Genomic DNA, 72,089 nt, shown 5'->3' with positions numbered 1-72,089 from the left:
TTTTGCAACCCCATGTACCATAGCACGCCAGGCCTCCCTGTCCATCACGAACTCCCAGAGTTTATTCAAACTCATGTCCATTGAGTTGGTGATGCCATCCAACCATCTCATCCTCTGTCATCCCCTTCTTCTCCTGCCTTTAATCTTCCCAGCATTAGGGTCTTTTCCAATGAGTAAGCTCTTCACATCAGGTGGTCAAAGTATTGGAGTTTCAGCTTCAATGTCAGTCATTCCAATGGTATCTCAGATGTAGGGCCTAGTTAATATGACCTTGAATTAAATCATAGGCAAACCATATATGGATTATTTTGACTATGAGTATCCATTACTTTCATGTTTGTGGAAAAAGTAAGAATTCAATAATAAATCTTGGATGTTGTCCCAACAGATAATGTAAACTGATTCTATTACATGGTTCAGCATTTTGTAATGATTTTTGAAATATACAAATAGAAGAAGCATTAGGCCCAATGTATCTGACATTTGACCCATGTTTACTGGTTTACCAATTCTGATTATTTATAGCTGGTATCCATTCTTTGGTCCAGTTAAATTTTTGTTGCTAACCCTTGTCTGTAGATACTGGAAAATATACAAATGATTATTTTTAATTTAAATAAATATTATCTTCCAATGTCTCTGAAATTAACCTCTGACTAGATGAGGATCTCCAGATAAATAAATGTGATGATTTTAACCTAGTCTACAACAGTCTGGGCATATTCAGTCATTGTTTTCTTTGGTTATCTATGGGATTATAAATAACACAAGTTTAAGCAACCGAGTGCAACTAGCTAACTAATATAATACCATGTAAATACGTAGCTATATGTTTATCATTTCCTAAGAACTTTTTAAAATTACATGGTTTATCTATTTAATGAATCTATATATATATATTTCTATAAATATATATATATATTATTATATCTATATATAGATATATTTTCTAAATTAAAAATATATATTTTATTATAGTTGATTTAAATGTAGAAGATATATACTAGATATATCTAGTTATATCTAGTATATTTATCTAGATATAGATATATCTATATATATGTTTTCTAAATTAAAAATATGTATTTTATTATAGTTGATTTAAATGTGTTAATTTCTGTTGTACTCGTTTTTATTACACTCATTTCTATTGCAATCATGAAGTGATTGCTATACATTGTATATTCTTTTTTATATTCTCTATTATCATTTGCCACAAGATTTTGAACATAGTTCCTTGTCTATACAGTAGGACCTTGTTGTTTATCCATTAAATGGATATAATAGTTTGTGAATATCATACTCCCAATCCAACCCTCTCCCTCACTGCCTCCCCCTTGGCAAACAGCAAGCCTCTTCTCTATGAGCTTATTTCTGTTTCAAAGATGAGTGAATTTCCGTCATATTTTAGATTCTTCAGATAGATGATACTGTATGGTATCTGTCATTCTTTTTCCGACCTACTTCACGTTGTATGATAATCTCTAGCTTCATCCATGTTGCTACAAATGGCACTGTTTCATTACTTTTTCATGGCTATAGTATTCCATTGTGTATGTGTACTATATCCTCTTTTTCCATCAATCTGTTAATGGTTTCATTTAGGTTATATCCATATCTTACTTACTGTGAATAATGCTGCTATGAAGATAGGAGGGCATGTATTTTTTGTTTGTTTGTTTGTTTGTTTTCATTATCATTATTATGTACACCTGGTCAATTATTCCTTTTAATCTTTTTTTTTTTTTAGATTTTATTTATTTATTTATTTTTAATTTTCATTGGAGGCTAATTATTTTACAATATTATATTAGTTGATTTTGCCATACAATGACATGAATACGCCCAGAGTGTACATGAGTTCTCCCTCCCGAACCCCCCTCCCACCTCCCTCCTCCCCTTATCCTCCCTCTGGGTCATCCCCGCATAACAGCCCTGAGCATTCTGTAACATGCATCGACCCTGAACTGGCGATTCGTTTCACATATGAAAATATACATGTTTCAATGCCATTCTCCCAAACTACCCCACGTTCACCCTCTCCCAAAGAGTCCCAAAGACTGTTCTATACATTTGTGTCTCTTTTGCTGTCTCGTATACATGGTTATCATTTGCATCTTTCTAAATTCCATATATATTCGTTAGTATGTTGTATTGGAGTTTTTCTCTCTGGCTTACTTCACTCTGTATAATAGACTCTAGTTTCATCCATCTCATTAGAACTGGTTCAAATGCATTCTTTTTAATGGCTGAGTAATACTCCATTGTGTATATGTACCAAAGCTTTCTTATCCATTCATCTACAGATGGACATCTAGGTTGCTTCCATGTCCTGGCTATTATAAACAGTGCTCCGTTGAACATTGGAGTACATGTGTCTCTTTCAATTCTGGTTTCCTTGGTGTGTATGCCCAGGAGTGGGATTGCTGGATCATATGGCAGTTCTCTTTCCAGGTTTTTGAGGAATCTCCACACTGTTCTCCGAGTGGCTATACTAGTTTGCATTCCCACCAACAGTGTAAGAGAGTTCCCTTTTCTCCACACCCTCTCCAGCATTTATTGCATGTAGACTTTTGGATAGCAGTCATTCTGATTGGTGTGAAATGGTATCTCATTGTGGTTTTGATTTGCATTTCTCTGATCATGAGGGATGTTGAGCATTTTTTCATGTGTTTGTTAGCCATCTGTATGTCTTCTTTGGAGAAATGTCTGTTTAGTTCTCTACTCCATTTTTTGATTGGGTCATTTATTTTTCTGGAATTGAGCTGCAGGAGCTGCTTGTATATTTTGGAGATTAATCTTTTATCAGTTGCTTCATTTGCTATTATTTTCTCCCATTCTGAAGGCTGTCTTTTCACCTTGCTTAGTGTTTCCTTTGCTGTGCAGAAGCTTTTGATTTTAATTAAGTCCCATTTGCTTATTTTTGTTTTTATTTCCAATATTCTGGGAGGTGGGTCTTGGAGGATCCTGCTGTGATTCACGTCAGAGAGTGTTTTGCCTACGTTCTCCTCTAGGAGCTTTATAATTTCTGGTCTTACATTTAGCTCTCTAATCCATTTTGAGTTTATTTTGTGTATGGTGTTACGAAGTGTTCTAGTTTCATTCTTTTACAAGTGGCTGACCAGTTTTCCCAGCACCACTTGTTAAAGAGACTGTCTTTTCTCCATTTTATATTCTTGCCTCCTTTGTCAAAGATAAGGTGTCCATAGGTGCATGGATTTATCTCTGGGCTTTCTATTTTGTTCCACTGATCTATATTTCTGTCTTTATGCCAGTACCATACTGTCTTGATGACTGTGGCTTTGTAGTAGAACCTGAAGTCCGGCAGGTTAATTCTCCCAGTTCCATTTTTTTCCTCAAGATTGCTTTGGCTATTCGAGGTTTTTTGTATTAACATACAAATTGTGAGATTATTTGTTCTAGTTCTGTGAAAAATATCGTTGGTAACTTGATAGGGATTGCATTGAATGTATAAATTACTTTGGGTAGTATACTCATTCTCACAATATTTATGCTTCCAATCCACGAACACGGCATATTTCTCCATCTGTAAGTGTCCTCTTTGATTACTTTCACTAGTGTTTTATGGTTTTCTATGTACACGTCTTTTGTTTCCTTCAGTTGAGTTCAGTTCAGTCGCTCTTCGCGACCCCATGAATCACAGCACTCCAGGCCTCCCTGTCCATCACCAACTCCCAGAGTTCACTCAAACTCATGTCCACAGAGTCGGTGATGCCATCCAGCCATCTCATTCTCTGTCGTCCCCTTCTCCTCCCGTCCCCAAACTTTCCTAGCATCAGAGTCTTTTCCAGTGAGTCAACTTGTCACATGAGGTGACCAAAGTATTGCAGTTTCAGTCCTTCCAATGAACACCCAGTATTGATCTCCTTTAGAATGGACTGGTTGGATCTCCTTGCAGTCCAAGGGACTCTCAAGAGTCTTCTCCAACACCACAGTTCAAAAGCATCAATTCTTCGGCGATCAGCTTTCTTCACAGTCCAACTCTCATATCTATACACGACCACGGGAAAACCATAGCCTTGACTAGATGGACCTTTGTTGGCAAATAATGTCTCTACTTTTTAATATACTATCAAGTTTGGTCATAACTTTCCTTCCAAGGAGTTAGCATCTTTTAATTTCTTGGCTGCAATCAGGATCTGCAGTGATTTTGGAGCCCCCAAAAATAAAGTCTGACACTGTTTCCACTGTTTTTCCATCTATTTCCCATGCAGTGATGGGACCAGATGCCATGATCTTTGTCTTCTGAACGTTGAGCTTCAAGCCAACCTTTTCACTCTCCTCTTTCACTTTCATCAACAGGCTTTTGAGTTCCTCTTCACTTTCTGCCATAAGGGTAGTGTCATCTGCATATCTGAGGTTATCGATATTTCTCCTGGCAATCTTGATTCCAGCTTGTGCTTCTTCCAGCCCAGCGTTCCTCATGATGTACTCTGCATATAAGTTAAATAAGCAAGGTGACAATATACAGCCTTGACGTACTCCTTTTCCTATTTAGAACCAGTCTGTTGTTCCATGTCCAGTTCTGACTGTTGCTTCCTGACCTGCATAGAGGTTTCTCAAGAGACAGGTCAGGTGGTCTGGGATTCCCATCTCTTTCAGAATGTTCCACAGTTAATTGTGATCCACACAGTCAAAGGCTTTGGCATAGTCAGTGAAGCAGAATTGGATGGTTTTCTGGAACTCTCTTGCTCTCTCCATGATCCAGCAGATGTTGGAAATTTGATCTCTGGTGGCTCTGCCTTTTCTAAAACCTGCTTGAACATCTGGGAGTTCACGGTTCACATATTGTTGAAGCCTGTTTCCTTAGGTAGATATACTCCTAAGTATTTAATTCTTTTCGTTGCATCAGTGAATCGAATAGTTTCTTTAATTTCTCTTTCTGTTTTCTCATTATTAGTGTATAGGAATGCAAGTGATTTCTGTGTGTTGATTTTATATCCTGCAACTTTACTGTATTCATTGATTAGCTCTAGTAGTGTTCTGGTGGAGTCTTTAAGGTTTTCTGTGTAGAGGATCATGTCATCATCGAACAGTGAAAGTTTTACTTCTTCTTTTCCAATTTGTATTCCTGTTATGTCTTTTTCTGGTCTGATAGCTGTAGTCAAAACTTCCAGAACTATGATGAATAGTAGTGGTGAGAATGGGCACCCTTGTCTTGTTCCTGACTTTAGGGTAAATGCTTTCAGTTTTTCACCATTGAGGATAATATTTGCTGTGGGTTTGTCATATATAGCTTTTATTATGTTGAGATATGTCCCTTCTATTCCCACTTTCTGGAGGGTTTTTTTTTTTTTATCATAAATGGATGTTGAATTTTTTCGAAGGCTTTCTCTGCATCTATTGAGGTAATCATATGATTTTTATTTTTCAGTTTGTTAATGTGGTGTATTACGCTGATTGATTTGCGGATATTGAAGAATCCTTGCATTCCTGGGATAAAGCCCACTTGGTCATGATGTTTGATCTTCTTAATATGTTGTTGGATTCTGATTGCTAGAATTTTGTTAAGGATTTTTGCATCTATGTCATCAGTGATATTGGCCTGTAGTTTTCTTTTTTTGTGGGATCTTTACCAGGTTTTGGGATTAGGGTGATGGTGGCCTCATAGAATGAGTTTGGAAGTTTTCCTTCCTCAGCAATTTTCTGGAAGAGTTTGAGTAGAATAGGTGTTAGCTCTTCTCTAAATTTTTGGTAGAATTCAGCTGTGAAGCCGTCTAGACCTGGGCTTTTGTTTGCTGGAAGTTTTCTGATTACAGCCTCTAATTCCATGCTTGTGATGGGTCTGTTCAGATTTTCTATGTCTTCCTGGTTCAGTTTTGGCAAGGTGTACTTTTCTAGGAATTTGTCCATTTCTTCCAAGTTGTTAATTTTATTGGCATATAATTGCTGATAATATTCTCTAATGATCCTTTGTATTTCTGTGTTGTTGGTTGTGATCTCTCCATTTTCATTTCTAATTTTATTGATTTGCTTCTTCTCCCTTTGTTTCTTGATGAGTCTGGCTAGTGGTTTGTCAATTTTATTTACCTTCTCAAAGAACCAGCTTTTGGCTTTGTTGATTTTTTCTATGGTCTCTTTTGTTTCTTTTGCATTTATCTCTGCCCTTATTTTTACGATTTCTTTCCTTCTACTAACCCTGGGGTTCTTAATTTCTTCCTTTTCTAGTTTCTTTAGATGTAGTGTTAGGTTATTTAGTTGACTTTTTTCTTGTTTCTTGAGGTGTGCCTGTATTGCTATGAACTTCCCCTTTAGCACTGCTTTTACAGTGTCCAAGAAGTTTTCGGTTGTTGTGTTTTCATTTTCATTCATTTCTATGCATATTTTGATTTCTCTTTTGATTTCTTCTATGATTTGTTCATTATTTAGCAGCGTTTGTTCAGCCTCCATATGTTGGCATTTTTAATGGTTTTTCTCCTGTAATTGAGATCTAATCTTACTGCATTGTGGTCAGAAAAGATGCTTGGAATGATTTCAATTTTTTTGAATTTGCCAAGGCTAGATTTATGGCCCAGGATGTGATCTAACCTGGAAAAAGTTCCGTGTGTGCTTTAGAAAAATGTGAAATTCATTGTTTTGGGGTGAAATGGCCTATAAATATCTATTAGGTCTAACTGGTCTATTGTATCATTTAAAGTTTGTGTTTCCTTCTTAATTTTCTGTTTAGTTGATATATCCATAGATGTAGGTGCGGTATTAAAATCTCCCACTATTATTGCATTGTTGTTAATTTCCCCTTTCATACTTGTTTGTAATTTTCTTACATATTGTGGTGCTCCTATGTTGGGTGCATAAATATTTATATTTGTTATATCTTCTTCTTTGATTGATCCTTTGATCATTATGTAGTGTCCTTCTTTGTCTCTTTTCACAGCCTTTGTTTTAAAGTCTATTTTATCTGATATGCGTATTGCTTTCTTTTGGTCTCTATTTGCAGGGAATATCTTTTTCCAGCCCTTCACTTTCAGTCTGTATGTGTCCCTCGTTTTGAGGTGGGTCTCTTGTAGACAACATATATGTGCATCTTGTTTTTGTATCCATTCAGCCAGCCTTTGTCTTTTGGTTGGGGCATTCAACCCATTTACATTTAAGGTAATTATTGATAAGTATGATCCCGTTGCCATTTTCTTTATTGCTTTGGGTTCAAGTTTATACACCGTTTCTTTGTTTCCTGTCTAGGGAAGATCCTTTAGCATTTGTTGGAGAGCTGGTTTGGTGATGCTGAATTCTCTCAGCTTTTGCTTGTCTGTAAAGCTTTTGATTTCTCCTTCATATTTGAATGAGATCCTTGCTGGGTACAGTAATCTGGACTGTAGGTTATTTTCTTTCATCACTTTAAGTATGTCTTGCCATTCCCTCCTGGCCTGAAGAGTTTCTGTTGAAAGATCAGCTGTTATCCCTATGGGAATCCCCTTGTGCATGTATCTTTTTGAATTAGAGTTTTGTTTGGATAGATCCCAGAAATAAGATTGCTGGATCAGATGGCAACACTATTTTTAGTTTTTTGACTATTTTCTAAATTACCTGAGATACTATTGATACATGAATACTGAGGGAATTTTAAATATTTTGTGAGATACCATTTTGTCTTTTTATTCTCCATAGAAATTTTTTTCATTTCACAGAATTGGTGTTTGTTGAGCAAAACGTAATTTTAAATAAATGGTTATTATAATACTTATTGCATATTTCTAGTACCTGGATATTAATCACTCAGTTTTTAGACTATGGGTCCATATATTCACTACACTTATTGAAGGGTCTAAAATTATTGCATCTTCCACACTCTGACAAGCTCTTAGTAGGCTTAACGTAGATGCTTATTCACTAGATGATCCAATTAATTGCTTTAGTGACTGAAGCATCACAATTAGCAGGGTTAGATCTGTGGTATGTCTTTACAGATTTATTCAGAATTGCCAAGATGGACAATATTCCTGAATTACTTGATTTTGAGAAGTGCTTGATGTTTAACCAGAATTTAACATTTTGAATAACTATCTGTGACTCTAAAGGTGGTACATTTTAAAATATATCTTTTTTCCAACGTTTTTAACAAGAAAAACTTAGTATGTCCTCTTGATTATCTAAAACAATTTATAAAATTAGACACTCAAAAAAGTTTTTTGAAAGCACAAAAATTGCATTTATTTTGACCAAAGTGGTTATTAACATGACTGAGCAGTCAACTAGTCCAAAGATCTTAGAACATCTTTTGAGTCCTTAAATGATACATAAGACTGGTTGATTGTGTCATAATTCTGGGTATAGAAGAAAAGAAATGCAAAAAGGGAAAATGGTTGTCTAAGGAGGCCTTACAGATAGCTGTGAATAGAAGAGAAGCAAAAGACAAAGGAGAAAAGGAAAGATATAACGATCTGAATGCAGAAATCCAAAGAATAGCAAGGAGAGATAAGAAAGTCTTCCTCAGCAATCAATGCAAAGAAATAGAGGGAAACAATAGAATGGGAATGTTTAGAGAACTCTTCAAGAAAATTAGAGACACCAAGGGAATATTTCATGCAAAGTTGGGCACAATAAATGACATAAATGGTAAGAACCTAACAGAAACAGAAGATATTAAGAAGAGGTGGCAAGAATACACAGAAGAACTATACAGAAAAGATCTTCACAACCCAGATAACCACGATGGTGTGATCACCAATGTAGAGCCAGACATCCTGGAATGCAAAGTCAAGTGGGCCTTAGGAAGCATCACTATGAATATAGCTAGTGGAGGTAATGGAATTCCAGTTGAGCTGGTTCAAATCCTAAAAGGTGATGCTGTGAAAGTGCTGCACTCAATATGCCATCAGATTTGGAAAACTCAGCAATGGCCACAGTGCCTTTCATTCCAGTCCCCCCCAAAAGGCAATGCCAAAGAATGCTCAAACTATCACAACTGCACTCATCTCACATTCCAGAAAAGTAATACTCAAAATTCTCCAAGCCAGGCTTCAATAGTATGCGAATTGTTAATTTGCAGATATTCAAGCTGGATTTAGAAAAGGTAGAGGAACCAGAAACCAAATTTTCAACATCTGTTGGATCACTGAAAAAGCAAGACAGTTCCAGAAAAAATATTTACTTGTGCCTTTTTGACTATGCCAAAGCCTTTGATGTGTGGACAACAACAAACTATCGAAAATTCTTCAAGAATAGAAATACCATACCACCTGACCTGCCTATTGAGAAATCTGTATGCAGGGCAAGAAGCAACAGTTAGAACTGGACATGGAACAACAGACTGGTTCCAAATTGGGAAAGGAGTATGTCAAGGCTGTATACTGCAACCCTGCTTATTTAACTTCTATGCAGAGTACATCATGAGAAACGCTGGGCTGGATGAAACCTAAGCTAGAATCAGGATTGCCAGGAGAAATATCAATAACCTTAGATATGCAGATGACACCACCCACATGGCAGAAAGTGAAGAAGAACTAAAGGGTCTCTTGATGAAAGTGAAAGAGGGAAGTAAAAATGTTGGCTTAAAACTCAACATTCAGAAAACTTAGATCATGACATCCAGTCCCGTCACTTCTTGACATATAGATGGGGAAACAGTGGCTGACCTATCATTTTTTAAGGGCTCCAAAATCACTGCAGATGGTAAAAGGAGCCATGAAATTAAAAGACACTTGCTCTTTGGAAGAAAAGTTATGACCAACCTAGACAGCATGTCAAAAGGTAAAAACATTACTTTGCAAACAAACGTCTGTCTAGTCAAAGATATGGTTTTTCCAGAAGTCATGTATTGACATGAGAGTTGGACTATAAAGAAAGCCGAGTGCTGAAGAATTGATGTTTTTGAACTGCTGTGTTGGAAAAAACCCTGAGAGTCCCTTGGACTGCAAGGAGATCCAACCTGTCCATCCTAAAGGAGATCCGACATGAGTGTTCATTGGAAAGAGTGATGCTGAAGTTGAAACTCCAATACTTTGGCCACCTCATGTGAAGAACTAACTCATCTGAAAAAACTCTGATGCTGGGAAAGATTGAAGGCAGAAGGAGAAGGGGCAACAGAGGATCAGATGGTTGGATGGCATCACTGACTCAATGGACAGAGACTGAGTAAACTCCAGCAGTTGGCAATGGACAGGGAGGCCTGGTGTGTTGCAGTCCATGGGGTCACAAAGAGTCAGACACGACTGCTTGACTGAACTGCTGTGAATTGAGCAAAATAAATCTTAAAAATCACAAGGAGGATACAGCTAAATTACAGTACGTAAACAACAAGAAAAAAAGCAATTAGCAACAATTAAACTAAAGGAAAATTAGTTGCTGTTGTTGTTCAGTTACTCAGTCATGTCTGACTCTTTGTGAATCTGTGGACTGCAGCACGCCAGGCTTTCTGGTCCTTCACCATCTCCAGTTCAGTTCAGTTCAGTTCAGTCGCTCAGTCGTGTCCGACTCTCCGCGACCCCATGAATCACAGCACGCCAGGCCTCCCTGTCCATCACCAACTCCCGGAGTACACTCAAACTCATGTCCACAGAGTCGGTGATGCCATCCAGCCATCTCATTCTCCGTCGTCCCCTTCTCCTCCCGCCCCCAACCTTTCCCAGCATCAGAGTCTTTTCCAGTGAGTCAACTCGTAGCATTAGGTGGCCAAAGTATTGGAGTTTCAGCTTTAGCATCAGTCCCTCCAATGAACATCCAGGATTGATCTCCTTTAGAATGGACTGGTTGGATCTCCTTGCAGTATAAGGGACTCTCAAGAGTCTTCTCCAACACCACAGTTCAAAAGCATCGATTCTTCGGCGATCAGCTTTCTTCACAGTCCAACTCTCACATCCATACATGACCACGGGAAAAACCATTGCCTTGACTAGACGGACCTTGGTCGGCAAAGTAATGTCTCTGCTTTTTAATATACTATCAAGGTTGGTCATAACTTTCCTTCCAAGGAGCAAGCGTCTTTTAATTTCATGGCTGCAATCAGCATCTGCAGTGATTTTGGAGCCCAAAAAAACAAAGTCTGACACTGTTTCCACTGTTTTTCCATCTATTTCCCATGAAGTGATGGGACCAGATGCCATGATCTTTGTTTTCTGAATGTTGAGCTTCAAGCCAACCTTTTCACTCTCCTCTTTCACTTTCATCAAGAGGCTTTTGAGTTCCTCTTCACTTTCTGCCATAAGGGTAGTGTCATCTGCATATCTGAGGTTATTGATATTTCTCCCAGCAATCTTGATTCCAGCTTGTGCTTCTTCCAGCCCAGCGTTCCTCATGATGTACTCTGCATATAAGTTAAATAAGCAAGATGACAATATACAACCTTGACGCACTCCTTTTCCTATTTGGAACCAGTCTGTTGTTCCATGACCGGTTCTAACTGTTGCTTCCTGACCTGCATACAGGTTCCTCAAGAGGCAGGTCAGGTGGTCTGGGATTCCCATCTCTTTCAGAATGTTCCACAGTTTATTGTGATCCACACAGTCAAAGGCTTTGGCATAGTCAATGAAGCAGACCATCTCCAGAGTTTGTTAAAACTCATGTTCATGCAGTTGCTGATGCCATGCAAACATCCTGTCATCCTCTTCTCCTCCTGCCTTCAATCTTTCCAAGCTTCAGACTCTTTTCTAATGAGTTGACTCTTCACATCAGGTGGTCAAAATATTGGATCTTCAGCTTTAGCATTAAGCATTCCAAAAAATATTCTGAGTTTATTTCCTTCATGACTGACTGGTTTGATCTCCTTGAAGTAGAAGGGACTCCCAAGAGTCTTCTCCAACACCACAGTTCAAAAACATCAGTTCTTCGATGCTTAGCCTTCTTTATGGTTCGGCTCTCACAATCATACATGACTACTGGAAAACCATAGCTCTAATTATACAGAATTTTGTCACAAACTAATGTCTCTGCTTTTTAATAAGCTGTCTAGTTTGGTCATAGCTTTTCTTCCTAGGAGCAAGTGTCTTTTTATTTCATGGCTGCAGTCATCATCTGCAGTGATTTTGGAGTCAAAGAAAATAAATTCTGTCTCTGTTTCCATTGTTTCCCAATCTATTTTCCATGAAATGATGGGACTGGACGCCATGATCTTTGTTGAATGTTGAGTTTTAAGCCAAATTTTTCTCTCTTCTCTTTCACCTTCATCAAGAGGCTCTTTAGTTCCTCTTCACTTTCTGCCATGAGGGTAGTGACATCTGCATATCTGAGTTTACTGAAATTTCTCACAACAATTTTGATTACAGCTTGTGTTTCAACCAACTTGGCATTTCACGTGAAGTAATCTGCATATATGTTAAATAAGCACCGTGGCAATATACAGTTTTGGCCATCTCCTTTCCCAATTTGGAGGCAGTCAGTTGTGCTATTTCTGGTTCTAACCATTGCTTCTTGACTTGTATACAGGTTTTTCAGGAGGCAGGTCCGGTGGTCTGGTATTTCCATCATTTTAAGAATTGTCCAGTTTGTTGTGGTCCCCAAAATCAAAGGCTTTAGTGTAGTCAATGAATCAGAAGTAGATATTTTTTCTGGAACTCTCTAGCTTTTCCTGTAATCCAACATATATTGAAAATTTAGTCTCTGGTTTCTATACCTTTTCTAAATCCAGCTTGAACATCTGGAAGTTCTCTGTTTATGTACTGTTGAAGTCTGCTCAGTTTCTGTTCAGTTCAGTTCAGTCACTCAGTCGTGTCTGACTCTTTGCCACCCCATGAATCACAGCACGCCAGGCCTCCCAGTCCATCACCAATTCCTGGAGTTCACTCAAACTCATGTCCATTGATTCGGTGATGCCATCCAGCCATCTCATTCTCTGTCATCCCCATCTCTTCCCACCCCCAATCACTCCCAGCATCAGAGTATTTTCCAGTGAGTCAACTCGTCACATGAGGTGGCCAAAGTATTGGAGTTTCAGCTTTAGCATCAGTCCTTCCAATGAACACCCAGGACTGATCTCCTTTAGAATGGACTGGTTGGATCTCTTTGCAGTCCAAGGGACTCTCAAGAGTCTTCTCCAACACCACAGTTCAAAAGTATTGGTCATAACTTTTCTTCCAAGGAGTAAGTGTCTTTTAATTTCATGGCTGCAATCAGCATCTGCAGTGATTTTGGAGTCCAAAAAAATAAAGTCTGACACTGTTTCCACTGTTTCCCCATCTATTTCCCATGAAGTAATGGGACCAGATGCCATGATCTTTGTTTTCTGAATGTTGAGCTTCAAGCCAACCTTTTCACTCTCCTCTTTCACTTTCATCAAGAGGCTTTTGAGTTCCTCTTCACATTCTGCCATAAAGGTGGTGTCATCTGCATACCTGAGGTAACTGATATTTCTCCCGGCAATCTTGATTCCAGCTTGTGCTTTTTCCAGCCCAGGGTTCCTCATGATGTACTCTGCATATAAGTTGAATAAGCAGGGTGACAATATACAACCTTGACGCACTCCATTTCCTATTTGGAACTAATCCGTTGTTCCATGTCCAGTTCTGTTGCTTCCTGACCTGCCTACAGGTTTCTCATGAGGCAGGTCAGGTGGTCTGGTATTCCCATCTCTTTCAGAATGTTCCACAGTTTATTGTGATCCACACAGTCAAAGGCTTTGGCATAGTCAATGAAGCAGAAATAGATGTTTTTCTGGAACTCTCTTGCTTTCTCCATGATCCAGCGGATGTTGGCAATTTGATCTCTGGTGCCTCTGCCTTTTCTAAAGCCTGCTTGAACATCTGGAAGTTCACGGTTCACATATTGCTGAAGCCTGGCTTGGAGAATTTTGAGCATGACTTTACTAGCGTGTGAGATGAGTGCAATTGTGCGGTAGTTTGAGCATTCTTTGGCATTGCCTTTCTTTGGGATTGGAATGAAGACTGACCTTTTCCAGTCCTGTGGCCACTGCTGAGTTTTCCAAATTTGCTGGCACAGTGAGTGCAGCACTTTCACAGCATCATCTTTCAGGATTTGAAAAAGCTCAATTGGAATCCCATCACCTTCACTAGCTTTGTTCGTAGTGACGCTCTCTACGGCCCACTTGACTTCACATTCCAAGATGTCTGGCTCCAGGTGAGTGATCATGCCATCGTGATGTTTTTGTGAAGATCTTTTTTGTATAGTTCTTCTGTGTATTCTTGCCACCTCTTCTTAATATCTTCTGCTTCTGTTAGGTCCATACCATTCCTGTCCTTTATTGAGCCCATCTTTGCATGAAATGTTCCCTTGATAGCTCTAATTTTCTTGAAGAGATCTCTTGTTTTTCCTATTCTGTTGTTTTCCTCTATTTCTTTGCATTGATCATTGAGGAAGGCTTTCTTATCTCTCCTTGCTATTCTTTGGAACTATGCAGATGCTTATATCTTTCCTTTTCTCCTTTGTTTTTCACCTCTTTTCTTTTCACAGCTATTTGTAAGGTCTCCTCAGACAGCCATTTTACTTTTTTGCATTTCTTTTCCATGGGGGTGGTCTTGGTCCCTGTCTACTGTACAATTTCATGAACCTCCGTCCATAGTTCATCAGGCACTCTATCTATGAGATCTAGTCCCTTAAATCTATTTGTAACTTCCACTGTATAATCATAAAGGAATTGATTTAGGTCATATCTGAATGGTCTAGTGGTTTTCCCTACTTTCTTCAATTTAAGGCTGAAATTGGCAATATGGAGTTCATGATCTGAGCCACAGTCATCTCCTGGTCTTGTTTTTGCTAACTGTATAGAGCTTCTCCATCTTTGTCTTCAAAGAACATAATCAATCTGATTTCGGTGTTGACAATCTGGTTAAGTCCATGGGTGTTTGCTATGACCAGTGAATTTTCTTTGCCAAACTCTATTAGCCTTTGCCCTCTTCATTCCGTGCTCCATGGCTAAATTTGCCTGTTATTCCAGGTGTTTCTTGACTTCCTACTTTTGTATTTCAGTCCCCTATAATGAAAAGGACATCTTTTTGGGGTGTTAGTTCTAAAAGGTCTTGTAGGTCTTCATAAAACCGTTCAACTTCGGCTTCTTCAGCGTTACAGGTTGGAGCATAAGCTTTGATTACTGTAATATTGAATGGTTTGCCTTCGAAATGAACAGAGATCATTCTGTCGTTTTAAGATTGCATCCAATTACTGCATTTCAGACTCTTTTGTTGACCATGATAGCTACTCCGTTTCTTCTAAGTGATTCCTGCCCACAGTAGTAAATATAAAGGTAATCTGAGTTAAATTCACCCATTCCAGTCCATTTTAGTTCACTGATTCCTAGAATGTCTACATTCACTCTTGTCATCTCCTGTTTGGCCACTTCCAATTTGCTTTGATTCACGGACCTAACATTCAAGGTTCCTATGCAATATTGCTCTTTACAGCATCGGACCTTGCTTATATCTCCAGTAACATCCACAACTGGGTATTTGTTTTGCTTTGGCTCCATCCCTTCATTCCTTCTAGCGTTATTTCTCCACTGATATCCAGTAGCATACTGGGCGCCTACCGACCTGGGGAATTCCTCATTCAGTATCCTATCATTTTGCCGTTTGATACTGTTCATGAATTTCTGACAGAAAGTGGTCCACTGGAGAAGGGAATGGCAAACCACTTCAAATGAAGCCTGGCTTTGATAATTTTGAGCATTACTTTACTAGCATGTGAAATTAGTGCAGTTGTGCGGTAGCTTGAACGTTCCTTGGCACTTTCTCTGGGGTTGGAATTAAAGCTGACCTTTTCCAGTCCTGTGGCCATTGCTGAGCTTTCTAAATTTGCTAGCATATTGGGTGCAGCACTCTAACAGCATCATCTTTTAGGATTTGAGCCAGCTTTACTGGAATTCCACACCTCCACCAACTTTGTTCACAGTGATGCTTTTTAAGGCCCACTTGACTTTGCACTTCTTCATTTCTTACCCTAGGTAAGTATTACACCATCACTATTATATGGGTCATTGTGATTCTTTGGTGTAAGCTTTCTGTGTATTCCTACCACGTCTTCTTAATATCTCCTGCTTCTACTAGGTGCATACATTTTTGGTCCTTTATTGTGCCCATCTTTGCATGAAATGGTCCCTTGGTGTCTCTAACTTTCTTGAAAACATCTCTAGTCTTTCCCATTCCATTATTTTTCTCTATTTCTGTGCATTGTTCACTTAGGAAGGCTTTCTTATCTCTCCATGCTATTCTTTGGAACTCTGCATTCATCTGGGTATAACATTCCTTTTCTCGTTTGCTTTTTACTTCTCTTCTTTTCTCAGATATTTGTAAGGCCTCCTCAACTAACCATTTTGCCTTGTTGCATTTGTTTTTATTAGGGATGGTTTTGATTACTGCCTCTTGTATAATGTCACGAACCTCTGTCCATAGTTCTACAGGTACTCTATTAGATCTAATCCCTTAAATCTTATTATGTCCACTGTATTGATTCAGACCATATCTGAATGGCCTATTGGATTTCCCTTCTTTCTTCAATTTAAGTCTCAATTTTCCAATAAAGAGTTCATGATCTGAGCCATACTCAGTTCCCAGTCTTGTGTTTGCTGATAGTATAGAGCTTCTCCATCCTCAGCTTCAAAGTATATAATCAATCTTATTTTGGTGTTGACCATCTCATGATGTCCAGGTATAGTGTCATCTCTTGTGATGTTGGATGAAGGTGTTTACTATGACTAGTGTGCTATCTTGGCAAACCTCTGTTAGTCTTTGCCCTGCTCCCTTTTGTACTCCAAGGCTAATCTTCCCTGTTATTCCAGGTATCTCTTGACTTCCCACTTCTGCATTCCAGTCCTCTATGATGAAAAGGACATTTTTTCACTATTCGTTGTAGAAGATCTTGTAGGTCTTCATAAAACCATTCAACTTTAACTTTTTCAGCATTAGCGGTTGGGACATAGACTAAGATTACTGTGATATTGAATGGTTTACCTTCGAAATAAACAGAGATCATTCTGTCGTTTTTGAGATTGCACCCAAGTACTGCATTTTGGACTCTTTTATTGACTATGAGGGCTACTCCAATTCATCTAAGGGACTTTTGCCCCCAGTAGTTAATATAAAGGTCCTCTAAATTAAATCCACCCATTCTGGGTGGGAGAGGGAAGAAGATGGCAGAGGAATAGGACAGGAAGATCACCTTCTTCCTCACAAATTCATCAAAAGAACATTTGAACGTTAAGCAAATTCCACAAAACAACTTATGAATGCCAGCAGAGGACATCAGGCACTCAGAACAGCACCCGATTGTATTCAAAAGGAGGTAGGAAAGAACATAAAAGACAAAAAGAGAGACAAAAGAGGTAGGGACGGAGGAGCTCTGTCCCAGGAAGAGAGGCTTAAAAAAGAAGACGTTTCCAAACACCAGGAAACACTCTCACTGGCGAGCCTTGGAAACTCAGAGGGCAACATAACCGGTAGGAAAAAGAAAGAAACAATTAAAACCCACAGATTATGTGCCCAATGGTAACTCCCAGCGGAGAAGCAGCTCAGATGCCGTCATCCGCCATTAGCAAGCAGGTGCTCGGAAGGGAGGAGCAAGCGACACTGTTTAGAGTGAGGACCGGGCCTGAATGCCCCAAGGGCAATCTGAGACAGCTAACTGGAGATGGCAAAGCAGACTGTGGGATAGCTACCCTGTGAAAAGGAGAAAAGCCCTAACATAAGACTCCGCCAGACCTGCTCACAGAACAAAGTACTGAGCAGAGATAGCTGGCTGCGGATGGCCCATCCTCTGCTGAGATAGTCAGGGGAGGGCAGCCAAAGCCGGAGGGGGGCAATTGTTGCCCCAGAGAGGAATCCAATACCAAACTGTAAGTAGGTTTCGTTGCTAACAAAGACTTTGTGGGTTTCTGGCCAGTCGACATCTGCCTGAGAAGGTGTGCTGGTTGTACACACAAAAATCTGAGTGGCAGGGACTGGGGAGGCTATAAGTAGCAGCAACCGCACTCACCAAACACCTGCTCACCTGAGCTGCTTGGACCGGGGAAGGGCAAAAAACGCAGGCCCAACCAAGTCTGCGCCTTTGTGGACTACCCGAGTACCTGAACCTGAGCAGATTAGACCTGGGATGGGCATGCAAACCAGTGCCGGCTTCAGACAGTTCCCAGCAAAGCAACCTAGAGCATGTGCAGTGTAGACTGGGACAGCACACATGCTGTGAGCGGGGTCAAACCCAGTGTGGCTGAGACACTGAGAGCACTCCCCACAGACACCAGAGTTATTTGTCTGCAGCGTTCCTCCCTCCCCACAGCACGACTGAACAAGTGAGTCTTAAAAAGTTTCCACCACCGCCCCCTAGTGTCAGGGCGAAAATTAGACTCTGAAAAGACCAGCTACCATAAGAAGCTAAAACAGAGGGAACCATCTTGGAAGTGATAGATAGAGAAGTCTAGAGGATACTGCAAGAATAAGACTGAAAACCATAGGCAGGAGGCTTAAGTCCAAATCCTGAGAACACCAGAGAACTCCTGACTCCAGGGAAGTTTAATGGATAGGAACTCATCAAACGCCTCCACACCTACACTGAAAGCAAGCACCACCCAAGGGCCAACAAGTTCCATAACAAGACATACCACACAAATTCTCCAGCAAAACAGTAACATAGCCCTGAGCTTCAATATACAGGCTGCCAAAGTCACTCCATAACCACAGATCTCATAACTCATTACTGGAAACTTCATTGCACTCCAGAGAGAAGAAATCCAGCTCCACCCTCCAGAACACTGACACAAACTTCCCTAACCAGGGAACCTTGACAAGCCACCCATCCAACCTCACCCACAGCGAGGAAACTCCACAATAAAGAGAACTCCACAAACTGCCAGAAGACAGAAAGGCCACCCAAAACACAGCAATATAAGCAAGATGAAAAGGCAGAGAAATACCCAGCAAATAAAGGAACAGGATAAATGCCCACCAACCCAAACAAAAGATAGGGAACCTACCTGATAAAGAATTAAAGTAATGATCGTGAAAATGTTCCAAAATCTTGAAAACAAATTGGAATTACAGATAAATAACCTGGAGACAAAGATCGAGAAGATGAAAGAAAGGTTTAATAAGGATCTAGAAGGAATAAAAAGAGTTAATATACAATGAACAATGCAATTGATGAGATCAAAAACACTCTGGAGGGAACCAACATTAGAAAACGGAGACAGAAGCTATAATAAGTGAGTTAGAAGATAGAATGGTAGAAATAAATGAAACAGAGAAGAACAAAGAAAAACGAATTAAAAGAAATGAGGACACTCTCAGAAACATCTGGGACAACGTTAAACGCTGAAACATCCGAATCATAGGAGTCCCAGAAGAAGAAGACAAAAAGAAAGACCATGAGAAAATACTTGACGAGAAAATAGTTGAAAATTTCCCTAAAATGGGGAAGGAAATAATCACCCAAGTCCAAAAATCCCAGAGAGAACCAAACAGGATAAACCCAAGGTGAAATACCTCAAGACACATAATAATTAAATTAACAAAGATCAAACACAAAGAACAAATATTAAAAGCAGCAAGGGAAAAGCAACAAATAACACACAAGGGGATCCCCATAAGGATAACAGCTGATCTTTCAATAGAAAGTCTTCAGGCCAGGAAGGAATGGCAGGACACACTTAAAGTGTTGAAAGAACATAAACTGCAAACCAGATTACTGTACCCAGCAAGGATCTCATTCAAATATGAAGGAGAAATCAAAAGCTTGACAGACAAGCAAAAGCTGAGAGAAATCAGCATCACCAAACCAGCTCTCCAACAAATCCTAAAAGACCTTCTCTAGACAGGAAACAGAGAAAGAGTGTATAAACTCGATCCAAAAACAATAAAATAAATGACAATGGGATCATATTTATCAATAATTACCTTAAATCAAATGGGTTCAATGCCCCAACCAAAAGATGAAGACTGACTGAATGGATACAGAAACAAGACCCCTATATATGTTGTCTAAAAGAGACCCACCTCAAAACGAGGGACACATATAGACTGAAAATGAAGGGCTAGGAAAAGTTATTCCACGTGAATAGAGACCTAAAGAAAGCAGGAGTAACAATACTCATCAGATAAAATACGCTTTAAGACAAAGGCTGTGAAAACAGACAAAGAAGGACACTACATAATGATCAAAGGATCAATCCAAGAAGATCATATAACAATTATAAATATATATGCACCTATCATTGGAGCGCAGCAATATGTAAGACAATTACTAACAAGTATGAAAGGGAAAATTAACAATAATGCATTAATAGTGGGAGACTTTAATACCCCACTCACACCTATGGATAGATCAACTAGACAGAACATTAACATGGAAACACAAACTTTAAATGATACAATAGACCAGTTAGACCTAATTGATATCTATAGGACATTTCAACACAAAACAATGAATTTCACCTTCTACTTAAGAGCACACGCAAACTTCTCCAGGAGAGATCGCATCCTGGGCCATAAATCTAGCCGTGGTAAATTCAAAAACTTTGAAAACTTTCCAAGCATCTTTTCTGATCACAATGCAGTAAGACTGCATATCAATTACAGGAGAGAAACTATTAAAAATTCCAAAATATGGAGGCTGAACAACACGCTGCTGAATAACCAGCAAATCATAGAAGAAATAAAAAAAGAAATCAAAATATGCATAGAAACGAATGAAAATGAAAACACAACAACCCAAAACCTCTGGGACACTGTAAAAGCAATGCTAAGGAGAAGGTTCATAGCAATGCAGGCATACCTCAAGAAACAAGAAAAAAGTCAACTAAATAACCTAACTCTACATCTAAAGCAACTAGAAAAGGAAGAAATGAAGAACCCCAGGGTCAGTAGAAGGAAAGAAATTGTAAAAATTAGGGCAGAGATAAATGCAAAAGAAACAAAAGAGACCATAGCAAAAATCAACAAACCCAAAAGCTGGTTCTTTGAGAAGGTAAATAAATTTGACAAACTATTAGCCAGACTCATCAAGAAACATAGGGAGAAGAACCAAATCAATAAAATTAGAAATGAAAATGGAGAGATCACAACAGACAACACAGAAATACAAAGGATCAAGAGACTACTATCAGTAATTATATGCCAATAAGATGGACAATTTGGAAGAAATGGACGAATTCTTAGAAAAGTACAACTTACTAAAACTGAACCAGGAAGAAATAGAAAATCTTGACAGACCCATCAGAAGCATGGAAATAGAAGCTGTAATCAGAAATCTTCCAGCAAATAAAAGCCCAGGTCCAGACGTCTTCACAGCTGAATTCTACAAAAAATTTAGAGAAGAGCTAACACCTATCCTACTCAAACACTTCCAGAAAATTGCAGAGGAAGGTAAAGTTCCAAACTCATTCTATGAGTCCAACATGACCATAATACCAAAACCTGACAAAGATTCCACCGAAAAAGAGAACTACAGGCCAATATCACTGATGAACATAGATGCAAAAATCCTTAACAAAATTCTAGCAATCAAAAAAAAAAAAATGTAGCAATCAGAATCCAACAGCACATTAAAAAGATCATTCATCATTACAAGTGGGCTTTATCCCAGGTATGCAAGGATTCTTTAATATCCACAAATTAATCAAAGGAATGCACCACATTAACAAAATGAAAAAAAAAAAAACATATGATTATCTCAATAGACAAAGAGAATGCCTTTGACAAAATTCAACATCTATTTATGATAAAAACCCTCCAGAAGGCAGGAATAGAAGGAACATTCCTCAACATAATAAAAGCTATATAAGACAAACGCACAGCAAACATTATCCTCAATGGTGAAAAATTGAAAGCGTTTTCCCTGAAGTCAGGAACAAGACAAGGGTGCCCACGCTCACTACTACTATTCAATATAGTTTTGGAAGTTTAGGCCACAGCAATCAAAGCAGAAAAATACATAAAAGGAATCCAAACTGGAAAAGAAGTAAAACTCTCACTGTTTGCAGATGACATGATCCTCTACACAGAAAACCCTAAAGACTCGACCAGAAAATTACTAGAGCTACTCAGTGAATGTAGTAAAGTTTTAGGATACAAAATCAGCACACAGAAATCCCTTGCATTCCTATACACTAATAATGAGAAAATAGAAAGAGAAATTAAGGAAACGATTCCATTCACTGTTGCAACGAAAAGAATTAAATACTTAGGAATATATCTACCTAAGGAAACAAAAGACTTGTACATAGAAAACTATAAAACACTACTGAAAGCAATCAAAGAGGACACTAATAGATGGAGAAATATACCATGCTCATGGATTGGAAGAATAAATATTGTGAAAATGAGTATACTACCCAAAGTAATTTATACATTCAATGCAATCCCTATCAAGCTACCAACGATATTTTTCACAGAACTAGAACAAATAATCTCACAATTTGTATGGAAATACAAAAAACCTCGAATAGCCAAAGCAATCTTGAGAAAGAAGAGTGTAACTGGGGGAATCAATCTGCCGGACTTCAGGTTCTACTACAAAGCCACAGTCATCAAGACAGTATGGTACTGGCATAAAGACAGAAATATAGATCAGTGGAACAAAATAGAAAGCCCAGAGATAAATCCATGCACCTATAGACACCTTACCTTTGACAAAGGAGGCAAGAATATAAAATGGAGAAAACACAGTCTCTTTAACAAGTGGTGCTGGGAAAACTGGTCAGCCACTTGTAAAAGAATGAAACTAGAACACTTTCTAACACCATACACAAAAATAAGCTCAAAATGGATTAAAAATCTAAATGTAAGACCAGAAACTCTAAAACTTCTAGAGGAGAATATAGGCAAAACACTCTCGGACGTAAATCACAGCAGGATCCTCCATGACCCAATTCCCAGCATATTGAAAATAAAAGCAAAAATAAACAAATGGATCCTAATTAAAATTAAAAGCTTCTGCACAGCAAAGGAAACTCTAAGCAAGGTGAAAAGACATTCTTCAGAATGGGAAAAAAAATAATAGCAAATGAAGCAACTGACAAAGGGTTAACCTCAAAAATATACAAGTAACTCCTGCAGCTCAATTCCAGAAAAATAAAAGACACAATAAAAAACTGGGCCAAAAAACTAAACAGACATTTCTCCAAAGAAGACATGCAGATGACTAACAAGCACATGAAAAGATGGTAAACATCCCTCATAATCAGAGAAATGCATATCAAAACCACAATGAGGTACCATTTCACACTAGTCAGAATGGCTGCTATCCAAAAGTCTACAAGCAATAAATGATGGAGAGGGTGTGGAGAAAAGGGAACCCTCTTACACTGTTGGTGGGAGTGCAAACTAGTACAAGCACTATGGAGACAAATGTGGAGTTTCCTTAAAAAACTGGAAATAGAGCTGCCATATGACCCGGCATTTGCACTCCTGGGCATACACACGGAGGAAACCAGAATTGAAAGAGACACATGTACTGCAATGTCTATTGCAGCACTGTTTCTAATAGCCAGGACATGGAAGCAACCTAGATATCCATTGGCAGACGAATGGATAAGAAAGCTTTGGTACGTATACACAATGGAATATTACTCAGCAATTAAGAACATACATTTGAATCAGTTATAATGAGGTGGATGAAACTGGAGCCTATTATACAGAATGAAGTATGCCAGAAAGAAAAACAGCAATAGAGTATACCTATGCATATATATATATATATATGGAATTTAGAAAGATGATAACAAAAACCCTGTATACGAGATAGCAAAAGAGACACAGATGTATAGAACAGTCTTTTGAACTCTGTGGGAGAGGGTGAGGGTGGGATGATTTGGGAAAATGTCATTGAAACTTGTATATTGTTATATGTGGAACGAATAGCCAGTCCAGGTTCGATGCATGATACAGGATGCTCAGGGCTGGTGTACTGGGATGACCCAGAGGGACGGTATGGGTAGGGAGGTGGGAGGGGAGTTCAAGATGGGGAACACATGTACACCCGGGGCAGATTCATGTCAGTGTATGGCAAAATCAATACAATAATGTTAAGTAATTAGCCTCCAATTAAAGTAAAAGAAAGAAAGAAAGAAACATGAATTAGAAGTAGAAACAAACAAAAAAGATGTCACACATTTGCCACAAAAATTGAAGAATTTTTCTAGGTAGGTTAAATGCATATGGAACTAAATAAAACTAAAATCCTAAAAAAAAATAATATAGCTACCTCAAAATTGTTGCTGCTTGATTTGTTAACTAAAGGGTGTTGACAAAAGAAATAACTCTAAACATAGAGCTTTGTAGTTTTCCTACATAGATATTAAACATATTTTGTTAGATTTTTAAAAAATTAAAAAAAAATAAATTCACCCATTCTGGCCCATTTTTGTTCACTGATTCCTAAAATGTTGATATTCACTCTTGACTTCTCCTGTTTTTCCACTCTCAATTTATCTTGATTGGTAGACTTAACATCCCAGGTTCCTATGAAATATTGTTCTTACAGTATCAGACTTTACTTCCACCACCAGACACATCCACAACTGAACATTGTTTTTGCTTTGGCTCAGCTTCTTCATTCCTCTGGAGCTATTTCTCTGCTCTTCTCCAGTAGCATATTGGGCACCTACCGACCAGGGGAGTACATCTTTCCCTGTCATATCTTATTGCATTTCCATGCTGTTCAAGGGGTTCTCAAGCCAATATACTGAAGTGGTTTTCTATTCCTTTCTCCAGTGAAAAATATTAATAAAGTGATTTTTTTTTCTATTTTTTGCTCCTAATTAGAGCCATCTCTACCCTGCCATTACTACTGTAATCTTTTAATTCTCAGGCTATTGGATCATGGCAGTGACGTGTCCTATAACAGAACTTACATAGAGAAATGGCATAGAGAAATGGCAATGACCATCATGTAGAATCTACACAACTGATCACTAAATTTACTTCCCTGAAAGTGAATCAGGAGATAGTTCCAAGTTGCTGCTAAACATACAACCCATATGCTCTAAAACACCTGGGTTGAGTCCCAGCTCTGCCACTTACTAGCTTGAGGTCTTGGCCAAATTACTTAAACTGTAGAGACCTTAGTCTCTTTGTCTATGAAATGAGGCCAGCATATCTACTGCTTAGAGATGTTTTAATAAAACTTTAAAAAATTGAAAGGTCAACTGTCTAGTATTAAAGATCCTCCTTACACTGAATGCTTTCCTGGCCATCCAGACCTGACCCAGAACCTCTAAGTCCTTTGAAAATTTTGACACTAGCTTTGAGATCAGATAACAGACTACAATCTTTACACAGATTCTGAAGACAACGTTGAAAAATCATTTGCAGTGTTACATAGGAACAAACCTGAAAATATCTATGAATTTCAAATTATATCTTCTGTCATATCAGAATCTAATTTTAAAGTTTAAAAAAAACATTTTGATCCTTTCTCTGATCATCCTTTTTCCAATGCTTCTTATAAAGGGATCAACTTACGTTTATACAAACTGTTTTCTGAAAAATAATTTGGAAGGTCAAGCATATTTTTTTATTTTTTTACAAAAAATGTCCTGAAACAACTAGAGGGCAGTGCTATCAAGTTACAGTTCAACTTAGGTGTAAACAATGGAATTCAGGTTTTTTTTTTTAAGATGAATTATGTGATAGAGTGAGTTGTGTGAATATCAAATTCATGATAGATATACACTTCCATAATCTCAGGAACTTATGATCCCCAAATTATCTTTGATTCTTACCTAAGAATGAGGCCCGCCTTTTTGAGATCTTATTTGGTTGTTAATATCTTATTCATCATTCTTTTTCTTTTCTGCACTATTCCAATCTTAGTTTGGGTTCTTATCAGTTCTTATTTAGACTGAGTAAACACCTCTTCCTTACCATTGTGTCTAAAGATTTGTTTTCCAAAGTTCTGTTTTAATCCTTGAGAGACAAACTCATTTGTAGGTCTGGACCCTGACATCAGGAGTGTCTGGGTTTGCACCTTGGATTCACTATGGACTTTGGAATACTGGGTAAATTGATTAAGCTGACTTAGTCTTGGATTCTTCCTAGTTTTGCTTCCGGTAATTACATCTTCCTGTCTTTAATCATCGGTTTTTGGATAATGGATTATCTACTTGTTAAAAACAGACCTTAATTGTTAATCTTAAGAAAAAAAAAAATGAACAGGGAATTCCCTGTTGGTCTGGTGGTTGGTAGTCTGCCTGCCAATGCAGGGAACATGGGTTCAATCCCTGGTCCAGGAACAGTCCACCTTCTGCAGGGAAACTAAGCCCATGTGCCACAACTACTGAGGTTGCACACCCTAGAACCCATGCTTTGAAATATGGCTCAAGAGAAGCCACTGCAATGAGAAGCATGTCTACCACAATAGAAAGTAGCCCCCACTCTCTACTACTTAAGAAAACTCACACACAACATTAAAGACCTAGTGCAGCCTAAATTAAATACATAAGTTTTAAGAAATTGGCAGATTAAAAAAGTAATTTTCTCCCTTGATCTCACATTTCTCCTCTAGATTCTCCCTCATTTATCTGTTCCTCTCTTCATTTCTCTGGAAAAGTTACTGCATTTGCCTCCAGTTCTCCCCTCCTACCCCTTAACATGGCACTCCACTAGGTCCTCAGCTGCCTCTTATCTTTGAATGTGATTTCATGCTGTTAAGTGATTTTTATCCTTTTGTCATAGCTCATGTTCCTCCCCTTCTCCCCTCTCCCTTCCCAATTCTAAATCTTCTCATTTGTCTCTTAATTTAATCTAATATCTGTATGCTGATACCTCCAAAATTAGAATTCCACACAAAGGAAAAAATTGTATGCTCATCATATCAAACTTTATATAACCAAATAAAATCTTTATATTTAATCAGCTGAAACCTCAAGTGTTTTCCACTTCCATGTCAGTTACCACTATCCACTTATTGGCCTGAGCAAAATAAGAAAAAATAAAAAAGCAAGTCATTCTTAATGATTTATCCTTAACCCAAATCTCTGAACATCGTCCCTAATATGGGCCTAGTTGTGTAGATATTATAGTTGCTTGATTTATGCATTCCTGATACCATTTAGGGATGGTATCAGGCTTTAAGAGGGGGAAGTCTATGAGAGCAGAACACCCTCAGAAGAGATTTATATTCAAACTGTTACTTCTTTCAGTAGTGCTACCTGATTATCAACTTGTAATAATCTTAAATACTATACCTCTGATGACTCTGATAGGAATGAGCCTGACTGACTTTTACCTCCAAAACATACATCTGTGTTATCTCCACTTAGCTGTACACCATACCCTGCCAAGGCCACCCTGTGTATTCCAAAGATTGTACTATGTTCTGATTGTATTGCCTGCAACTTCTCTTGTCTGCTCAGCAGCTAAATCTCCAGAAGTCATGAAAAGGGATTTTCTTTAAAGCAGTGCTATGGTCTGAATTGCACTCATCTCACACGCTAGTAAAGTCACGCTCAAAATTCTCCAAGCCAGGCTTCAGCAGTATGTAAACCGTGAACTCCCAGATGTTCAAGAAGGTTTTAGAAAAGGCAGAGGCACCAGAGAGCAAATTGCCAACATCCTCTGGATCATGGAGAAAGCAAGAGAGTTCCAGAAAAACATCTATTTCTGCTTCATTGACTATGCCAAAGCCTTTGACTGTGTCGATCACAATAAACTGTGGAATATTCTGAAAGAGATGGGAATCCCAGACCACCTGACCTGCCTCTTGAGAAACCTGTATGCAGGTCAGGAAGCAACAGTTAGAACTGGACATGGAACAACAGACTGGTTCCAAATAGAAAAATGTGTACGTAAAGGTTGTATATTGTCACCTTGCTTATATAACTTATATGCAGAGTACATCATGAGGAACGCTGGGCTGGAAGAAGCACAAGCTGGAATCAAGATTGCTGGGAGAAATATCAATAACCTCAGATATGCGGATGACAGTACCCTTATGGCAGAAAGTGAAGAAGAACTCAGAAGCCTGTTGATGAAAGTGAAAGAGGAGAGTGAAAAGGTTGGCTTGAAGCTCAACATTCAGAAAACAAAGATCATGGCATCTGGTCCCATCACTGCATGGGAAATAGATGGAAAAACAGTGTAAACAGTGTCAGACTTTATTTTTCTGAGCTCCAAAATCACTGCGGATGCCAACTGCAGCCATGAAATTAAAAGACGCTTATTCCTTGGAAGGAAAGTTATGACCAACCTTGATAGTATATTAAAAAGCAGAGACATTACTTTGCCAACCAAGGTCCGTCTAGTCAAGGCTACGGTTTTACCCGTGGTCATGTATGGATGTGAGAGTTGGACTGTGAAGAAAGCTGATCGCTGAAGAATCGATACTTTTGAACTGTGGTGTTGGAGAAGACTCTTGAGAGTCCCTTATACTGCAAGGAGATCCAACCAGTCCATTCTAAAGGAGATCAATCCTGGATGTTCATTGGAGGGACTGATGCTGAAGCTGAAACTGCAATACTTTGGCCACCTCATGCGATGAGTTGACTCACTGGAAAAGACTCTGATGCTGGGAAAGGTTGGGGGCGGGAGGAGAAGGGGACGACGGAGAATGAGATGGCTGGATGGCATCACCGACTCTGTGGACATGAGTTTGAGTGTACTCCGGGAGTTGGTGATGGACAGGGAGGCCTGGCGTGCTGTGATTCATGGGGTTGCGGAGAGTCGGACATGACTGAGCGACTGAACTGAACTGAACTGAACTGATGGTCTGAATGTTTGTGTTCTTCCAAAATTAGTGTTAAAATGTTAACCTTCAAAAACAATGATAGCAGGTGGGTCCATTTTGCCTCATGATGGGATTAGTAGGCTCTTCTAGCAAGTGATCTCACAGAACCCCCACTCTCTTCCCCCATGTGAGGAAACAATGAGAGTTCTACAACTGGGAAAAGAGCCCTCACTCGGCACCGCGGGCGTGGGCTTCCAACCTCAGACTGTGAGAATAAATTTCTGTTGTTTATAAGCCACCCAGTCTGTGGATTTTGATATAACAACCCAAATGGAATAGAGTGGGCAGTTATCACATAATCTCAAACAGCTAGTGAAAACCCTCCAGTGACTCCCACTGTAGCTGGAATATGTAGTCTACATTTCCTGGCACTGTCTAAAGTGACTATTTGTTCTATATATTGTCTCTGCATCCAATTCATCTTGGCCTGTTCTCTTCCTCAGATGCCTTCAGAGACAGTGATCCCCCTTCAGTCACTATACCTGCATTGTCCAGTATGACAGCTGTGACTAATAATCCTTTAAAATATGATCACCATATTTTTATATTTTAGGTGCATCTGTTCTGTAAGTGTAAAATACCACATTTCAAAAGTAGTTTAAAAGTTGACCTGCTGTGTTGTGCTGCTCTTAATCCCTCAGTCATGTCTGACTCTTTGCAACCCCTTGGACTACAGCCTGTCAGGTTCCTCTGTCCATGGGATTTTCCAGGCAAGAATACTGGAGTGGGTATGAAGATCCAGGGGATCTTCCTGATCCAGGAATCGAACCAGGGTCTCCTGTGTTGCAGCTGGATTCTTTACCAGCTGAGCTACCAGGGAAGCCCAAAACTTAATGTAAAAAATGTTAATTTTATTGATAACATTTATAAAGGCTGCTATTTTAGATGTATTAAGTAAACTACAGAAAACTTAAAAGCTAATGTGTTAACCATTTTTACTTTTCTAATGTGGCTTCTAGAGAACTTAAAATTATTTATGTCTTGCATTATATTTCTGGACTTCCCACGTGGTTCAGTGGTAAAAGAATCCACCTACCAATTCAGGAGACACAGGTTTGATCCCTGGGTTGAGAAGAGCCCCTGGAGGAGAAAATGGCATCCCACTCCAGTATTCTTGCCTGAAAAATCCCATGGGCAGAGGAGCCTGGTGTGCTACAGTCCATGGGTCAGAAAGAGTTAGATATGACTGAGCTACTGAGCACACAGGCATGAATTATATTTCTAGTGGACTGGGAATTTTTAGAACAGACTAAGCTTGCATTTCAGAATCTTATTTTTCTTTCTAGTTGTCTTCTTTCATACTCTCCCACCAAAATCTCACTTGATTGTTTCTCAGATCTCACTTCAAATTATACCTCCACAAAATGCCTTTGCTCGGTCACCCTAGATAAAATCCAATAGCTCCCTGGTGTTATTTACTTTTAGTGATATTTCTTACATCATTTAATTCTCAGTAAATTATTTATAATTCTCATAAATTATTACTACACATTTTTTTGTCACATATGAGTTAATTGCAGAGAGATGTTTTCTATACTGTTAATTTCTATGATTTAGACTCTTATTATGGTTACTGGCAAATTATAGATACTCAACTTATTGGGTAATTAAGAATGAATGACTTCCTACTTGCCTATCTATAATGTTATTCTTTGAATTTCTAGTTTGATCTGCTCCAAGCCTAACATTTTCCCAAAATTGAAGAAAACCATTTCAGTTGATGTGGTGGTAAAGAGTATTTGAATAGAAGTATGGAAAAGATAAACTGAGATACTCACATATGTCATCTCAATGAACATGTGTCTAGCTTCATTTCTTATTGTCATGAGGGAACACACATGGGTTTTGAATTTCCTAAGGAGATTTTGCATAATCTTTGGTATATATTAATTATTCAATAGATTCGTGATGATGTTTTTCCCATGATCAACAGGGAGCAGATGCAGCAAGTCTTTAATTGAAACTGATTTTTTTAAAGCACAAATAGATTCATCTGTAGTCAGTTTCTCTACAAAGATTCCCATGGAAACTCACAAAAAGTGTGGAAAAATAACAAAGATATTAAGTTACTTTAGGTTCACCAAATGATATCTATTTGAATGTCTTACTTTCTTGCTCTTTTATATGATATAGATACTTAGATAATTTCTTTAATGGTTTGATCAATATTATATTGCCAATATAAACACTCAGAAATGCATTTGTTGTTAAAGTCCCTAATAAATGAGGTTCAGTTCAGTCACTCAGTCATGTCCGACTCTTTACGACCCCATGAATCACAGTACGCCAGGCCTCCCTGTCCATCACCAACTCCTGGAGTTCACTCAAACTCATGTCCATTGATAAATGAGGTAGAGACAGAGAAATGCAGTGGAGAGATTGGTGAATAAATAGACTCCTCCACTGGAGTACTTTCCACAGAAATATTTTCCTTTGTTATCTGATGCTGATACTTTGCATGAGAGAAATTTATTCTCCTTAGGTTACTTTCTAAGGTGAAGGAAACTACTTCTTATCTTGTGTAGAGGACGCAGAGTTGTACCTTCCAGATTCCTCCTGAAGAAAGGACTTGTCAGCTTCCATGGTCATCCAACAGCCTCTATCTGTTATCATCCTCGTGGTCAACCCTGACTTTCAAGTTGAGGTAACCCTCTTGGAGTGGCTGCCAGTCAGTGATTGAGAAAATGGTGGTACAAGGGCCCAGCAGTACCCAATATGGCACTCCTGAAATGGGCAAGCCTTACTCTGAAGCTCCCTGTCCGGCTGATAGAAGATATAGGCATTCCTTCCTTTTCCTTTCACTACTGTTACTTTCCAGAGTTGCACATCCAAGTCTGACCCAGGGCCTGTGTCCTGGAGAGCTTGAACTGTGATCCTTGTGTTGTCTGTCCTGGACCTGTAGTATCTGCCTGGTATTGTCTACTGGTAAATCATCTAGGAAAGAAATAACCACAACAGAAACAGCTTGTCTTCTTCCATCTACCTCCAACCCTCCTCCCCACTCTCCCCGGCCTCCTTCCTTTACCCATCTCTCCCTTTCTTTATTCTTTTTCTTCAAAAAATATTTGCTGAACACTGGGTCCTAAGATATACCATGGCAAACAAGAGCAATAACACATAATGTCCACTCTCATAGGTGCCTATTGACTAGTAAGACTTGATTTTAAACATTTCGGGTCAGAACATGACTGGAAATATTGGGGGGAAAAATAGACATAATCTCCATTATGTCATTATCTACACAGTAAAAAATTTGCCTTTCAGATTGTTTATTTCCCCAAGAAAGTGGACTTTGTATCTACCATAGATCTATACAGATTCACTTATGCTATTTTAAAAGACATTCAGAATAACTTTCTTACATATATCTATTTACCTAAGTCTTGATTTGCTAGAGTTAGAAGAATCTGGAAATCTGGAGAAAAAAACTGTGTTCGTAATCTTTATGGATTTAGGAATCATTTGTATAGGCCATATAATCAAGATACCCACTATTAATTAGATATAGCATGTTGACACTGTAGATCCTGCCCCACTTTGTGGTATAAAAAGAAGTCCCATTTGAAACATAAACATCTAAGTTGATAAAATATTTTCCCCTGTATATATGTATGCATACAGAATAAGAACAATATTTCAGTCTATTATATTGCATAAAAATTCCAGAAAACAAATTAACTTTCTAGAAATTCATTTGTTCTTTCAATTAAGATGTTTAATTAAAATGGAGCTTTACAGAAGTAAAGCAGTTTTACCTGAAATTTATTTCTTAGAGGGAGAAGTTGAAGAGAAAAATATTTTGTTGAATGTTTTAAGTGGTTGTTGATTTTCCTAAAAGTTAAAGTAGGTCAAGGAAACACACTGCTCACAAGTACACGGTGGATCAGACTGTCTCTTGCATAAGAAATTTCAAGTATTGAGACAGTATTTATGTACTGAGAAGATAAATTTGACTTGTTGCTAGCAGCAATAAAAAAGCAACTATATAAGCAAACCTACTTTCCAGCAGCAGCTGAAAGATTTCTTTGAGAATGATTGGACATGGCACTTAGCAAATAACATTACGATTAGGGATATTTTCCACAAAATAAAAACAGTTCCCCAAGGCTCCCTATGAATGTGTGTGTGTGTGTGTGTGTGTGTGTGTGTGTGTGTGTGTGTGTGTTTATGTGAGCCTTGAATTCAGTCTGATTTTCAGAAGCATTCACTTAGTGGGGCTGTTTTTGAAATTGAAAATTGATGCAGGTCCTGCCTAACCAAGAGAGCTGAGGAAATTCACAAGCCCTGAACAAAAGGAAGTGGTGATTACTTTTGTTTTTATGAGATAGCTATATTTGGGTGAAGGTATTCTTTCTGAAGACATAGAAATAGAATTTCAGTCAGTAAGTGATTTTACAATTATGACACTTTTAACTTGTAGAAATGATGTTTACTTATTTGTTGCAATATTAAATAAAGTCTGGAATGTTGAACCAGGCATAAGTGTTGAAGACACCCCACAGGGTAATGTTATCAACAAAAATTTGCAAAGAGGAATAGGAAAGATACTGTCAACACAAAATATGACTTAGAATCCATTTGTATAAATTTTATTTTTTTAATGTCAAACTTTCAAAATATATAATTTTACAAATAGTATATTTATATGAATTTTAAATAATTTTCACTGCACCCATTGGGTTGAAGCTGAGATGAATCTCCCTACTGACCTCAGAAAATCATTGATCATAGTCCATTCCCTCCATGAAGATCTCTTCACAAGCACTGCTTTCATTTAAAGGCAATATTTAATAGCTGCTCCATATGAGCCAGGCATTGTGGTTGGGAGATAACAGGGAAATCTATTAGTTTAGAAGTACACATTTTTGCATATATCCAAGCCATAAGTTAAGGCATTAAGGCCAGATGGAGAAATTAGCATGAATTGGAAAGCAATCTTTGGGTAACAACAAAATTTTTCCAATGAATTAGAAAGTTTGTCTCTAGGCATGTGGCTACTCTACATGCATTCATTTAGGGGGAAGAAAAATGCAACATGCTTTAATGAGGCCAGTTTGCATGAAGGTACTCTGCTCACTCCAGAAAAGTGACAAAAATTTCTTTTTCATTATATTTAAATTATGTTTTCAATTGACATATAGTTGACTTACAATGTTGTATTGGTTTCAGGTGTACAAGAAAAAGATTCAGTTATGTATATATAAAACTGAATATGAACATATATTATTTTCCAGATTATTTTCCATTAGAGGTTATTACAAGATACAGAATGTATTTCATGTGCTATACAGTGTGTCCTTGCTGTTTATCTATTTTATATATAGTATTGTGTGTCTGTTAACACCAACCTCTTATTTTTGTTTTGAGATGAAAGCTTTCTTGAAGAAGCTTTGCACCAATCAATAGTCCTAAGCAGAATACAATTTAGTAGTTAAAAAAGTTTTGACGCCAGATTGGATGAATTTGAATATTTAGACATCTATTAGCTCTTTGAGCTTAGAAATTTATCAATCTCTTTGTTATTTACATATTTATTATTTGGGAAAATATAATATATATATATAATAGAGTTAAAATAATATGTATATTATTACAAACTCATAAATGAGTTAATACATAGGAAATACAGAGACACAGTCAGCATACAATGTATTTTAATGTAAAAAGGGATTCTTCGAGGATATTCTGATTCCTTCAGTCTTCTGTCTGCAAAGGGCATATTGCATGTTTGTGAAGGATTTGTTGCACTAATTTTACAAAGGAGAGTTAGATTGAATAACAGTTAGGCATGTGTACACAGATAAATGCTTCTTATTTTTAAAATGGAAATTAGTACTAGACTGTCCAAGTTAGAGCTACAAAGAAATAGAGAGATTCAGTTAAGAAACTGGGTCTGTGACTCTAAATACTCAAATGAGCAGAGGAAAGACCAAGGCACAGAGAGAATGTCAGGGGCACAGATGTGAGAAACACTTGCAGAAAAGTTATAAACTCTTAGAGGAGGTTGAGGTACAACAGACTATCCTATGGAGGCATTGAAAGTAAATAGAATTTTTTTTTTTCCTAAGAGAGAGCCTTTTTAAAGAGCAATAATATGAATAATAAAATATATAGAACATGTTCAGTACTCTTTAAACTGTAGACCAGAATTGTCTACTTTATTTTAGATATGAATTTCTGTATTTTAACTAGTTAGTTCTATTAGAAAAACTTAGACTATAAGAAGGAAGAACTATGTAAATCTTGATGAGGGGAGAGTGAGAAAATACATTAAGCCACTAATTAAAAATAATTTAAACCTCAGTTGAATTATCATATTGGGTGGCTTTTTTTCTTTATAGGTTCAACCCTCTATTTTTAGAAGAAAGTGAGGAACAGCTACCCCATGGTTCAGTGGAAAGGTCTTCCCATCAAGCTTTTCCAGCTAGGAAATTACAAGGTTATGGAAAAAGGTGAGCGTCTTGACATACAGAAGAAGCAGTATTTGGAAAAAATGAAATTGCTTGTACATTTATTGTCTTTAAAAAAACTCTTAGCTTGTGACAGAGAAAACCCAGGTGTGTAAGTCTGGATTGTCTTCCATTTTATAGTTTTCTTGGAAGCTATGATTCAAGATCATCTAAGTTTTTCACTTAATGGCATATATATACCTTCTTCTGAAGCTTAATAAATCCTCTAACTCTACCCCCAAAGTGAACTGATATATCCATCGCTTGAGCCCTTATTGATAGTTACAGCACACAGCATCATGGGAAGAATAAGTCTTTCAGATCTTTAAAGACTTTAGGTGTCTTTGAGTTTGAGGAATTAACCACTCAGAGGCTTAATTACTTCATCCCTAAATATAACTAATACTAATCTTGCAGAATTGTTTTAAGGATCACATAAGATTATGTTTTGCAATGCCTGCTGTGCTGTATTTATTAAAAAATTGAAGCTCCAGGTTCGATGACTAATACATAATGCTCAGGGTAGGTGCACTGGGATGAACCAGAGGGATAGGATGGGGAGGGTGGTGGGAGGGGGGTTCAAGATGGGGAACACATGTACACCCAGGGCAGATACATGTCAATGTATGGCAAAACTAATACAATAATGCAAAGGTAAAAAAAAAAAAATAGATCAATTGATTAATTAAAAAAGAATTCAGGGAGACTGTCCTAAGATGGCGGAGGAATAGGACAGGGAGACTACTTTCTCCCCCACAAATTCATCAAAAGAACATTTGAGCACCGAGCAAATTCCATAGAACAAATTCTGAATGCTTGCAGAGGATATCAGGCACCCAGAAAAGAAGCCCATTGTCTTCGAAAGGAAGTAGGACAAAATGTAAAAGATAGAAAGAGAAACAAAAGAGGAAGGGATGGAGCCTTGGAACCTCAGAGGGCAAAATAACCAGGAGGAAAATTAAATAAAAAATTAAAACACACAGATTATGTGCCTAACAGCAACTCCCAGCAGTGCAACAGCCCAGATTCTTGCATCCCCCACTAGTAAGTAGGGGAGGGACAGGGAGGAACAGGCCGCATTGTTTAGGACCAGGCCTGAATGCCCCGAGGGATATTTGAGGGAACTAGCTTGAGATAGCCGGAGAAGGCAAAGGCAAGCCACTACAGTACTCTTGCCTAGAAAACCCCATGGATGGAGGAGCCTGGTAGGCTGTAGTCCGTGGGGTCGCTAAGGGTTGAACACGACTATGCGACTTCACTTTCACTTTTCACTTTCCACTTTCACACATTGGAGAAGGAAATGGCAACCCACTCAAGTGTTCTTTCCTGGAGAATCCCACGGACAGGGGAGCCTGGTGGGCTTCCGTCTATGGGGTCACACAGAGTCGGACATGACTGAAGTGGCTTAGCAGCAGCAGTAGCAGCAGCTTGAGATAGCAGTGCAGACTGTAGGATAGCTGTCCCAGGATCCTGCAAAAAGCCCTAACCACTGCCAAGCACACTCACAGAACAAAGGATTGAGCAGAGCTAGCTGGCTGCCCACTGGCCCATCCCCCACTGGAGACAGGCAGGCGAGGGCAGCCAGAGCCTGAAGGGGGCAATTGTGGTCCCAGAGAGGCATCCTATACCAAACTGCAAGCAGACTTGTTTGCTAACCAAGACTTCTTGGGATTCTGGACAGTCAACATCCGCCGGGAGGGTCACAGTCAAAGATCAGCTTCACAGAAGAGACACAAGGTGCACCTGTTGTACACCCAGAAAACCGAGAGGCTGGGATGGGGGAGGGGATAAGTCACAGCCTTCAACTGCAGGTGACTATACGTGCCAAGGACCTGTCACCTGAACTGCTTGGACCTAAGACGGGTGCAAAACGCAGACCCAACCAAGTCTGTGCCTTTGTGGAGTAACCAAGAACATGAACCTGAGTGGCTTAGACCTGGGAAGTGTATGCAAACCAGGGCCTGCATCAGACAGTTCCTGGCAGAGCAACCTGAGTCTAAGCAGTGTAGACTGGGAAAGCACACATGTCATGAGTGGGGGCAAACCCATTGTGGCTGAATCACTTTGAACATACACCAGTGATATTTGTTTGCAGTGTTCCTCCCTCCCCAAAGCATGACTGAACAAGCAAGCCTAAAAAAAAGTGACCACCACCACGCCCCTTGTGTCAGGGCAGAAATTAGACACCGAAGGGACCAGCAAACAGAAGAAGCTAAAATAAGCAGAGGGAACCTCTTTGGAAGTGACAGGTGTAATAGATTAAAACCCTGTAGCTAGCACCGACTACATAGGAATGGGCCTATAGACCGTGAGAAGTACAAGCCGTTCCAAGGAATTATCTGAAAATGAACTGACCCCACACTGCAAAAGCTCCAGAGAAAGTCTTAGATATATTTTTACTATAATAATTTTCTAAATTAAAAAAAAATACATATTTTATTTTATTTGTTATGTTTAAGTCCCCATTACTCCGTTAATTTTCATTTTTATAACTTACTATTATCTTGAAAAAAGACCATATTTTTAAAGCAAACTTCATATGTGTATATATATATATTCTATAATTTCTGTGACTTTGTATTTTTTGTTTGTTTGTTTGTTTTGTTTTTGTTTTAATATTGTATTTTTGAGAATCTAACCTCTACTCAGGATTTTTACTCTTTGCTTTTTGGTATTTCTTATCAACTTTGCACCTTTAAGAACACAATCTTCAGTACCCATTTTTATTTGGGAGTGATCCTGATTGCTCTCTCCCCCTTTTGACTCCTTTTTCTCCCCCAGGTCACCTCTATCTCCTCCCTCCTCGTTCTCTTCTCTGCCCAAATTGGTGAATCTCTTTGTGTGTTCCAGACTGTGGAGAACACTTAGCTAACTGATTACTGGCTGGATCTGTCTCTCTCTTTTTGATCCCCCCTCTTCTCTTCCTGGTCACCTCTGTCTCCCTCCTCCCTCTTCTCTTCCCTGTGTAACTCCGTGAACATCTCTGAGGGGTCCAGACTGTGGGGAGCACATAGGGAACTGATTACTGGCTAGCTTGCTCTCTCCCCTTTTGATTCCCCCTCTTCCCCTCCTAGTCACCTCTATCTCCCTCCTCCCTTTTCTCTTCTCCATGTAGTTCTGTGCACCTCTCTGGGTGTCCCTCACTGAGGAGAATCTTTTCATCTTTAACCTAGATGCTTTATCATCAGTGCTGTATAGATGGAAAATTCTTGAGGCTACTGTAAGGATAAGACTGCAAATCATATGCAGGAGGCTTAAGTCCAAATCCTGAGAACACCAGAGAACTTCTGAATCCAGGGAACATTAATCAATACGAGCTCATCAAACGTCTCCATACCTACACTGAAAGCAAGCACCACCCAATGGCCAACAAGCTCCAGAGCAAGACACACCACACAAATTCTCCAGCACACAGGAACATAACCCTGAGCCTTAATACACAGGCTGACCAAAGTCACACCAAACCCATTGACATCTCAAAACATATTCCTGGACACTTCATTGCACTCCAGAAAGAAGAAATCCAGCTCCACCCGCCAGAACACCGACACAAGCTTCCCTAACCAGAAAAAATTGACAAGTCGCCATCCAACCACACACACAGTGAAGAACCTCCACAATAAAGAGGAACCACCAACTGACAGAATACAGAAAGAACACCCCAAACACAGCAGTATATACAAGATGAAAAGGCAGAGAAATACCCAGCAGGTAAAGGAATAGGATAAATGCCCACCAAACCAGACAAAAGAGGAAGAGATAGGGAATCTACCTGATAAAAAATTCCGAACCATAATAGTGAAAATGATCAAAAATCTTGAAAACAAAATGGAGTTACAGATAAATAGCCTGGAGACAAGCATCGAGAAGATGTAAGAAAAGTTTAACAAGGACCTAGAAGAAACAAAAAAGAGACAATATACAATGAATAATGCAACAAATGAGACCATAAACACTCTGGAGGGAACCAACAGTAGAATAATGGAGGCAGAATATAAGATACGTGAGATAGAAGATAGAATGGTAGAAATAAATGAAACAGAGAGAAAAAAAGAAAAAAGAATTAAAAGAAATGAGGACAACCTCTGGGACAATGAGAGGCCTCAGGGACAATGTTAAAGACCCCAACATTCAAATCATAGGAGTCCCAGAAGTAGAAGACAAAAAGAAAGACCATGAGAAAATACTTGAGAAGATAATAGTTGAAAACTTCCCTAAAATGCAGAAGGACATAATCACCCAAGTCCAAGAAAACCAGAGAGTCCAAAACATGATAAACCCAAGGTGAAACACCCCAAACACATATTAATCAAATTAACAAAGATCAGACACAAAGAACAACTATTAAAAGCAGCAAGGGAAAAACAACAAATAACACACAAGGGGATTCCCATAAGGATAACAGCTGATCTTTCAATAGAAACTCTTCAGGCCAGAAGGGAATGACAGGACATACTTAAAGTGATGAAAGAAAATAAACTACAGCCCAGATTACTGTACCCAGCAAGGATCTCATTCAAATATGAAGGAGAAATCAAAAGCTTTACAGACAAGCAAAAGCTCAGAGAATTCAGCACCACCAAACCAGCTGTCCAACTGCTAAAGGATCTTCCCTAGACAGGAAACACAGAAAGGGTGTATAAACTCAAACTGAAAACAATAAAGTAAATGGCAACGGGGTCATACTTATCAATAATTACCTTAAATGTAAATGGGTTGAATGCCCCAACGAAAAGACAAAGACTGGCTGAATGGATGCAAAAACAAGATCCCTATATATGTTGTCTACAAGAGACCCACCTCGAAACAAGGGACACATACAGACTGAAAGTGAAGGGCTGGAAAAAGATATTTCACATGAATAGAGACCAAAAGAAAGCAGGAGTAACAATACTCATATCAGATAAAATAGACTTTAAAACAAAGGTTGAGAAAAGAGACAAAGATGTATACTACATAATGATCAAATGATCAATCCAAGAAGAAGATATAACAATCATAATTATATATGCACCCAACATAGGAGCACCACAATATGTAAGACAAATGCTAGCAAGTATGAAAGGGGAAATTAACAATAACACAATAATAGTGGGAGACTTTAATACCCCACTCACACCTATGGATAGATCAACTAAACAGAAAATTATCAAAGGAACACAAATGTTAAATGATACAATAGACCAATTAGACCTTATTGATATCTATAGGATATTTCACCCCAAAATAATGAATTTCACCTTTTTCTCAAGCGCACACGGAACCTTATCCAGGATAGATCACATCCTGGGCCATAAATCTAGCCTTGGTAAATTAAAAAAAAAAAAAAAGAAATCATTCCAAGCATCTTTTCTGATCACAATGCAGTAAGATTAGATATCAATTACAGGAGAAAAACTATTAGAAATCCCAACATATGAAAGCTGAAAAACACGCTACTGAATAAGCAACAAATCACAGAAGAAATAAGAAAAGAAATCTAAACAGGCATAGAAATGAAAGAAAATGAAAACACAACAAGCCAAAACGTATGGGACACTGTAAAAGCAGTACCAAGGAGAAGGTTCACAGCAATACAAGCATACCTAAAGAAACAAGAAAAAAATCAACTAAATAACCTAACTCTACACCTAAAGCAACTAGAAAAGGAAGAAATGAAGAACCCCTAGGTTAGTAGAAGGAAAGAATTCTTAAAAATTAGGACAGAAATAAATGCAAAAGAAACAAAAGGACCAAATCAAAAATCAACTGAACCAAAAGCTGGTTATTTGAGAAGATAAATAAAATTGACAAACCATTAGCCAGACTCATCAAGAAACAAAGGGAGAAAAATCAGATCAACAAAATTAGCAATGAAAATGGAGGGATCACAACCGATAACACAGAAACACAAAGGATCATAAGAGACTACTATCAGCAACTATATGCAAATAAAACGGACAACTTGAAAGAAATTGACAAATTCTTAGAAAAGTACAACTTTCCAAAATTGAACCAGGAAGAAATAGAAAATCTTAACAGACCCATCACAAGCACGGAAAATGAAACTGTAATCAGAAATCTTCCAACAAACAAAAGCCCAGGACCAGACGGCTTCACAGCTGAATTCTACCAAAAATCTAACACCTATCCTACTCAAAGTATTCCAGAAAATTGCAGAGAAAGGTAAACTGCCAAACTCATTCTATGAGGCCATTGTCACCCTAATACCAAAACCTGAATAGATGCCACAAAAAAAGAAAACTACAAGCCAATATCACTGAAGAACATAGATGCAAAAATCCTTAACAAATTTCTAGCAAACAGAATCCAATAAAATATTAAAAAGATAATACATCATGACCAAGTGGGCTTTATCCCAGGGATGCAAGGATTTTTCAATATCTGCAAATCAATCAATGTAATACACCACATTAACAAAATGAAAAATAAAAACCATATGATTATCTCAACAGATGCAGAAAAAGCCTTTGACAAAATTCAACATTCGTTTATGATAAAAACTCTCCAGAAAGCAGGAATAGAAGGAACATACCTCAATATAATAAAAGTTATATATGACAAACCCTCAGCAAACCTTATCCTCAATGGTGAAAAATTAAAAGCATTTCCCCTTAAGTCAGGAACAAGACAAGTGTGCCCACTCTCAACACTACTATTCAACATAGTTTTTGAAGTTTTGGCCAGGGCAATCAGAGCAGAAAAAGACAGAAAAGGAATCCAGTTTGGAAAAGAAGAAATAAAACTCTCAGTGTTTGCAGATGACATGATACTCTACATAGAAAACCTTATTAAAGACTTCACCAGAAAATTACTAGAGCTAATCAATGAATATAGTAAAGTTGCAGGATATAAAATTAACACGCAGAAATCTTTTGCGTTCCAATACACTAACAATGAGAAAACAGAAAGAGAAATTATGATAACAATTCCATTAACCATTGCAATGAAAGGAATAAAATACTTGGGAATATATGTACCAAAAGAAACAAAAACCTATATATAGAAAACTATAAAATACTAGTGAAAGAGATCAAAGAGGACACACACACACACAAATGGAGAAATATACCATGTTCATGGATTAGAAGAATCAACATAGTGAAAATGAATATAATACTCAAAGCAATCTATAGATTCAATGCAATCCCTATCAAGCTACCAACGGTATTTTTCAGAGGACCAGAACAAATAATTTCACAATTTGCATGGAAATACAAAAAACCTTGAATGGCCAAAACAATCTTTAGAAAGAAGAATGGAACTGGAGGAATCAACCTGCCTGACTTGTTTCCACTACAAAGCCACAGTAATCAAGACAGTATTGTACTGGCACAAAGACAGAAATATAGATCAATGGAACGAAATAGAAAGCCCAAACATAAATCCACGCACCTATGGACACCTTATCTTTGTCAAAGGAGTCAAGAATATACAATGGAGAAAAGACAAATTCTTTAACAAATGGTGCTGGGAAAACTGGTCAACCACTTAAAAAAAATAAAATTAGAATACTTTCCAACACCATACACAAAAATAAACTCAAAATGGATTAAAGATCTAAACGTAAGACCAGAAACTATTAAATCCCTAGAGGAAAAACATAGGCAAAACACTCTCAGACATAAACCACAAGAGAAACCTCTATGACCCACCTCCCAGAATATTGGAAATAAAACCAAAAATAAACAAATGGGACCTCATTAAAATTAAAAGCTTCTGCACAACAAAGGAAATTATAAGCAACGTGAAAAGACATCCTTCAGAATGTGAGAAAATAATAGCAAGTGAAGAAACTGACAAAGAATTAATCTCAAAAATATACAAGCAACGCCTACAGCTCAATTGCAGAAAAATAAATGACTCAATCAAAAAGTGGGTAAAAGAAGTAAACAGGCATTTCTCCAAAGAAGACATATAGATGGCTAACAAACACATGAAAAGATGTTCAACATCACTCATTATCAGAGAAATGCAAAGTAAATTCAAAATGTGGTACCGTTTCATGCCAGTCAGAATGGCTGTTATCCAAAAGTCTACAAGCAATAAATGCTGGAGAGGGTGTGGAGAAAAGGGAACCCTCTAACACTGTTGGTGAGAATGCAAACTAGTACAGCCAGTATGGAGAACAGTGTGGAGATTCCTTAAAATCCTGGAAATAGAACTTCCTTATGACCCAGCAATCACACTGCTGGGCATACAAACTGAGGAAACCAGAATCTAAAGAGACACGTGTACCCCAATGTTCATCACAACACTGTTTATAATCGCCAGGACATGGAAGCAACCTAGATGTCCATCGGCAGACGAATGGATAAGAAAACAGTGGTGCAAATACACAATGGAATATTACTCAGTCATTAAAAAAGAATACATTTGAATCAGTTCTAATGAGGTGGATGAAACTGGAGCCTATTATACAGAGTTAAGTAAGCCAGAAAGAAAAATGCTAATACAATATTCTAATGCATAAATATGGAATTGAGGAAGAAGATAATGTTAACACTGTATCAGTTCAGTTCAGTTCATTCCAATTCAGTTTTCAGTCGTGTCTGACTCTTTGTGACCCCATGTATCACAACACGCCAGGCCTCCCTGTCCATCACCAACTCCTGGAGTTCACTCAAACTCATGTCCATCAAGTCGGTGGTGCCATCCAGCCATTTCATCCTCTGTCGTCCCCTTCTCCTCCTGCCCACAATCCCTCCCAGCATCAGAGTCTTTTCCAGTGAGTCAACTCTTCACATGAGGTGGCCAAAGTATTGGAGTTTCAGCTTTAGTATTATTCCTTCCAATGAACACCCAGGACTGATCTTCTTTAGAGTGGACTTATTGGATCTCCTTGCAGTCCAAGGGACTCTCAAGAGTCTTCTCCAACACCACACTTCAAAAGCATCAACTCTTCGGCACTCAGCTTTCTTCACAGTCCAACTCTTACATCCATACATGACCACTGGAAAAACCATAGCCTTGACTAGACGGACCTTTGTTGGTAAAGTAATGTCTCTGCTTTTTAATATGCTATCTAAGTTGGTATAACTTTCCTTTCAAAGAGTAAGTGTCTTTTAATTTCATGGCTGCAGTCAGCATCTGCAGTGATTTTGGAGCCAAAAAATATAAAGTCTGATACTGTTTCAACTGTTTCTCCATCTATTTGCCATGAAGTGATGGGACCAGTTGCCATGATCTTAGTTTTCTGAATGTTGAGCTTCAAGCCAACCCTTTCACTCTCCTCTTTCACTTTCATCAAGAGGCTCTTCAGTGCTTCTTCACTTTCTGCCATAAGGGTGGTGTCATCTGTATATCTGAGGTTATTTATATTTCTCCCAGCAATGTTGATTCCAGTTTGTGGTTCTTCCAGCCCAACGTTCCTCATGATGTACTCTGCATATAAATTAAATAAGCTGGGTGACAATATACAGCCTTGACATACTCCTTTTCCTATTTGGAATGACTCTGTTTTTCCATGTCCAGTTCTGACTGTTGCTTCCTGATCTGCCATTAGGTTGGTGTCATCTGCATCTGTAGACTGCATAAGTGACACAGACGTATTGAACAGTTTTTTGGACTCTATGGGAGAGGCTGAGGGCAAGATGTTATGGGAAAATGGCATTGAAACATGTATATTATTATATGTGAAACGAATCGCCAGTCCAGGTTTGATGCATGATACAGGGTGCTTGGAACTGGTGCACTGGGATGACCGAGAGGGATGAGATGAGGAGGGAGGTGGGGTGGGGGTTCAGGATGGGGAACACTTGTACACTCATGGTGGATTCAAGTCAATGTATGGCAAAACCAATACAATATTGCAAAGTAAATTATCAAATTAAAAAATAAAAGCATGCAGGTGATTCTCAGCAAAGAATTCTAAGAAACTTCTATAAACCAAAAAAAAAAAAAAAAAAGCTTTTATTTATATAATGGTTTTTCCCTATGTCTCAGTGGTAAAGAATTTGCCTGCAATGCAGATATTCAGGAGACAGTGGTTCAATCCCTGGTCTGGAACATCCCCTAGAGGAGGAAATGGAAACCAACTCCAATATTCTTGCCTGAAAAATCCCATGGGCAGAGGAGTTTGGCGGGCTACAGTCCATGGGTCACAAAATGTCAGACATGACTGAACGAGTGAACACACACACACATTTACAAAATAGGTTTATTTTTCAGTTTTTTTTTTCTTTTTTTTAATTGTAGGCACAGATGATTATACCCAGAAAGAGCAATGAGGAGGGAAGGAGCAATGGGAAAGTTCACACTAGTGAATGGCTCATCAGGCAGGTCCCAGACAACAAGGTTCCTGAAAGGACTTGGAACTTTAAATGTGGTGTGAATACACTCACTCAAATTATTCATCCAGAAAATATTTATTAAGCATGAATCTTGAGCAGACAAAAGAGACACTTTGAAATTGAATGATTTGTGATCTCAGTCAAATGAAAAGATCTTAGAAGTCAGAATTATAAAGGAAATAAACTGGAAGTATTGGAACTGAGGACCAAAGCATGAGTTGTTTGAGACTGAGATTATAGAGGAAGGACTGTAGTTAATGGAAATTATGAAATCTAAAATCCCTGGTGGCTCAGATGTTAAAGAACCTGCCTGCAATATGCGAGATGGGTCAGGAAGATCCCTGGGTCAGGAAGATCCCCTGGAGAAGTGAATGGCAACCCACTCCAGTATTCTTGCCTGGACAGGGAAGTCTGGCAGACTACAGTCTATTGGGTCACAAAGTTGGACACAACTGAGCTACTAATACTCTGATAATGTAGGGTTACCATCTTCATTGAGATGGCTGGGTAGCAAATATTTTAGGCTTTGAGGACCAAGAGTCAAATTTGAATATATAACTGTGGTACTCATTCAAAACTATTTAAAAATATAGAATCTATCTTTGGCTCATGGGCTTTACCAAATATTGCAGCAAGCTAGATTTGGTCCATGGGTTGTAGTTTGCCAATCTTTGGTAAAAGATGTGATTATGTGAGCACGTGTTTGTAGTAGGAGGAGGTCAAATGAACGAAAGAAAGTAATTCAAGAATCTGAGAGACCAGAGCATTTGAGGCAAGAGAAAACCATCCTTCACTAGTGGGTTTCCGGGGAGACCAGTGGGACCAGTAAAATCTTCAGTTCAGTAACTCAGTCATGTCCAACTCTTTGTGAACCCATGGACTGTAGCACGCCAGGTTTCCCTGTCTATCACCAACCCCATCATCAGTAAAATCTTGCCAGGGACAATTTATTAGCACGAATACTGGCTACTCCAACTTGTTGAAAATCAAGGAGGATTAGGAAATGGAAACCTTCAGGGAAAGAAGAGCCCTGGAATAGCTCCAGACACAGGGAGAGTTCTGACACAAGGATTGAAGGACCCAGAGGTGCAGGTGGGGATGGTGCAATGAATCTTCCTAGCAGAGGAATGTGACTCTGTGTGAAGACACAACGAAAATGCTACCTAAGGTGTTTACAGGGATGTCATGTGAAAGAGTCCAGTTGAAATAAAAAGGAAAGAATCAAGTGGAATGACTGGGTAAAGGCAAATAAGTGTTCCTCATTCAGGACAATTTTATCTAGGCTTTCCTTCATTTAGATTGGGTACAAATTGAGGGTTCAAGGGTTATTCTTTGGCTATGTCCATATTTCTCATTTGGGACAAAAATATAATGGAAGTTTTCTAGTGTTTCTGCACCTCTATCTACCACCTTCCCTAAGAAAATTTTTACTTCTCAGTTGGGATAGTGGCAATCCCTTGCTGATTGCAGTGAATCTTTCCTTATAATTCATGTAATACATGAATAATCCTCATCACTATTCTTACACATTAGTCCATACTGCTGCACCACACCTCTCCAGCCCTGAAGGGAATTTGACCGTTGGCCAGGAATCTGGGGAAGCTGGTTTAGCTTGTGTCACAGTTAGGAGTAGAGTGTCTCAGAATCTATATGTAGCATGATGTCTCTTTAAACATGCTCACATGAACTCCTCTATTGTGCGTTACTAGCCAAGACTTCTAACGTGTTCACCTTATCTTATAACTTTGTAGATAGGGTTCTGTCACTGTGTCATATCTTTCAGTTCAGTCGCTCAGTCATGTCCGACTCTTTGTGACCCCATGGACTGCAACATTCCAGGCTTCCCTGTCCATCATCAACTCCCAGAGTCTACTCAAACTCATGTCCATCGCATCAGTAATGACTTCCAACAATCTCATCCTCTGTTGTCCCCTTCTCCCGCCTTCAGTCTTTCCCAGCACCAGGGTCTTTTCCAGTCAGAATCTTAGGACTTTTCAAATTATGCTCCTACCATATCAGCTGCTAGAAAGTTTTTGCTGACTTTTCTGCCTTGGAAGTAACTTTCTTCTTAAATATTGCTTCTTTCCAGTGAGTAAGTTTCTATAATCATAACTTCTCCCTTTTTATTTATTGTCTCAGAAAAGTCATGTTCTTGTCGGTAATATATATCTCAATGTCTGGTCCTCCAGACCCAAATTAGTGGTGTTTGGCGAGAATAGATTGTTCACAGCACAATGAATGACTTGGGGGAAGAGATGGACCATCTCAGTTTTGCATAAAAGTTGGTTAAAATTTTAAAAATAGGATATAGACTAAAAATCACTTTAGATACAAAAAAAGCTTCCTTTCTTCATCACTCTGTAACAGACACATTGGAAAGATATTCAAGAGTGTGCTGTAGAAATATCCTGAACTCACCTCCTCATATGAACACAACAAATAAAACAACTACATATGAAAAAACTTCCTCTGAAAGAGACCTGAGAATGGGATAAGGAGTCTTCACAACAAAGAGTAAAAGGACAACAACAAGAAGAGAAGCAGTATGGTCACAACCAGAATAAGACCATATATCAGGCATTGTTACTGCTGTTGTTACTCAGTCTCTAAATTGTGTCTTACTCTTTGTAACCTCAGGGACTGCATCACACCAGGCTTCTCTGTCCACCACTATCTCCTGGAGTTTGCTCAAATTTATGTTCAATGAGTCAGTGATGTGATCTAACCATCTCATCCACTGAAAACTCCTCCTGTTGCCTTCTATCTTTCCCAGCATCAGCATCTTTTCCAATGAGTTGGCTTTTCTTTTCAGGTGGCTAAAGTATTTGAGCTTCAGATGCATCAGCAGTCCTTTCAATGAATATCCATACTTGATTTCATTTAGGATTGACTGGCTTTACCTCCTTGCTCTCCAAGGGACTCTCAAGAGTCCTTTCCAGCACCACCATTTTAAAATATCAGTTCTTTGGTGCTCAACCTTCCTTATGAACCAACTCTCACATTCATACATGACTACTGGGGAAAAAAAATAGTCTTTACCTTACAGATCTTTGTTGACAAAATGTTTATTTTGTATGAGTGTCTCTGTTTTTAATATGCTCTCTATGTTTGTCAAAGCTTTCTTTCCAAGGGGCAAGTGTCTTAATTTCATGGAAGCAGTCACTGTTCACAGTGATTTTGGAGCCTAAGAAAATAAAGTCTGTCACTGTTTCCATTTTTCTCCATCTATTTGCCTTGAAGTGATGGGACCAGATGCTGTGACCTTAGTTTTTTGAATGTTGCATTTTAAGCCAGATTATTCACTCTTCTTTATTACCTTCATCAAGAGACTCTTTAGTCCCTCTTCACTTTCTGCCATTGGAGTGGTATTATTATTTGCATGTCTGAGGTTGTTGATATTTCTCCCAGCAATCTTGATTCCTGCTTGGGACTCATCCAACCTTGCATTTCAAATGATGTATTGTGCATATAAGTTAAATAAGCAAGTTGACAATATACATCCTTGTCATATACCTTTCCCAATTTTGAAGCAGTCAGTTATTCCATATCTGGTTCTTACTGTTTCTTCTTGATCTGCTTACAGGCTTCTCAAGAGAAAGGCAAGGTGGTCTGGTACTCTCATCTCTTTAACAATTTTCCACAGTTTGTTGTGATACACACAGTCAAAGGCTTTAGTGTAGTCAATGAAGCAGAAGTAGATGCTTTTTTGGAACTCCATTTATTCTCCATGATCCAATGAATTTTTGCAATTTGATCTCTGGCTCCTCTGCCTCTTCAAAACCAAGCTTCTACATCTGGAAATTTTCAATTCACATACTGCTGAAGCCTAGCTTGAAGGAGCTTGTTTATAAGCTTGCTAGCATGTGTAATGATTGCAATTGTATGGTAGTTTGAGCATTCTTTGGTATTACTTTTCTTTGGGATTGAAATGAAAACTGATGTTTTTCAGTCCTGTGATCACTGATGAGTTTTCCAAATTTTTTTACATATTGAGTCAGCACTTTAATAGCATCATCTTTCAGGATTTTAAATAGCCCACCTAGAATTCAGTCAATTCCACTACCTTTGTTCATGGTAATACTTCCAAGGCCCACTTGACTTTAAACTCTAGGATTTTCAGCCCTAGGTAAGTGACCACACCACTGTAATTATCTGGGTTATTGGAATTTTTTTAAAATATATATAGCTCATTTGTGTATTCTTGACACCTCTTAATTTCTTCTGCTTCTGTTAGGTCTTTATCATTTCTGTCCCTTAGTGTGCCCATCCTTATATGAAATGTTTCTCTGATGTATCCAATTATCTTGAACAGATCTCTAGCTTTTTCTGTTCTATTTTTCCTTTATATCTTTGCTTTGTTCAAAATGACTTTCCAATCGGTCCTTGCTTTTCTCTGTGACTCTGAATTCAGTTGAGTATATCTTTCTCTTTCTCCCTTGCCTTTCACTTATCTTCTTTTCTCAGATATTAGTAAATCCTCTTCAGACAAGTCCTTTGCTTCTTGCATTGCTCTCTTTTCTTTTCTCTTTTTTTTCTTTTAGTTAGTTTATTTTCATTGGAGGCTAACTGCTTTACAATATTGTGGTGGTTTTTGCCATATATCGACATGAATCAGCCACAGGTGCACATGTGTCCCCCCATCCTGAACTCCCCTCTTACCTCCCTCCTCACCCAATCCCTCTGGGTTGTCACAGAGAACTCGCTTTAAGTGCCCTACTTCATGCATCGAATCTTCACTAGTCATCCATTTTACATATGGTAATATACATGTCTCAATGCTATTCTCTGAAACCATTCCACAATTGCCTTATCCCACATAGTCCCAAAGTCTGTTCTTTACATCTGTGTCTCTTTTGCTGTCTTGCATGTAGGGTCAACATTACAGTCTTTCTAAATTGCATATATATAAATATTAATATAATATATTGGTGTTTCTCTTTCTGAACTACTTCACTCTATAAAATAGGCTCCGGTTTCATCTACCTCATTAGAACTGACTCAAACGCATTCTTTTTTATAGCTGAGTAGTATCCCATTGTGTATATATACCACAGTTTTCTTATCCATTCATATGCTGATGCACATCTAAGTTGCTTCCATATCCTAGCTATTATAAATAGTGCTACAATGAACATTTGGGTACATGTGTGTCTTTCAATTCTGGTTTCATCTGTGTGTATGCCCAGAAGTGGGATTGCTGGGTCATATGACAGTTCTATTTCCAGTTTTTTATGAACTCTCCACATTGTTCTCTTCAATGGCTGAGCTAATTTGCATTCTCACTAACAGCGTAAGAAGGTGCCCTTTTCCCCACTCACTCTCCAGCATTTATTGTTTGTAGACATTTTGATGGTGGCCATTCTGACCAATGTGAGATGATGCTTCATTGTGGTTTCGATTTGCATTTGTCTAATAATGAGAGATGTTGATCATCTTTTCATGTGCTTATTAGCCATCTGTATGTCGTCTTTTGAGAAATGTCTTTAATTATTTGGCCCATTTTTTAATTAGGGTGTTCATTTTTCTGGTATTGTGCTGCATAGGCTGCTTGTATAGTTTGGAGATTAATTCTTGGTCAACTCATTTGTTTGCTATTATTTTCTCACATTCTGAAGGCTAAATTTTCACCTTTCCTTCATTGTGCAAATGCTTTTAAGTTTAACTGGTCCAATTTTTAAATTTTTGTTTTTATTTCCATTAAGCTGGAAAGTGGATCATAGAGGATCTTGCTGTGATTTATGGCAGAGAATGTCCTGCCTAAGTTTTCCTCTAAGAGTTTTATAGTTTCTGGTCTAACATTTAGGTCTTTAATCCATTTTGAGCTTATTTTTGTGTATGGTGTTAAAAAGTGTTCTAGTTTCATACTTTAGAGCTGGTTGACCAGTTTTCCCAGCAACACTTGTTGAAGAGATTGTCTTTTCTCCATTGTATATTTTTCCCTCCTTTGTCAAAGATAAGGTGTCCACAGGTGTGTGGATTTATCTCTGGGCTTTCTATTCTGTTTCATTGATCAATATTTCTGTCTTTGTGCCATTAACATACTCTCTTGAAGACTAGTTTTGTGATATAGTCTGAAGTCCATCAGGTTCATCCCTCCAGTTCCATTCTTCTTTGTCAAGATGGCTTTGGCTATTTGAGGATTTTTGTCTTTCCATACACATTTTGAGATTATTTGTTCTAGTTCTGTGAAAAATACTATTTTTTGCTTGATAGCAATTGTGCTGAATCTATAAATTGTTTTGGGTAATATATTAATTTTCACTATATTGATTCTTTTAATCCATGAACATGGTATATTTCTCCATCCATTTGTGTCATTGATTTCTTTCAACAGTGTTTTATAGTTTTCTATATATAGGTTTTTTGTTTTCTAGGTAAATTTATTCCTAAATATTTTACTCTTTTTATTTCAAAGGTGAATGTGATTGTTTCATTAATTTTTATTTTTCTTTTTTCATTGTTAGTGTAGATGAAGAAAGCTGATCTCCGAAGAATCAATGCTTTTGAACTGTGATGCTGGAAAATACTCTTGAGAGTCCCTTGGACTGCAAGGAGATCCAACCAGTCCATTCTAAAGGAAATCGATCTTGGGTGTTCATTGGAAGGACTGATGCTAAAGCTAAAACTCCAATACTTTGGCCACCTCATGCAACGAGTTGACTCACTGGAAAAGACTCTGATGCTGGGAAGGATTGGGGGCAGGAGAAGAAGGGGGCGACAGAGAATGAAATGGCTAGATGGCATCACCGACTAGATGGACATGAGTTTAAGTGAACTCCGGGAGCTGGTGATGGACAGGAAGGCCTGGCGTGCTATGATTCATGGGTTGCAAAGAGTCAGTCACGACTGAGCAACTGAACTGAACTAACTGAACTGATTGTTAGTGTATAGACATGCCAGGAATTTCTGTGTATTAATTTTATATCTAATTCATTGATTAGCTCTAGTAATATTCTGGTGGTATCTTTAGGGTTTTCTGTATAGAGGATCATGTCATCTACAAAAAGTGAGTTTTTCTTCTTCTTTTCCAATTTGGATTCCTTTTATTTCTTTTTCTTCTCCGATTGTTGTGGTTAGACTTCCAAAACTATGTTGAATTGTAGTGATAAGAGTGGGCATCCTTGTCTTGCTCCTGACTTAGGGAAATTCTTTTAATATTTTGCCATTGAGGATAATGTTTGCTGTTTTTTTTTTTTTTATCATATATGGCTTTTATTATGTTGAAGTATGTTTCTTCCATGCCTGCTTTCTGCAGAACTTTTTATCATAAATGGGTGTTGAGTTTGTTAAAGGTATGATTTTTATTTCTCATTTTTGTATCACATTGACTAATTTACTAATATTAAAGAATCCTTGCACCCCTGAGAAAAAGCCCACTTGGTATGATGCATGATTTTATTATTATTTTGTTAGATTCTGTTTGATAGAAGTTTGTTGAGGATTGTTGCATTTATGTTCATCAGTGATATTGGCCTGTAGTTTTCCCTTTTTTGTGGCATCTTTGTCTGGTTTTGGTAATAGGGTGATGATGGCCTCATAGAATGAGTTTCGGAGTTTACCTTCCTCTGCAATTTTCTGTAAGAGTTTGAGTAAAATAGATGTTAGCTCTTTTCTAAAATTTTGCTAGAATTAAAATGTTAAGCCATCGGCACTGGTTTTCTGAGGGCTGGAAGATTTTTGATTACACTTTTGATTTCTAGGCTTGTGTTGGATCTGCTAAGATTTTCTATTTCTTTCCGGTTCAGTTTTGGAAGGTTATAATTTTCTAAGAATTTGCTCATTTCTTCCAAGTTGTTCATTTTCTTGGTATGTCATTGCTCATAGTAGCCTTTTATGATCTTCTGTATTTCTGTGTTGTCTATTGTGATTTCTACATTTTCATTTCTAATTTTGTTGATCTGATTCTTCTCCCTTTATTTATTTTTTCTTGATGAGTCTGGCTAATGGTTTGTCTATTTTATTTATCTTCTCAAAAAATCAACTTTAAATTCTGTTAATTTTTGCTGTAGTCTCTTTTGTTTCTCTTTAATTTATTTATGCTCTGATTTTTAGGATTTCTTTCCTTCTATTGTCTTTGGGGTTCTTCTTTCTTTCTCTCTAGTTGCTTTAGGTGTAAACTGAGGTTGTTTATTTGATGTTTCTTTTGTTTCTTTAGGTAGGTTTTTATTGCTGTGAGCCTCCCTCTTAAGACTGTCTTTTCTGAATCCCATAGGTTTTGTGTTGTCGTGTTTTCATTTTCATTTGCTTTTATACATATTTTGATTTCTTCCATAATCAGTTGCTTATTCAGAAGTATGTTGTCTAGCCTCCATATACATGCAATTTTAATAGATTTTCCTCTGTATTTGACATCTAATCTTACCACATGTGATCAGAAAAGATGCCTGAAATGATTTCTCTTTATTTAAAATTTACCAAGGCTAGATTTATTGCACAGGATGTGATCTATCCTGAAGAAATTTCTATGTGCACTTGAGAAAAAGGTGACATCCACTGATTTGGTGTGAAATGCCCTATACATATGAATGAGGTCTAACTGGTCCACTGTATCATTTAAATATTGTGGCTCCTTGCTAATTTTCTGTTTTGTTGATCTATCCATAGGTATGAGTGGAGTACTAAAGTTTCCCAATATTCTTGTGTTACTGTTATTTCCCTTTTCATTCTTGTTAGCATTTGCCTTACGTATTGAGGTGCTCTTATGTTGGGTGCTTATATACTTAATAATTGTTATATCTTCTTCTTGAATTTATCCTTTGATCATTATGCAGTGTCCTTCTTTGTCTCTCATCACAGTCTTTATTTCAAAATATATTTTATCTGATATGATTATTGGTATTGCTGCTTTCTTTTGGTCTCTGTTTGCATGAAATAACATTTCCATCCCTCACTTTTAGTCTTTATGTGTCGCTCAGTTTGAGCTCAGTCTTTTGTAGACAACATATATAGGGGTCTTGTTTTTGTGCCATTGGCCTGTCTTTGTCTTTTGGTTGGAGCCTTAACCCATTTACATTTAATGTAATTATTGATAAGTATGATCACATTACCATATACTTTTTTGTTGTGGGTTCAAATTTATACTCATTTTCTGTGCTTTCTGTCTAGAGAATATCCTTTAGCATTTTTGAAGAGCTGATTTGGTGGTGCTAAATTAACTCAACTTTTGTTTGTCTGTAAAGCTTTTGATTTCAGCTTCCTATCTGAATTATATCCTTACTGGATAGAGTAATATTGTTTGTAGGTGTTTCTCTTTCGTCACTCTAAGTGTGTCCTGCCATTCCCTTCTGGTCTGAAGAGTTTCTATTGAAAGATCAGCTGTTATCCTTACTGGGATCCACTTTTGTATTATTTATTGCTTTCCCTTTGTTGCTTTTAATATTTTCTCATTGTGTTTGATCTTTCTTAGTTTGATTCATATGTGTCTTGGGGTGTTTCACCTTGGGTTTATCTTGTTTGGGACTCTCTGGGTTTCTTGGACTTGGGAGGCTATTTCCTTCCTCATTTTTGGGAGGATTTCAAGTATTATCTCCTACGTATTTTCTCATGATCTTTCTTTTTGTCTTCTTCTTCTAGGATACCTGTGATAAAAATGTTGGGGCATTTAACATTGTCCAAGAAGTCTTTGAGGTTGTCCTCATTTTTTTTTAATTTATTTTTTCCTCTCTGTGTCATTTATTTCCACCATTCTATCTTTTGCCTCACTTATCCTCTCTTTTGCCTCAGTTATTCTACTGTTGGTTCCCCTGAGAGTGCTTTTGATCTCGGTTTTTGCATTATTCATTACTGATTCACTCTTTTTTATTTCTTCTAGTTTCTTGTTAAACATTTCTTACATCTCAATCCTTGTCTCTAGTCTGTTTATCTGTATCTCCTTTTCTTCCCCCCAAGATTTTGGATCATCTTTACTATCATTATTCTGAATTCTTTTTCAGATAGACTCCCTATCTGTTCCTCTTTTGTTTGGTTTGGTGGGTTTTCACCATGCTCCTTCACTTGCTGAATAGTTCTTTGCATTTTCATTTTGTTTAGTTTGCTGGGAATGGGGTCTCCTTTCTGCAGGCTGGAAGTTCCTTGTTCATCTTAATTATCAAGCCTGTTCCCTGTGGGTGTTGTTGGACCAGTGACTTGTCAGGGTTTCCTTGTTGAGGGAGCTTGTGTCTATGTTCCAGTGGGTGGAACCGGATATCTTCTCTCTGAAGTGTAATGAAGTGCCCAGTATGAGTTTTGGGATGTCTCTGAGTTTGTCATGGATTTGAGTAACCCGTCTTTTAATATCCAGGGTTATGTTCCTGCTTTGCCTGAGAGTTAGCATGGTGTGTGTTGCACTGGAACATGCTTGCTCTTGCATAGAACTTGATTTCAGTGTAAGTATGGAGACTTTAGGGTGAGCTCTTGTCTATTAATGTTCCATGGAGTCAGGAGTTCTCTGATTTTCTAAAGTTCTGGAGTTAAACCTCCTGCCTCTCTCTGACTTTTGGTCCTTCACTTACAGGAGCTTCAAGACTTCTCCATTCACACAGCACAAAAGACAAAATCTTTAGGTTAATGGTGAAACAATTTTCCACAGCCAGGAACACCCAAAGAGATTCACAGAGTCATATAGAGAAGAGAAGAAGTAGGATAGAGTTAGAGGTGACTCGAAGGAGAAAGTGAAGTGAAAGTTGCTCAGTCATGTCTGACTCTTTGGGACCTCATGAACTGTAAAGTTTATGGTATTTCCAGGCCAGAATACTGAAGTGGTTAGTCTTTTCCTTCTCCAGGGGATCTTCCCAACACAAGGATCAAACCCAGGTCTCCCACTTCGCAGGCTGATTCTTTACAAGTTGAGCCACAGGGGAAACCCATTGTGGAAGGAGTCCATTGTGGAAGGAGGAGAAATAGAGAGGTCAAAAGGGTAAAGAGCAATCTAGCCAGTAATCAAATTCCTGGGTACTCTCCACAGCTCAGAACACCCAGAGAGATTCCCAGAGTTATGTAGAGAAAAGAAGAGGGAAGAAGGAGATAGAGGTTACCTGGAGGAGAATCAGTTCAGTTCAGTTCAGTTTAGTCTCTCAGTCGTGTCCGACTCTCCGCGACCCCATGAATCACAGCACGCCAGGCCTCCCTGTCCATCACCAACTCCCGGAGTTCACTCAAATTCATGTCCACAGAGTCGGTGATGCCATGCAGCCATCTCATTCCTGTTGTCCCCTTCTCCTCCCGCCCCCAACCTTTCCCAGCATCAGAGTCTTTTCCAGTGTGTCAACTCGTCACAAGAGGTGGCCAAAGTACTGGAGTTTCAGCTTTAGCATCAGTCCTTCCAATGAACACCCAGGACCGATCTTTAGAATGGACTGGTTGGATCTCCTTGCAGTCCAAGGGACTCTCAAGAGTCTTCTCCAGCACCACAGTTCAAAAGCATCAATTCTTTGGCGATCAGCTTTCTTCACAGTCCAACTCTCACATCCATACATGACCACGGGAAAAATCATAGCCTTGACTAGACGGACCTTGGTTGGCAAAGTAATGTCTCTGCTTTTTAATATACTATCAAAGTTCGTCATAACATTCCTTCCAAGGAGTAAGCGTCTTTTAATTTCCTGGCTGCCATCAGCATCTGCAGTGATTTTGGAGCCCAAAAAAACAAAGTCTGACACTGCTTCCACTGTTTCTCCATTTCCCATGAAGTGATGGGACCAGATGCCATGATCTTTGTTTTCTGAATGTTGAGCTTCAGGCAAACTTTTTCACTCTCCTCTTTCACTTTCATCAAGAGGCTTTTGTGTTCCTCTTCACTTTCTGCTATGAGGGTGGTGTCATCTGTATATCTGAGGTTATTGATATTTCTCCCGGCAATCTTGATTCCAGCTTGTGCTTCTTCCAGCCCAGCATTCCTCATGATTTACTCCGCATATAAGTTAAATAAGCAAGGTGACAATATACAGCCTTGAAGTACTCCTTTTCTTATTTGGAACTAGTCTGTTGTTCCATGGCCAGTTCTGACTATTGCTTCCTGACCTGCATACAGGTTTCTCAAGAGGCAGGTCAGGTGGTCTGGGATTCCCATCACTTTCAGAATTTTCCACAGTTTAATGTGATCCACGTAGTCAAAAGTTTTGGCATAGTCAATGAAGCAGAAATAGATGTTTTTCTGGAACTCTCTTGCTTTCTCAATGATTCAACAGATGTTGGCCATTGGATCTCTGGTTCCTCTGCCTTTTCTAAAACCCGCTTGAACATCTGGCAGTTCACGGTTCACATATTGCTGAAGCCTGGCTTGGAGAATTTTGAGCATAACTTTACTAGCTTGTGAGATGAGTGCAATTGTGTGGTAGTGTGAGCATTCTTTGGCATTGCCTTTCTTTGGGATTGGAATGAAGACTGACCTTTTCCAGTCCTGTGGCCACTGCTGAGTTTTCCAAATTTGCTGGCATATTGAGTGAAGCACTTTCGCAGCATCATCTTTCAAGATTTGAAATAGCTCAACTGGAATTCCATCACCTCCACTAGCTTTGTTTGTAGTGATATTTTCTAAGGCCCACTTGACTTCACATTCCAAGATGTCTGGCTCTAGGTCAGTGATCTTGTTATCATGACTATCTTGGTCATGAAGATCTTTTTTGTTCAGTTCTTCTGTGTATTCTTGCCACCTCTTCTTCATATCTTCTGCTTCTGTTAGGTCCATACCATTTCTGTCCTTTATCGAGCCCATCTTTGCATGAAATGTTCCCTTGGAATCTCTTATTTTCTTGAAGAGAACTCTTGTCTTTCTTATTCTGTTGTTTTCCTCTATTTCTTTACATTGATCACTGAGGAAGGCTTTCTTATCTCAAAGGAGAGAGAGCAATCAAGCCAGTAGTCAAATCCCTAAGTGAAAATGGGTACTGAATATTCGATTCTTAAATGTTCAAGATAGATAACAAATATAAGAAAGCAAAGATTTAAAATATAAAATAGAGGTTAGAATCTCAAAAACACAGTATAAAAATGCAAAACTATTTCAATTGAAAAAATTTAAAAATATATATGGAATTTGTTTTATAAAAATAGGTTTTTTTTTTAAAGGTAATAGTAGTCTATAAAAATGAGAGTTAAAAGAGTAACAAAGAACTAATTTTTTTCAAAACAACTAAAATGTGATAGTAAAAATAAATCTCGCAATTTCTCTGGAATTCTTGGCATTGCTGGGTCAGTTCGTTGTCAGATAGTACCTTGTTCTCGCTTGTATTTTTTCTTAAGGTTTGTAGTTGCCCCTCAAAGGAACTGTCTCAACATTAACGGCAAGGATTTTTTCTATTTTATTTTAATTGGAAGCTAATTACAGTATTGTATTGGTTTTGCCATACATTGCCATGAATCCGCCATGGGTGTACATGTGCTCGTCATCTTGAACCCCCCTCCCACCTCCCTCCCCATATCATCCCTCTGGGTCATCCCAGTTCACCAGCCCCAAGCATCCTGTATCATGCATCGAACCTGGACTGGTGATTTGTTTCATATATGATAATATACATATTTCAATGCCATTCTTCCAAAATCATCCCATGCTCGCCCTCTCCCACAGAGTCCAAAAGACTGATCAATATATCTGTATCTCTTTTGCTGTCTCGGATACAGGGTTATCGTGACCATCTTTCTAAATTACATATATATGCATTATTATACTGTATTGGTGTTTTGGTGTTTTTGTTTCCGAATTACTTCACTCTGTATAATAGGTTCCAGTTTCATCCACCTCATTGGAACTGATTCAAATGTATTCTTTTTAATGGCTGAGTAATATTCCATTGTGTATACATACCACAGCTTTTTTATCCATTCATCTGCTGGTGGACATCTAGGTTGCTTCCATGTCCTGGCTATTAGAAACAGCACTGTGTTTAACATTGGAGTACAAGTGTCTTTTTCAATTCTGGTTTCTACGGTGTGTATGCCCATGAGTGGGATTGCTGGGTCGTATGGCAGTTCTATTTTCAGTTTTGAAAGGAAACTCCATACTGTTCTCCATAGTGGCTGTACTAGTTTGTATTCCCACCAACAGTATAAGACGGTTCCTTTTCTTCTCACCCTCTCCAGCATTTTTGTTTGTAGACTTTTGGATAGCAGCCATTCTGACTGGTGTGAAATGGTATCTCATTGTGCTTTTGATTTTCATTTCTCTGACTACGAGTGATGTTGAGCATCTTTTCATGTGTTTGTTAGCTATCTGAATGTCTTCTTTGAAGAAATGTCTGTTTAGTTCTTTGGCCCATTTTTTCGTTTGGTGGTTTATTTTTCTGGAATTGAGCTGCAGGTGTTGCTTGTATATTTTTGAGATTAATTCTTTGTCAGTTGCTTCGTTTTCTATTATTTTATCCTATTCTGAAGGTTGTTTTTTCACCTTGCTTTTAGTTTCCTTCATTGTGCAAAAGGTTTAAGTTTAATTAGGTCCTGTTTGTTTGTGTTTTTTTGCTTTTATTTCCATTACTCTGGGAGGTGGGTCATTGAGGATCCTGCTGTGATTTATATCAAAGAGTGTTTTGCCTATGTTTTCCTCTAGGAGTTTTATAGTTTCTGGTCTTACATTTAGATCTTTAATCCATTTTGAGTTTTTTTTTGTGTGTGTATGGTGTTAGAAAGTGTTCTAGTTTCATTCTTTTACAAGTGGTTGACCAGTTTTCCCAGCATCACTTGTTAAAGAGATTGTGGTTTTTCTATTGCATATTCTTGCCTCCTTTGTCAAAGATAAAGTGTCATAGGTGCGTTGATTTATCTCTGGACTTTCTATTTTGTTCCATTTATCTATATTCCTGTCTTTGTGCTAGTACCATGTATTAATGACTGTTGCTTTGTAGCAGAGCCTGAAGTCCCGCAGGTTAATTCCTCCAGCCCCACTCTTCTTTCTCAAGATGGCTTTGGTTATTCAAGGTTTTCTGTATTTCCATACAAATTGTGAAATTATTTGTTCTATCTCTATGAAAAAGACCTTTGGTAGCTTGATAGAGATTGCATTGAATCTATAGATTGCTTTGGGTCATATATTCATTTTCACATAATTGATTCTTCCAATCCACGAACGTGGTATATTTCTCCATCTATTAGTGTCCTCTTTGATTTCTTTCACCAGTGTTTTATAGTTTTCTATATATAGGTCTTTTGTTTCTTTAGGTAGGTATATTCCTAAGTATTTTATTCTTTTTGTTGCAATGGTGAATGGAATTGTTTCCTTAATTTTTCTTTCTATTTTCTCATTATTAGTGTATAGGAATGCAAGGGATTTCTGTGTGTTGATTATATATCCTGCAACCTTACTATATTCATTGAGTAGCTGTAGTAATTTTCTGGTGGAGTCTTTAGGGTTTTCTATGTAGAGGATCATGTCATCTGCAAACAGTGAGAGTTTTACTTCTTTTCTAAATTGGATTCCTTTTATTTATTTTTCTGCTCTGATTGCTGTGGCCAAAACTTCAAAAGGATAAGGTTTTAATCAGTTACTTTTGTCACTTCCAGAGCAGTTACCTCTTCTTTGTTTATTTTGGTTTCCTCTTTTTGCAAGTCTCTTTAGTGTCTAGTTTTCACCCTGACACAAGGGTGCTACGGTGGCCACATTTTTAGGCTCACTTTTTCAGTTGTCTTGTGAGGAGGAAGGGACACTTCAAACAAAAAGCCCTGGCATGTGTGGGGAGTACTGTCAGTGGTACAACTACACTGGGTTTGCCACAGCCCACGGTGGTATGTACTTCCTGGGTCCACACTGCTCAGGCTCTAGAATGCTCCGCTAGGGCACTGTCCCTACTGGACCCTTTATTTTGTGCACTTCCCAGGTCTAAGTTACTCAGGTTCTTGGGGTTCTGCTCAGGGGCACAGACCCAGATGGACTGTTCATTTTATGTTCTTCCCAGGTATGAGTAGCTCAGGCCACGGGGTGCTTGGTGAACACACTGTCCCAGGTGGACCATGCATCTTATGTACCTTTCTGGTCCTGGCTGATCGGTTTCCTGGGTGTGCCATGAGGGCACAGTCTCAGGTGTTCTGTGTGTCTCCTGTGGGGAGCTGATCTCAGGCTGTGACACTCCTTCCAGATGTCTACCTTCCAGGATCCCAGGAAGATGTGATTAGCAACTTGGTGCTTTCTCACAGTTTGGAGGAAGATAAGGTGCCTGGGGCCGAGATTGCAGAACCCCCTTGCCTTCTGGCTTTGGCTGCCACACACTTGCCCTTCTGTCTCCAGGTAGAGAGGAACCTATGTAGCATCTGGTTTCCTGTCCCATGATATTCATTCAATCCTTTGCTCTGTGAGTGCACCAGGGGTCACCATGTGGTATTAAAACCTTTCACAGGAAATGTCTTTTTGTTTTCTCTCTGTGGTCCCTTGGTTTGGTTTGCTATCTCACATTAACTCCCTCAGACTCTCCTCAGGGCATTCAGGCCTGGTCCTTCCCTTAAGAACCAATGATGATGATGCAGCTCACACCTCCCTGCCAGCCCCCATTCACTGTTGGCGGACGGGAGAATCTGTGCCACTTCTCCGTCTCTGGTTTTACTTGTGGTAAAGTGTGTATTCTGCGTGTGTTTGTGTTTTCTCTCAGTTATGTTGCCTTCTGAGATTCCATAACTACCCACAGACAAACCTGTGAGAGGTTTATCTACTGTGTAGAAACTTCTCCTCCTTCACGACTCCCTCCCAGGATGGGTCTCCATCCTTAAATCTTTTGTCTCTGTTTTTGTCTGTTATACTTTGTCCTACCTCCTTTTGAAGAGATTAGGCTGCCTGTCTGGGTGCCTGGTGTCCTCCACAAGCATTCAGAAGTTGTTTTGTGGAATTTTCTTAACATTGAAATGATCTTTTGATGAATTTGTGGGGGAGAAAGTGGTCTCCATACCCTATTCCTCCACCATCTTGGACAGCCTCCTTCCCTTTCTTAAGGATTCAGTCACTGCCTCCTGTGCAATGTTACAAACTCCATCCATAGTTTTTCATGCACTCTATCTACCAAATCTAATCCCTTGAATTATATTCATCACCTCCATTGTATAATCATAAGGAATTTTATTTAGGTCATACTTGAATGACATAGTGGTTTTCCCTACTTTCTTCGATTTAAACCTGAATTTTGCAATATGGAGCTGATTATCTGAGCCACAGTCAGCTTCATGTCTTGTTTTTACTGACCGTATTTAGCTTCTCCATTTTTAGCTACAAAGAACATAATCAATCCGATTTTCATACTGACCATCTGGTGATGTCTATATCTAGCGTCATCCTTTGTGTTGTTTGAAAAGCATATATATATTTGGAAAGGATGAAAAATACTTATATTCCTTGAAGATTTAGGAATTTGAGCTCCACTTGAGGCATTCATCCCTTAGATGCTGCATGGAGTGACAAGCCCCTGAAACACCTGGCTTTGAAAATCAATGGGGAATATAACTAGGAAAATTATAGATCTATAGGGAATGGAAACCCTTCTCTAATGTGTTTGTTCACAGCCTTGTTCAACCCCAAACCAGCACGAAACACCAGATTGAATAGGGCATGTACCATAGGTGAAAGAAATCCACTTACTTATCTTGAAGCAAATATCAGAGAGCAAGAATCAATTAGGACACACTTCAGTGAGTGAGACACAGTTATGAGCCATTTTTGTAATCTCATGCTACCTTTTTTATGCCTGTGCTGACTGGTACCATTTTGGAAATCTCCATCTAACCTGTTAGCTGACAGTCTGGCCCTCTCCTGAGTTTCTGTTGGGTCTCACAGCTGACCCCATGATGCGTGGGCCCACCACCACATAAAGGATGCTGTAGTTAGGCACCACAGTCATTCCAAGGGCAGGTGCTGCCCACCCACATGCCACAGGAGCATTCCTGGTTTTGCCAAAAGAGACAAGCACTTGGAAGCCACATGTAGGACGCTGTTGAGTGCCTGGCTCTTGTGGTCAAGTGGGATTGTGCTTTTGACTACACACAATATCTGTTACATAAGATCATCTCTTCACAAAGTGGAGAGATAACTGATTTACATAATACATTGATAGAAACAAACACAGAGAAAAAGGCAAAATCATGAAAAAGAGGTATATTTTCTAATCAATAGGGCAATAAAAAATCTCAGAAAAAGATGCTTATCAAAATTGGGAGAAGAATGGGTATTTATAGTGAGGGCTTCAACAGAGACAAAACATATTTTTAAAATACCAAAAGTAAGTTTTAACTAAACTTGAAGCTAATTAAAGAGGTTAGACAGCAAATTAGATGATTTAGAAGAAAGAATAAGTGAATTTGAAGAAAAAGCAATGTAACTCACCTTGACAGAGCAGAAAATAATTTTAAAAAGTGAGAGTCCTAAAGAGGTCTTTGGGAAAATGTCAAGTAGATTAACATTCACATGGTATAGGTGAATGAATAAAGAAGAGAGAAAGATCATAAAAATTATTTGAAGAAATTGTGGTTGAAAACTTACTTAATCTGGGGATAAAACAGACTTCTATGTAGACAAGTTTAGAGATCTTAAGAGTAAAATGTATCAAAACAGACCCACAGAAAGACCCATTGCAATTAAAATGGAAAAAGTTTAGAAAAAAAAAAGGGAATCCTAAAAACAGCAAGAGGAAAAACAACTTGTTCTATACAAAAGAAACCACATAATGCTACTAGCAAACTGTTTAAGCAAGACTTACAGGCCATAAAGCAGTAATATGACATATATAAAGCACTGGAAAAAATAAAAATAAAGCCAAAACCATAAAATAAATGGAAAAAAAAAAAAACAAAAAAACCTTCCAACCAATAATTCTCTACCCAGCAAGGTCACCATTCAAAGTTGAAAGTGAGAGAAAGAGCTTCCCTGATAAGTAAAAGCTAAGGAGTTTACAAACACTAAACCAATATACAAGGGGGTTGGGGAAAGATAAGGATCTTTTGAACCGAAACTAAATGACTTTAATTAATAAGATAAAAAGTATGAAAGTAAGAAAACCCCATCAGAGAAAACAAATATACAACAAAGATAGTGACGCCACGACCTATAAAGCAAGCATAATGTTGGAGAAAGAGTAAAAAATAAGTCTTCAGGATTTTAAATTCAAGTTGCTATCAACTTAGACGACCAATCGCGCATGAAGCAACACTGGCTGTGTGTGGCCGAGAGGAACTACCCCACATCCGAGGGCAGGGCCAGAGGCCAGAGGCTACGGCTGAGAGGAGCTACCCTTCACCCGAGGTCAGGGGCGGTGGCCAAGAGGAGCAACCCCATGTTCAAGGTCAGGAGGGGCATCTGTGAGGAGCTATACCTCATTCAAGGTAAGGAGCAGTGGCTGTGCTTTGCTGGAGCAGCCATGAAGAGATACCCCACGACCAAGGAAAGAGAAACCTAAATAAGATGGTAGGTACTGCAAGAGGGCATCAGAGGGCAGACACACTGAAATCATAATCACAGAAAACTAATCGATCTGATCACATGGACCACAGCCTTGTATAACTCAATGAAACTAAGACATGCCATGCCATGTGGGGCCGCCCAAGATGGGTGAGTCATGGTGGAGAGGTCTGACAGAATGTGGTCCATAGGAGAAGGGAATGGCAAACCACTTCAGTATACTTGCCTTGAGAACCCCATGAACAGTATCAAAAGGCAAAATGATAGGATACTGAATGAGGAATTACCCAGGTCGGTAGGTGCCCAGAATGCTACTGGAGATCAGCAAAGAAATAAATCCAGAAAGAATGAAGGGATGGAGCCAAAGCAAAACCAATACCCAGTTGTGGATGTGACTGATGATAAAAGCAAGGTCCAATGCTGTAAAGAGCAATATTGCTTAGGAACCTGGAATGTTAGGTGCATGAATCAAGGCAAATTGGAAGTGGTCAAACAGGAGATGGCAAGAGTGAACATCGACATTCTAGGAATCAGTGAACTAAAATGGACTGGAATGGGTGAATTTAACTCAGATGACCATTATATCTACTACTGTGGGCAGGAATCCCTTTGAAGAAATGGAGTAGCCATCATGGTCAACAAAAGAGTCTGAAATGCAGTACTTGGATATAATCTCAAAAATGACAGAATGATCTCTGTTCATTTCCAAGGCAAACCATTCAATATTACAGTAACCCAAGCCTATGCCCCAACCAGTAACGCTGAAGAAGCTGAAATTGAATGGTTCTATGAAGACCTACAAGACCTTTTAGGACTAACATCCAAAAAAGATGTCCTTTTCATTCTAGGGGACTGGAATGTAAAAGTAGGAAGTCAAGAAACATCTGGAGTAATAGGCAAATTTGGCATTGGAGCATGGAGTGAAGCAGGGCAAAGACTAAAAGAGTTTTGCCAAGAGAACGCACTGGTCATAGCAAACACCCTCTTCCAACAACACAAGAGAAGACTCTACACATGGACATCACCAGATGGTCAACACCAAAATCACATTGATTGTATTCTTTGCAGGCAATGATGGAGAAGCTCTATACAGTTAGCAAAAACAAGACCAGGAGCTGACTGTGGCTCAGATCATGAACACCTTATTGGCAGATTCAGACTAAAATTGAAGAAAGTAGGGAAAACCAGTAGACCATTCAGATACGACCTAAATCAAAACCCTTATGATTATACAGTGGAAGTTAGAAATATATTTAAGGGACTAGATCTGATAGATAGAGTGCCTGATGAACTATGGATGGAGATTCGTGACATTGTATAGGGGACAGGGACCAAGACCATCCCCATGGAAAAGAAATGCCAAAAAGCAAAATGGCTATCTGAGGCGGCCTTACAAATAGCTGTGAAAAGAAGAGAAGCAAAAAGCAAAGGAGAAAAGGAAAGATATAAGCATTTGAATGCAGAGTTCCAAAGAGTAGGAAGCAGAGATAAGAAAGCCTTTCTCAGCAATCAATGCAAAGAAATAGAGGAAAACAACAGAATAGGAAATACAAGAGATCTCTTCAAATGTCCATCTGCAGACGAATGGATAAGAAAGCTTTGGTACATGTACACAATGAAGTATTATTCAGCCATTAAAAAGAATACATTTGAATCAGTTCTAATGAGGTGGATGAAACGGGAGCCTATTATACAGAGTGAAGTAAGCCAGAAAGAAAAACACCAGTACAGTATATTAACGCATATATATGGAATTTAGAAAGATGCAAATGATAACCCTGTATACGAGACAGCAAAAGAGACACAGATGTCTAGAACAGTCTTTGTGACTCTGGGAGAGGGTGAGGGTGGGATGGTTTGGGAGAATGGCATTGAAACATTTATGTTGTCATATGTGAAACGAATCACCAGTTCAGGGTCGATGCATGTTACAGGCTGCTCAGGGCTGGTGTGTGGGGATGACCCAGAGGGAGGATAAAGGAAGGAGGGAAGTGGGAGGGGGGTTCAGAAGGGGGAACTCATGTGCACCCGGGGTGGATTCATGTCAATGTATGGCAAAACCAACCAATATAATATTGTAAAATAATTAGCCTCCAATAAAAAATAAATTAATTAATTAAAAAAAAGAAAATTAGAGATATCAAGGGAACATTTCATGCAAAGATGGGCTCAATAAAGGGCAGAAATGGTATGGACCTAACAAAAGCAGAAAATATTAAGAAGAGGTGGCAAGAATACACAGAAGAACTGTACAGAAAAGATCTTCACGACCAACATAATCATGATGGTGTGATCACTCACCTAGAACCAGACATCTTGGAATGTGAAGTCAAGTGGGCCTTAGAAAGCATCACTACAAACAAAGCTAGTGGAAGTGATGGAATTCCAGTTGAGCTATTTCAAATCCTGAGTGATGATGCTATGAAAGTGCTGTACTCAAGATGCCAGCAAATGTGGAAAACTCAGCAGTAGCCACAGGACTGCAAAAGGTCAATTTTCATTCCAATCCCAAAGAAAGGCAGTGCAAAGAATTATCAAACTACCGTACAATTGAACTCATTTTACGTGCTAGTAAAATGATGCTCAAAATTCTCCAAGCCAGTCTTCAGCAATACGTGAACTGTGAAATTCCAGGTGTTCAAGCTGACTTTAGAAAAGGCAGAGGAACCAGAGATCAAATTGCCAACATCCTGTGGATCATGGAAAAAGCAAGAGAGTTCCAGAAAAACATCTATTTCTGCTTTATTGACTATGCCAGAACCTTTGACTGTGTGGATCACAACAAACTGTGGAAAATTCTGAAAGAGATGGCCAGATCAGATGACCTGACCTACCTCTTGAGAAACCTGTATGCAGATCAGGAAGCAACAGTTAGAACTGGACATGGAACAACATAATGGTTCCAAATAGGAAAAGGAGTACGTCAAGGCTGTATATTGTCACCCTGCTTATTTAATTTATATGCAGAGTACATCATGAGGAACACCGGACTGGAAAAAGCACAAGCTGGAATCAAGACTGCCGGGAGAAATATCAATAACTTCAGATATGCAGATGACACCACCCTTAGGGCAGAAAGTGAAGAAGCACTGAAGAACCTCTTGATGAAAGTAAAAAAGAGTGAAAAAGTTGATTAGAAGCACAACATTCAGAAAACAAAGATCATGGCATCTGGTCCCATCACTTCATGAGAACTAGATGATGAAACAGTATCAGACTTTATTTTTGGGGGCTCCAAAATCACTAAGATGCTGATTGCTGACAAGAAATTAAAAGACACTTACTCCTTGGCAGGAAAGTTATGACCAGCCTAGATAGCATATTCAAAAGCAGAAACATTACTTTACCAAAAAAGGTCTGTCTAGTCAAGGCTATGGTTTTTCCAGTGGTCATTTATGGATGTAAGAGTTGGACTGTGAAGAAAGCTGAGTGCCGAAGAATTGATGCTTTTGAAGTTTGGTGTTGGAGAAGACTCTTGAGTGTCCCTTGGACTGCAAGGAGCTTCAGCCAGTCCATTCTAAAGGAGATCAGTCCTGAGTGTTCATTGGAAGGACTGATGCTAAAGCTGAAACTCCAATACTTTGGCCACCTCATTGGACGAGTTGACTCACTGGAAAAGACTCTGATGCTGGGAGGGATTGGGAGTGGGAGGAGAAGGGGACAACAGAGAATGAGATGGCTGGATGGCATCACCGACTTAATGGACGTGAGTTTGAGTGAACTCCGGGAGTTGGTGATAGACAGGGAGGCCTGGCGTCCTGTGATTCATGGGGTCGCAAAGAGTCGGCCATGACCTAGAGACTGAACTGAACTGAACTGAACCGAGCTGATTAACTTGTACTGCTATTTACAGGAAATTAGATTTGGATATTTTATATGGAAAATATTTTGTGTGAAATCCTTCTTCCACACAGAAGAAACTTACAATAAATACATAAAATAAAATAAGAAAGAAATGTAAACATATCTAAAGAAAACGAACAAAAACACAAGAGAGAAGAGATAGCAGAGAAAGAAACTAAGAGGAAGCAAAAAAGAAAAGAAAATAAAACAGTTACCAAAATGGAAACAATTACACAGCTATAAACTAATATTTTAAATGTAAATGAACTAAATTAAACTATCTAAAGACAGTGGCTGAATAGAGTATCTGAAGAAATTTAAAATGTATATATAGATATTACTTCAAAGTTAGGGACACAAAGAGACCAAATATGTGTGAAGTAATGGAAATACATAGTCCGTGTAAGTGTAAATAGAAAAGAAACCTGGTGTAGCTATACTCATACAAAATAAAATAGACTTTAATTCAAATATTTTAATAAAAGGCAAAGGTCAATACATAAAGATAAAGGGGTCAATCCAGCAAGATAATATAAAATTTATAAATAAATACACATCCAACTGTAAAGACATTAAAGCAAATACAAGCTAATTTAGAAGGAGACATTTAAGGCAACAGAATAATAATAGAGTAATTCAAAAACCCAAGTACATTAATGCATAGCTCATACAAACAGATAATAAATAAGGAAAATTCAGTCTTAAATGATATGTGAAACCAGATAGAATTATAGCTGTCTACAAACATTCCATCCAAAAGCAGCAGAATATGCATCCTTTTCAAGTTCTATGAGACATTCTGCAAGATAGATCATTTGTTAGGTCACAAAGCAAGTTTTAATAAATTAAGAAGTATTTAAATTATATCAAGTGTCTTCTTTGTAAGCAATGGTACCAAACTAGAAAGGTAAAGAAAAATGAAAATTAAAAAAAAAAAACCTACAAAATACAGAGATAAAAGAACATGCAACATTCTTTAATAAAATTCTGAATGAACAATGGTTCAAAGAAATCAAAGAAGAAATTTTTAAAAAATGCCTAAAGGCAAATGAGAAGAGAAATACAATATACCATAATCAGTGTTATACATCAAAAGCAGTTCTGGAGGATATTTTACACCAATAGAGGCAAACCTCAAGAAACAAGAAAAATCTCAAATAAGTATCTATCTTTAGACCTAAAAGAACTAGAAAAGTAAAAATTCACAGAAGGGGGGAAATAATAAAGATCTGAGTGGAAATAAATGGAATGGAGATTTAAAAACCAATTAAGAATTATCAAGGAAACAAAGCTTTTTTGGGGGGGAGGGGTCAAAAAAAACAAAATACCATAACCTAGACTTTTCCTCCCTATTTTTAGAAAAAATAAGGTTCACATGCTTAAAATCAGAAATCCGAGATAAGTGACAATTGATACCTCAGAAATACAAAAGATCCTAATAAGATACAAAATATTATATGCTAATAAGCAGGGCAATTTAGAAGAAACAGATACATTTCTAGAAACAGACAATCTTTCAAGACTAAATCATGAAGACTACAATATCTGAATTGACAAATTACTAATAAGGTTGTGGAAACAGTAGTCAGAAACTGCTAACACAGAAAAAAGGACCAGAAAATTTCACTGGTGAATTCTAACAAACATTCAAGAAATATTTAATATCTATGTTTTTCAAACTATTCCAAAAAACTCAAAAGGAGGGAAACCTTATAAAAACATTTTATGAAGCCAGAATTATCTTGATACTCAAACAAGGCAAGAAGACAATAAAAAATGAAACTTATTGACCAATATTTTTGAAGAACATAGATGGAACCATCTTCAACAAATGCTTGCAAATTGAATCCAACAATACATTATTCCAGGGGTGCAAGGATTGCTCTACATTCTCAAATCAAGCAATGTGATACATGATATTAATGAAATATGAGATAATACTCATAAGATCATCTCAATAGGTGCAGAAAAAGCATTGAACATAATTCAACTTTTTTTTTAATAATAAAATTTCAGCTAATTAGGTACAGAGGAAATGGACATAACTTAACAACAACAACAACAAATGTTCTGTATGATAAACTCAAACTAATATCCTACTCAGTAGTGAAAAGTTGAAAGATTTTCTCTAAGATCAGGACCAAGATGAGGATGCTAACTCTTTCCAATTTTATTCAACATAATATTAGTAGTCCTAGCCAAAGCTATTAGCACATAAAAGAGATAAAAAGCATCCAAATCAGAAAGGAAGATGTAGGGCTTACCAGAAGTGGTAAATCGTGGTAAATAATTTTCCGGCCAATCCAAGAGATCTGGGTTCAATTCCTGACCCAGGAAGAGCCAACATGCCATGGAGCAAAGTCCAAGCACCAAAGATATTGAGCCTGTCCTCTAGAGCTAGGACAAATCAACTACTGAGCCCACACATCACAACTACTGAGCCCTGTGTGTCTTAGAGCACCTGATCTGCAATAATAGAATGCACAGTGGTGAGAATCCACAAACCGCAAATAGAGAAAAGCACACCCACTGACAAACACCTGCTGCTGCTAAGCTGCTAAGTCACTTCAGTCGTGTCCGACTCTGTGTAACCCCATAGACGGCAGCCCACCAGGGTCCCCCGTCCCTGGGATTCTCCAGGCAAGAACACTGGAGTGGGTTGCCATTTCCTTCTCCAATGTGTGACAGTGAAAAGTGAAAGTGAAGTTGCTCAGTCGTGTCGGACTCTTAGCGACCCCATGGACTGCAGCCTACCAGGCTCTTCCATCCATGGGATTTTCTAGGCAAGAGTACTGGAGTGGCTTGCCATTGTCTTCTCCGACAAACACCTAGGACAGTGTAAATAAATAAGCAAATTTTTAAAAAAATAGATGTAAACTGTCACTCTTTGAAGACAATGTCATGCTGTATATAGAAACACTCAAAGACTACACAAAAAGTTTAGAACTAATAAATACATTCAGTAAAATTAAAAAATACAAAATTGATTTATAAAAATCTGTTTCATTTTTATACACTAATAGAAAACTATCTAATAATGAAATGAAGGGAAAAATTCCCACATACAATTGCGTTAAAAAGAAGAAAATACATAGGTACAGATTTAACCAAGAAGATGAAAAATATGTACATTAAAAATTGTAAGACAATGATGAACAAAATTGAAGATTATACAAATAAACAAACAAAAAAAATCCATTTTCAAGGTCTGAAAGAATTAGTATTACTACAATGTCTGTACTATGCAAGCAATCCACAAATTCAATGGAAAATTCCAATGGCATATGTCACAGACGTAAAACACATAATTCCAAAATTTGTATGGAACCAAAAAAGACACAAATTATCAAAGCAATCTTGAGAAATAAGGTCAAATCTGAGTGTATCAAGCTCCCAGGGTTAAAACTATGCTACAAAGCTGTGGTAATCAAAATAGCATGGTAGTGGCACCAACATCAGACACATAGCTCAATGGAATGAGATTGAGAACACAGAAATATACTCACACGTGGACAATTAGTGTGCAATAAATGAGCAAAAGAACACACAGTGGAGAAA

The sequence above is a fragment of the Moschus berezovskii genome, chromosome 10, assembly GCF_049115385.1.
Source record: "Moschus berezovskii isolate FMDL1 chromosome 10, NW_MosBer_1.0, whole genome shotgun sequence".
NCBI classification, from domain to species: Eukaryota; Metazoa; Chordata; class Mammalia; order Artiodactyla; family Moschidae; genus Moschus; species Moschus berezovskii.
This window is presented reverse-complemented; position numbering follows the sequence as displayed.